The 72,089-nt window shown below is 42.4% G+C and overlaps 2 protein-coding genes across 3 annotated transcripts; one reads left to right on the top strand and one right to left on the bottom strand.

The window, feature by feature from the left end:
• Positions 1–23,785: 23,785 nt before the first annotated feature.
• On the bottom strand, positions 23,786–67,011 carry Cct6b (chaperonin containing TCP1 subunit 6B). 2 transcript variants are annotated; one of them, XM_052759791.1, is made up of 14 exons: positions 66,754–67,011; positions 63,036–63,099; positions 61,006–61,140; positions 56,817–56,990; positions 55,961–56,064; positions 46,365–46,475; positions 45,605–45,764; positions 43,732–43,814; positions 42,602–42,698; positions 41,741–41,888; positions 28,880–29,013; positions 27,455–27,557; positions 25,558–25,630; positions 23,786–25,055 (listed from the first exon to the last, which is right to left on the bottom strand). In XM_052759791.1, exons 1-14 carry the CDS (start codon positions 66,888–66,890, stop codon positions 24,983–24,985), a joined length of 1,596 nt encoding a protein of 531 aa, XP_052615751.1. In that variant the 5' UTR covers positions 66,891–67,011; the 3' UTR covers positions 23,786–24,982. The 2 variants fall into 2 exon arrangements, with proteins under 2 accessions (XP_052615751.1, XP_052615750.1); XM_052759790.1 differs by lacking the exons at positions 43,732–43,814; positions 45,605–45,764 and having other exon boundaries at positions 66,754–67,009.
• On the top strand, positions 67,010–70,016 carry Znf830 (zinc finger protein 830). The gene has a single exon (XM_052759793.1). The coding sequence runs from the start codon at positions 67,044–67,046 to the stop codon at positions 68,151–68,153; it is 1,110 nt and encodes a 369-aa protein (XP_052615753.1). The 5' UTR covers positions 67,010–67,043; the 3' UTR covers positions 68,154–70,016.
• Positions 70,017–72,089: the final 2,073 nt, after the last annotated feature.

The raw sequence follows: 72,089 nt of genomic DNA, 5'->3' as shown, positions 1-72,089 counted from the left end.
ACAGAACCAGAATGCCAGTCAAGCCATTGACCCCACAGAACCAGAATGCCAGGCAAGGCCATCTCCTCTCCTTCCTTCTGCACAGGGCCAGTGCATGTAGGCTCCAGCTCTACCAGCTAATTGTCTTCCAAACAGATGAGGGCTCAGCACCCGGCTTCCTTCCGGGAATCCTTGCAGTCCCCTTTAGCTTAAGATAAATTGTTGCTTCTGATTCAATTTCTTGCCCCCTCCCCCCGTCCCCGAGTGGTTTCCTAAAACAATAAGCAAACACATTTCTCATTCCTGCATTCAATGCTTCAGGCAAGGAGCAGAAGCTCTGCTTAGGGTTCCCAGCACAAACAGGGAGTGAGCCCAAGGCCCAGCCAGGGGATTGTGGGGGGTGGGGGGGTGGGGACAGCAGTGGGCTCCAAGGAGGACTCAGTTCTCCATGTAAGGTTTGGATACCCAGGGCCCAGCTTGCTTTCCTCTGTCTGTAGTAAGATCATTGTGTTATGTGTTGGGGAGAAAGACATAGGCCTAGGTCATCATGTGGGATTTTATTGACCTACACACCACCACCTAGATTTCATCATTATACAGCTCTGATAGAGGCTGTGCTGGGTTCCAGGGTAGCAAGGAGATGAGAAGGCTTTGAAGAGTGTGGGGGTGCATTTGTAGTGCCCCACTCCCCCCAACTTAGTTGCCAGCCAGATGATGGGGGCAGAAACATTTCATGTTAATTATGGCATTTATATGTCAATGATCTTTAGAATTGGAGTGTGTGCAGGGCTCTGCGGTCAGCACAGTATTGGCACACACCATCTCATGATTGCCGCTGTCCTGAAAAGGAGGAAGCAAAGGTCCTGGGAAAAGAGGCTGGCCTGGGTCTTCGTGGCCTGTGAATGGCAGAGCTGGAGTTCAAATTCATGTCTGTCTGACAACTAAAACCTGTCTTCTTCCTCCACTTCTAGAGATGTCTGTGTGTCCCTTAGGAGAAGGATGCTTCAAGGAAAGCATTGAGAGTGAAATGGACCCAAAGTGGGGTTGAGGAGGACAGGGGACAGATGGCTGTGACTCCTTATGGGCCTTTCCTGTCTACACACATGGCTAGGTCTGTCTACACACATGGCTAGGTCTGAACTGAGAGAATCCCTGCTCTCAGGGTGATCACCTCTCTTAACTAGCCAGCCACTGTGGACAATGGATCTTGGTAAGTGTTAGGTCTCAAACCTGGGACAAATGGGTAACTGAGGTGCTCATTAACATATCAAAGCAGATGCTGGCTGCCCGGTTCTCCTAGCATCCCCTCAATCTCTACCTGTTACAGGGCCCTCCTGGCTGGCATACTCCACCCCCTACCCTGAACTCTCCAGCCCAGGTATTGGGCTGTGCTTCCCTCCCCACCGGCTCCTCTGGCACCTATATAACTCAGTTATTTTGGCTATGCCAGTCTCTTGGCCCAGGCCACCCCTCTTGGTCAGCAGCTCCTCTCCCTGCCTCCTTCTCCTCACATGGACCAGCTCAGGGTCATATTCACTCTGGACTCTTCCAGACGTCTCTGACTATGCTCTCCCTCATATCTACAATAAGCCTTCTCCTCTACCATACCTAGAAGCAGTTATGTCCTTCCTTTTTTATTTTTATTTTTTTCATTCAGTAAGATTTTGAAGAAGTGAGGTGTCTAGTTGGTATACATCCTTAGTCCCAGCACTCAGGAGCCAGAGACAAGGATATCTCGATGAGTTCAAGGCCAGCCTGGTCTACATTGCAAGTTCTAGGCCAGCCAGTGAAATTGTCTCAAAATAAAAAGATTTTGAAGAAAAGACACCTGTTCTGTTAACTTGGATGTGCATTTGGCCTGTAGTTATGGAGTCGTGTCTGTGTGTTGCGGGAGGGTCTGTAATCAACTGCTATTTTGAAATGTGATTGAAGAAACAGGAACAAAGCTTGTACTGGCTACTGAGCTGTGACATCCATCTCATCAGCTCTTCCTGATACCCTGTCCAGGGAAACATTTAAACGGCCACAATCTCCAATTGCACAAATCAGGAAACAGACTCCCGGAGAGGGGACAGCACTTGACAGGTCTCAGATCTGAGCCTGCGCTCAGGTGTTCCGTTGTTTACAACATCAATGTCAAGAAAGAGTGACCAGAGCTCTGCAGGGCCCCAGAGCCCAACAGCCACCACGTGGTATCCTCCTAGACGTCTCAAGGGCTTCTGACAGTCCCCTCACCATTCTAAGAACATCCGGTTAGGAACAACAGTGATAAACGCTAAGGTTTATTGATGAAAACAAGCTTGGGACCAGTTGACTAGAAAGTTAAAACAAACCACAAGAGTGTATCGGAATCCAAGGGATGCTGTTTTTATGCCTTGTCAAGTGTGACTGAGAAACAGCAGGAATGAGCAGACTGGAGACTCCCCTCGGCCTCATCTCTCCAGAAGGCAGTGGCAAGCCCATTGTGCGGTAGAGGCCTAAGAGAAGCTTAAGAACTGAGTAAACTGAGGAGCTGAGTAATGGAAAGCCTCCATTCTAGGCTCCTCCCTCCTTGAATTTTTGCAGACCCCAACAAAATAGCAAGAAAGCCAAGCTCAGGGGGTCCTATCAGTGCCACAGATAAGAACCCAGCCTGAGCTCTGACGGTTCTGACAGAACAGCAGCTTCACCGCCTGAGGAGGTGACCCCCAAACTACTTGGAAGTTACAATTGTCTTCCTAGTGGGTAAGGATTTTTTTCAGCCTTCAATATAGAAATGGCTGAAATACACAAACATACAGAATGAATACTTTTAGATATTAAAGAGTCTAGTTGTATTTGATACTCTAAGTATTTGGGATGTTTAAGAATTTGACTTATTTGAAGGACAGGTCTGCCTTTAAATCTCCCTCCAGCCCCATAAATCCAATCTAAAATATAACTTAGTAATTAACTTAGTTTTTTTATTTTCTATTGAAAAACAGTCATTTACCTTTGTACACACTTAAGGTTCTCTTAGATTTGTAAGATTTACTTAATCATATAAGAAAGTTATCACTCAAGTAGTGAATATAGAGCCTAAACATGTTGGATTTGTGAAGTGCTGTTTTAAATATTTGAAAATGTTTGGTTAATTTTGTGCATGGAATGAACAGCAACCCAGCTCCTTAAAAGTGATAGCTAACATCTGGTAGAATTACAAGTAAAATAATAAAAAGTTATGATGCTAAAACAAACAAAAAATAAGATTTTTATAAAGTACATGATTTTGATAAATACTCTTTAGAAATGCTCTTGGAATTGGGATGGGTAGGTGTGTGTTTGTGTTTTCGGACTGAAAACAACTGCCCCTAGCATAGATTTCATCCCACATGCTCAGAACAAATGCTTTAATTTTGTTTAGTCTTTATAACAATTCTATAAAGTGTATACTGTTCTTATCTTCAATGTCTGGAGCCAGGTGCCTAGATCTGGAACTCTGACCTAAACAGTCAGAATTTCAGATTGTGTCTGTCTTGATCCTTGTGAGAAGGCATCCGTCACAGGGCCCAATTTAAAGTACTGTTACCAACAGCCTATTGGGACTCCCCTGCTCTTTCCCTCAAATGAAGCTAAACGCAATCAAACTGTTCATCAGCATCCAGGCCACGGCTCCTGACCTTGTCTCTGACTTCCTCCTGTGACTTAACTCCTCAGTCTGGTCCAACACCTTCAAGCATGGGCATCACCTGGGAAGGAATCCATTAGTAATTCAGAGTCTCAGCCACTCAGCCTTTCTGTATCAGAATCTGCAGTGATGGGTGCCCAAATGGCATACTGCCCCTTAGAGTTCAAGAAGCCCTGCTCGGTGCCATTCGTTTGGGCCAGACTGGCCATAGCTAGTCAAACAACCCTGTGTGTTCTGCCCCAGAAGATAGTCTCTTGTGAGAGGAGAGCATTAGTAAAAGAGGTGGTGTGGCAGGCACCCAGCACGGAGCTTAGTGAGCGAGGCTTTTCTGTGATTCAAGGTTCTTCTGAAACCAGCTGCTGAGAAAGGTAAATTTTGCTGAACTGCCCAAGGCCACGCTCATCTTTAATTATCCCGTTAATATCTGTCTCCCCCGGGTAGTCGTTACACCTGTAGTTATTACAGTGCCCAGGCTTGAAACAGCTTGCAGATTTCCTGACAGTATTAATGGAAGTTTTGCAAATTGATTTGGAGAGATTTGGTGGTGTGAGGCTGGCGTGACTTGACGTGGAGCCCATTCTAAGTGGCTCAGAGCCTCCTGACCTTGATCTCTGCAGGGGCAAGAGCAAAGATCACGAATCAGAAGATGAGGGCTCCGTCTCCTGCTGTGGCCTGTGACCTTGGACCTGTCACCTTCTTGCTAGGCATCTTTGTCAAAAGACGAGTCTTGGATGAGCGTCAATAAATTAGTCTCTCCTGGCTTCCATAGCTCTGCCCTCTGAGGCTTAGAGGCTGGCAGAAGGGCTCTCCCCTCTCAGAACTGACTGGCCTCCCACCTCTTTCCTCCCCCTCATCCATCTGTCCCCCCAGCACAGGACTGAGATCAAATCTCTATGAGCTTCTACCGTAGGTGCTGGCAATAGATAGGAGTCAGCTACTTCTGGCTGATAAAGTCAAAGGCCATCAGTGCCCCTGTGGCCTGGGCCAACTTGGCATCGTAGGTGTGTCACCAGCTCTAGAGGAGTGGGAGGATCAGACACATGCTGCAGTGTGGAGGAAAGAGATTGGCCTTGATGCCAGAGGCCCCGGTGTTCCAACCAGCACCGGATCCAACTGCTGCCTGACTTTGAACATGTTATTTTCTATTTCTAGCCATCAGCTGCCTTCTCCACAAAAATGGAGGAACCACCAATGAGAATCTTGTTCCATCTTGCTGCAGGATAGCTCGCAAGATCGTGATTATCAAGCTGGGGACCATTGTCTACAAATGGGGGAGAGTGACTACCTTCCCCTGCCTGCTTCCAAGAAACCAGACGTGACAGGACAATGGGAAATGACCCCGAGTGAGGAAGCAATTCAGGTCTGCACTGCTCCCAAAGAGAGTCCTCAGTGGAGAGCCCAGACCCTGAATCCCTGTCACCGGGCCACCCATTGCAGACAGGCAAGGACCAATGCTGACTCTAGTATCCCAGGGTCATAGACAGGTATCACCGGTCCCACAAAATGGAGGGCAGGATTAGGACTAGGCCTCCTGGGCTCTCCAACATCTAAACGGAGCCACCCATGTGACTGCCCTTGTCATCTAGCTACCTTAGACGACTTCTTAATCCCCTTGTCCCCCATTCGCCACAGCCTGAACAGGCTGGCTAAATCAAGCCTCCTAAATCCCGTCAATGTCACCGTCCTTGACTCCACAGCCTCTGTCAATCACAGCCCACCAGATTCACACACACACACACACACACACACACACACACACACGCGCGCGCGCTCTGCTGTCACCATCATTGCCGACAGCCACGAGAAGGGCTTAGGTGCCCAGATTTTATTCCTAAAAGAAAGTTTTCAATTAAAGTTAGGAAGTATGGGAGAATGCAGCCTCGAGCAGGCAGACCCCTCTCAGAGGCTTCCTCAAACAGATGGTTTGTAGCGTTCTTAATTAATGAGAGACGGTGCAGACTGGGGGGCCCTTAATAGCCTGCAGCAAAATATGGAGGATGGGGAGGGGTTGGTGGAGCAGCCCTAAATGGGTTCTGGACTAGGAGCTGATGCCTGAGCGAGAAGCAGGGGGAACTGTGCCCTCTCTCTAGCCTTGTCCCCTTCATGGTGGACGTAGTACATAGCTCCCGGGTCATCCATGGCCAGTTCTGTGCACGAGAAAGTCACATACCTGAGATACTTGGCTCTGTGCCAGCAGAGAGGAGGAGGAGGAGGAGGTGGAAGGGCATGCTGCTCTGTACAAATTAGATGAGCCTCTCCTTCCCCAGATCTCTATATTGAGCAAGTCATTTCATGTCGCTAAGCCTTAGTGTCCTCATGAGGAGGATAACGATAGAAGAATCATAAACTATAGGCTTGAATGGATCATAAAGTCCATGGAGTTGAACCAGCAGGGCCTGCATATCTACCGAATCCTCCCACAAAGAGCTGGTCTGATCTCCAAGTCAGGGACCTCACGACCACCCAGAGTCACACCAAAACTGCGTTTATCTGTAGTCGACACTGTTAGAAAACTGTCATTAGAATAAAGCCTGCCTCCCTGAGTAAATTATGATCACTGTGCCAGGTGTGCTGGTGCATGCCCATAATCCCGGGAGCCAGAGGCTGGAGGATCCGGATTTCAAGGCCATCCTTAGCTACAAACTTGAAATGGATGTCAGAAAAGACGGTGTAAAGTTGCTTTGAAAACTGGGCATAGTACTTAGAATTTCTGGAGCCTGAAATATGGAGCCAAGAGAAGGTAGGCGACATGCCAGTTACATCTCCACCCTTGCTGTTGAAGCTCACCAGTGGTGGACAAGAGACCATGAGTTCCCACAGGGAAGGAACTTAAAGTGTGGACAAGTCAGGCAGAGACGAGGAAGACATCAAATGAAAAGCGCAGCTGACACTGTGCCAGGGGCTGTTCTGAAGCCTTCTGTGCTCTCCTCGTCCTCCCAACAGCCCCACGGAATGGGTGCTCACGGCGCAGATGAGAACATCCAGGCCGAGCAGTGGAGTAACTTCCGAGTAACCAGTAAAATGGCAGAGCTGGGATTCAAACCAGGCAGGCGGGCTCGAGTCTATGCTTAGAGCGGCCGGGTAGCGTGTCCAGGACCAGAACCTGGTCAGAGGCAACTCAAAGCAGACTGGGCAGAGGGGGAGGGCAAAATTTGGGCAAAAAATTTGGGTCATGCTATTTTCTCCCCATAGTCCGTGCCGGTGCCATTCATTCCATGCTCGGGAAGTTTACACAGTGCCTTCCGAGCTGACCCCTGTGGAGCGGCTGTTACCCCAGTCCACATACGAAGATGCTACCACTGAAGAGATCAAAAGTCATATGCCCAGCAAGGCAGTGGTGGTGCACGCCTTTAATCCCAGCATTCGGGAGGCAGAGGCAGAGGCAGGCAGGTCTCTGTGAGTTCAAGGCCATCCTGGTCTACAGAGCTAGTTCTAGGACAGCCAAAACTACACAAAGGAACCCTGTCTCAAAAAAACAAACGAAAATGCCCAGCTAGGTGAGCCTAATGGTGTACACCTGAAGTACCAACATTTTGGAGCTTCCTTGGGGGTGGGATGAGGGGTTCAAATATGAGGTCTGCCTAACTTCAAACTTGTGCTAATTTAGACATTCAAATGCTGCTTACGGGTCCCTATTTAGTGTCGGGCAGAGAGCTAAGTATTTAAACAAGAAGCACTGACCTTGAAAGGATCCCTTGGTTAGTGCCTCTGTCAGCTACATCCTTTGTACAGCCCCATAACTCCTGGCTAAAGCACTCCAGCAGGGGAGGGAGGTGTGGGAGCAGCCACGGGCTCCTGCTCCGTGCTTGCTGGTTTTTTCATGTACTATATCACCGAAGGCTTCCATCAGCTCAGCAGGGAACGTGTGGCTGAGACCTCTCCAGTGAACCTGTTCTACATCTGAGAACTCTGTTTATTGCCTGCGCACCTAACTAAAGACTACATTTTTAAAGTCTCTGCCGTAATTAAGTGTACCCACAGGGCTAAATTTCTGCCTAAAGAAATGTTAGAGGAAATCACTCAACCGGACTTCTGGGACAGTTCCCTAAAAGGAAGCAGCGAGGCTGCTGAAGTGAGTCCTTCCTCTGTGTCTCCTGCCTCCTGCCTGGAACTCAGTGGTGGTGGCTGAAGCTTCAGAGGGCATCATGGATCAAAAGGCAACCTTGAGGATGAAATCCATATGCTCAACCGGATGTGGTGGAGCCCACCTGGAATCCCAGCCCCAGGGAAGCTGACACAGAAAACTTGAGAGTTCTAGGAGAGCTTGAGCTACACAGTGAAGCCCTGCCTCAAAACAACCCCCAGCAAAAAAAGTATATGGTCAGAATAGTTAGGAGCCCGGACTCTGGGTGATCTGAGAATGCCCCAGTCCTGATCGCTGGGCTTCTGGACTTGAAAGAGAAGCAAATTCCTGCATCGCTTCAGAGTTGGTACTCTCCCCATCTCAGTGGCTGGCCTAAGTCAGGTTGCTGGCATCAGTCAATAGGTCACCGGCTGCAGCAGTCTTGAGGAGGGAGAGAAAGACAGGAAACGGAAAGCAGCCACTCACCCTAGAGTCTAACTGGGGATCAGAAACGCCACAACAGAGAATGTCAAAATTGCTTATCTTCCTAAAGATGCTTCAAACAAGGATGCAGAAAACAATAAACTGTACCTCCTTAGGGCCAGAGTGGTTATGATTGTTTGTTTAACTGCGTGAAAATGCTCCTCGCTCCTCACAAACCCTAAGCAACGCACTCTGTGAAACTACTTTACATTTCGTTTACAAAAAGAAATCCACTCACATGTATTTACTTAACGTTTTTTGTGGGGTATGCCATGGAACGTGCACAGAGGTTGAGGAATGACTTCTCTCCTCCTACCGTGTGGGTCCCAGGGATCGAACTCAGATCCTCAGGCTTGGTGGCAAACACCTTTACTCACCGAGCCATCTCGGCAGCCCTGTTTTTTGCTTAGTTTTTAAACTTAAAGTGCTATATAGTCACTAAGACTTGTTGAAAATTATATCCTTTGAGGAACGTAACTTAGAAATCCACAAAAATCATACATAACCATTGCAAAGGCTCCTAAATGCTACTCTGTCTGGAGAAGCCCACGCCGTGTCTTAGACATGTTTTGTCCTCTCCTTGTATGTCTCTCTAAAAATAACTTTTGGTTTCACTCTGACTTGTCCTGAAGCTCTGTCCTGTGATGGAATCAGGGATCCAGCTTGGTTTAGGCTCCTCGTGGTGTTTGCAGTAGTACCGCCCCCTGATCTTTTCTTAGATATGAACACCACAAAGCCAAGTGTGATGGTACACACCGGTAATCTGTGCTCGTGGGAAGACCATGACCTTGAGGTCAGCCTGGGCTCCATAGTAAGAGCCTATCTCCAAAAATGCATACAAACGAGAGGGAAACATCACAGCAGATCTCTGCTTCTGTCTATGTACCATAGTAGATAATTATCCCCAAGGCAGGCAGAAGACACACAGCCAAGCCCCGGGAAACAACACCACTTCTGGCTGTAAGCTCCAAGCTGCCACTTTTTCCCCAAGGGCACTGAGAGAAAAGCCCCGTAAACTCATTCTCTCTCAAACTCAGCAGGTTCCCTTTTCTTAGCAATGCTTGTACTTAACTAATCCTCAGAATGTTCTGGAGGCTGGGTCATGTTGTCTAGAAAAGACATTTTTCCTGTGCCATTCCAGGAAGTCCTGAGAGGGAGTTGTCCAACCCTCTTACCAAGGGGATAGGAGGATCATGGATTTTAGAACCAGAAAGGTTCAAGTTTGAATCCTGCTTCTTTTTCTTATTTCCCGGACAGCACTGACTGAGACTTTCTGGGCCCGTGTTGAAGAGTAAACTTGAGCATTTACTATGCTATGTTCCTGATCAGGGGGAGAACACTGGGGCTTCCACCCCTATGTACAGTCTTTCTTCTTATGGTTAGTTTTTGTAGATGCTGTTGCTCAGGAAAAGGAAATTTCCTTCTAAGTTTGAGTTCTTATGATTTTTGTGAAGGCTTGTATATGTGTGATTGTTTGAAAGAAAATGGACCCCATAGGTACGTTAGGAGGTGTGGCTTTGTTGGAGTAAGTGTGGGGTTGTTGGAGGAAGTGTGTCATTGTGGGGGTGAGGGATGAGGTCTTACATGCTCAAACTATGCCCAGTGTGGCATACAGTCTCCTTCTGTTGCCCGTAGATCCAGATGTCGAACTCTCTGCTCCTTCTCCAGCACCATGTCTGCCTGCATGCCACCATGCTTCTTGCCATGAAGATAATGAACTAAACCTCTGAAACTGTAAGTCAGTCTCAATTAAATGTTTTCCTTTCTAAGAATTGCTGTGGTCATGGTGTCTCTTCACAATAATAGAAACCCTGACTAAGACAACATGTATATTGGAACAGTTATGTGGGTTTGTCCTTTGTTCTATTAATATGGTATATTGCATTAGTTGACTCGGGTAAATCCCAATGGGTCATGCTGTATGTGATGTTAAATTTGGTTTCCCAATATTTTACTAAGGATCTTTACTCAGAATTTTTTTTGTAGTTGTGTGTGTTTTGTGTGTCCGTGTGTGATGGCAAAAATTCTTTGTTATGACAGAGATCCCCTTAGGTCACACCCAAGTTGAACAATTCACAAGGAAGACCTGTGGTCAGCACAGAGCACCTGTGTGGCTACATCTTGTTACAGAGAGATGATACAAAGAAAGGTCTCCAGAAAGAACTGTGTCATGTGAAATATTAATAAACAGGGTATCACCAGAGACTTGTTACCCAGGATCATGGCTAGTTACACAGGAACCCTAGGCCTAACATGTACTCAAACTCCAGACTCTCAAAACAGACTGAACCATATTGACAGTGTGGACACTGAGATGTTCTTATCAGGCTAGTAGGAATACTTCCCAAACCCAAGTTCCCAGATACCAACCAAGCACCAAACAGGCCCTTCACATGACAAGCTTTTCTCATACATCTGCATTTAAAACAAAACTCAGAAAGCAGATAATGTTTAATGCTTTGAAACTAAATGCCAATGTCAGAACTTGAACCTCAGGAGATCAGAAAGTTTGACATCTGTCTGGATATCCTTGGTACTCTGAAAATGTATTTCCTTAGCTTACCCATGTATGTATGTGCAAGCTTAGGCACATCCCTAGAAAGTTTAAAATAGACTGACAGAAGTACTTAGGTACTACCCTTGTGGAGAAGATGGTTTCACAGGCTTTGTGACCTTTCAGCCGTTTTTAGCCCCATCAATGCAAGGTCACCAACACCACTCCTAGGGCAGAGACTGAGATAACGCCACTAAAGAAGAAGCCAGGAAACACAATACTAGCCACACTCTTCAACCTGCCCCGGTAAGCACAGCCAAAGCCAAAGCAGTATTAACATCTCTCCCTCACTGGAGCCCAAATCTTCAGGGGAATTGTCACTTGATTTTATTCTGTTCAACATTAAAAATTGTGCATCTGACCCATCTCCTATGCACACAATAGATAATAAAAATAACTAGTTGTTAAGCTCAAAGAATTGCCTGAGCACTCTGAGAAGCAATTCCCATGTGCTATTTCTGACAACAGCTATCTCTCTTTTAGAGAAGAGGGATGCAGAGACTGAAGTTAAGTGACGGCCCTGGGGCTGACAGTGACTACAGGGGCAGGGATGAAGAGCGAGCCCACATCCCACTGTGGTTCCAGAGTGAGCATTCTCAGCGGCTGACATCACCGTTCCCCATAGAGACAACTCCATGACGGAGAGATTTCCAGCATTCTCCTCTTCACAGGCTAGCCTATCATATTCTCCCACTGTATCGGGGTATAGCATAGAAAAGAAGAGCTTTGGAGACTGAAGTTTAGTGAAAGCAAAGAACCAAGCTAAACAGTGATACACAAACAGCAGAGAGCAGTTTCCTTCAGTAGTAGCATCTTCCAAAAGATATCTGAAAATGTGGGGGAAGGAGGACATTTTTTTAATAAGGAATGCAGTGTGGTACTCGCCGTCAGTGCCTGCATTCCAGAGGCAAGAAGCATCCTAGAGAAGACAGATTAGTCAAATTCGATGAATAATGCTGCCCCTATCAATTTCACCTCGGCCCACAAACACTACCCTGTAGTCAAACTGCCCTGCACAGCCCCAGAGCCACTGCAGAAAGGGCATGGGAAAGATCCTTTTAGGCTCTCTGCTTTCAAAGCCTTCTGTTACACACCATGAGGGTTTTATGTAGCACCTGCCAGGTGAGCATATGGCTCAACCCTTTTTCTCAACCTCTGTAACTAAATCTGTCTCCAAGGCATGGACACGAGCCAGATTCAAGGGCACAGGCTATTTGTCCAACAAGATACTGGGCTCTATGCTGGTCCGGGCAGTGGGCAGATAGGAGGTGATACCATCTGATTCCTGAACCAAGCCCTTAGAACATGCTGACAAAGTTCCAGACAAGAGGAAACTGCCGTCATTTCCCATCGCGCGCGACTGTCATCATTTCAGTTCTGTACTGTCAAGGACTCTGCTGAGTGTGGAGATGGCCGGCCATGCCCATGGAGAAAAGACTCTTACCATCCAGGGGCTCTAGGGAAATGCCAGTACCCTAGCTCTTACTTTCTCTGTGTCCTTACATACAATATCCTCCTGCAAAGGTCTTAGTTTGGGTCTCCAAGGGCCTTCTAGACTACATTAGTTGAGGTAGCAAGACTCACCCTACATGTGGACAGCAGTGTTCCACAGGCCTGAATAAAAAGGAGGCAGTGCATTGTGACCAATCACTCCATGCTTCTGCCACCATGCCTTCCTGCCATGCTGGACAACACTCCTTGAGACGCAGAATAAAGCCTTCCTTCCTTTCTTCAGATGCTCCTGTCAGAGACCTTGTCACGGCAATAAGAACATTAATACAGGGGCTGGAGAGACGGCTCAGGGGTTAAGAGCACTGGCTGCTCTTCCAGAGGTCCTGAGTTCAATTCCCAGCACCCACATGGTGGCTCACGACGATCTAATAATGAGATCTGGTGCCCTCTTCTGGTATGCAGACATACATGCAGAGCACTCATATATAAAATATAGATAAACAAAAATTTAAAAAAAGAACATTAATACAAAAGTCCAGATTTATAGATAGATAAATAGCAGAGTGATCAGGAAGCTGCAGTTCACCCCATGTAGGGATCACTTAGCAGGGTATGCCTTTCACTAAAGCCACCTAAACCCCAATCTCCAGTTGTGCTCTTTTCCTATACTGAGACTCCTCAACACACTGTGGCTATATTCTGATAAACCCATCATAAGTCAAAATGCATTCGGAGGGCTGGAGAGATGGCTCAACAGTTAAAAGCACTGGATGCTCTTCAGAGGACCCAAGTTTGACTCACAGCACCCACCTGGCAGCTCACAACCACCTGTAATTCCTTTGCCTCTTCTGGCCTCTGAAGCCACCAAGCACACAGTGGTACACAGACATATGTGCAGGCAAAACACCCACATGCATAAAAGTAAAATAAAATAAAACATTTTCATTAAAAATTAAGTTGTTGGATTTTTTTTAAGCATTTAATATCCCTAACCTACCAACCAGTACACTGTCCATCTTTTATCCTCATGACTGGATGGCTAACTAGAAATTGGACTCAATACTCATGACTGGATGGCTAACTAGAGATTGGGCTCGGCATCACTAGGGTATGTTGTAATGCATATCATCAGCCTTGAAAAAAGATCAAGATTCAGACATTGAAGTGCCGTTTCTACTAAATGTGTATCAATTTCCACCACCTTAAAGTTGAAGTATCATAAACCGAACCATAAATCAGGGACCATCTGTACAGTCTAAACATCTGGCCAGGAAAAAAAATATGATTGGAGATTAAATCTAATTCATGGGGCACTTGATTTCCTCACTGGTAATCTCAAAGACCCCAATCCAGAACAGACTAAGAAAAGGAAGGCTATTTGCAGAGTCGCCACGGATGCCCTTAATGACTGTATCCCTGCTCCCCTGGATCTCTTTGACAATTATATAGGCAGCTGTAAAGGCAGAGTGAATGGATTGTTACAAGGCCTTAATACCTAGAGATATTAAGCTGAATTACGTTCACGAGTCAAACCCCCGAGATGGCAGTGATAGTGTGGGAGGCTGGGAGAGTAGTTATGTATGACTCTGAGACAGGATCAAAACATAAAGCCATAGTGATGGCACCAATAAAGTGATTGCAGAGAAATAGTTATTGTCACAGAAAGGATTGTAAAAGAAAAAAAAGAAGAGGTGAGAAAGAACAAGGAGAGTGGCAGATAGGGGGATAACGATTCTTGGCTCCATGATACTTTAACAGAAACCAGGAGACTTATAAAACAATCTTAGGATAAAGGCTTTTTTTTTATTTTTAAGAGAACTGTCATGAATTTTTTATGTACTTAGAAGTTGGATGCTCTCCAAAAGATAGAAAAACGAGTTAGACAAATTGCATTAAAAATCCAGAGGTCTAGCAGTTCCAGTGCGCAGCGACTCTTGCGGACGTGAACTACCCGCCACCTCACCCCAATTTAGAGACATAAAAATGCGGCAGAAGACAGACAGCTCACAATGAGACGCCATTTCCCGTCTATTAAGATGGCTCTGGCCAGGAGTAACTGTTGGTAGAGGGACCCGGGCTCCTTGCCCATCACTGCTGGGCCTGCAAAACGTATGGCAATGCAGAAAAAAAAAAAAAAAACCGAAACTACCATATGATCCACCTTTCTGCTCTGGTTTCTATGCAAAAGGACTGAAAGCGAGAATGTGCTCTGCTCAGCCCGTGCCAAGAAACCGAAGGGCCCCGCGCGAGAGCGACGCCATGCTTGAGTGCATCACAACAGGTTCCTGCAGAAGGGAACTTGGAAAGGTGTATCAATAGAACAAAGAATGTGGTCTCGGAAAACAGTGGGACCAAGTCTTCAAAACGCCGAGGAAACAGCGAAGTGAGAGTTCCCTAGTCGGGTAAATTACCATCAGACAGTAAAGGGCGATGGAGACAGTCTGAGGGACGCACGGGGCACTCCCACCACAGGCGCACCGCAGGGCTGAGGAAGGAAGCCGTAGCCTCCGAGTGACCTCAAGAGGAAAAACCAGCAGTAGAGCAGCAGTAAGGCCAAGAGCAGTGAATGAGGAGTGAACAGATGTCGAAGTCTAAACACTGAATAAGGACACATTTCAAGGGGCTGGAGAGAGGGCAGTTAAGAGCCACTTGTTCTTGCAAAGGACCCCGGTTCAATTCCCAGCATCCACAGGGTGGTTCACAATCATCCATAACTCCAGTTTCAAGGGATCTGGCACCGTCTTCTGACCTCCATGGGCACCAAGCATTTAAGTGGTGCACGTGTACGCGTGCAGACAAAATCCTCACACCTAATTAAAAATTTTTAAAGAACACATTTAAAAGAAGGGCTAAGGGTTTGTTTCACTAGGGAGTTTGGTCAGAGTTAGAACATATACCCAGCATGCACACAGGTCCTGGGTCAGAGTTCCAGCAAAACATACACACTGCCTCTAACAAGCATTGATGTACCACAAGAAAAAAAAAAAAAACTTCCTTAAATTTTTAAAAAGCTTTTTGGAATAACAAAAAATTACAGATCCAACTGTCAAACATGCAAGTTTTTAATTATTGCAGTTGTGAATATTCACTGTACACACGACACTTTTATATAAATGTGTGTGCACATGTATATATGTATCTAGTGCACTGAATGTGTTCCCTGCCACACACACCTCCTATCCTGTTTTTTCTACTGATTTGGGAATTGGATTTTTCTTGTTTTTCAGGACCCTAAGGTGCATTGTTGTTTGAAATCTCCTTGAGCCTTTAAAATAAGCACTTGTAGCTGTAAACTTCCCCTTAGGGCTGCTTTCACTGTAACATGGGTTTGGGTAGATTGTGTTTCATTCAATTCTAGGAATTTTTATTTCCCTCTTGATTCCTCCAGTGACATGTTATTCAATGGGGTATTGCTCAATACCCATGAATTTGTGTGTGTTCCATAATTTCTCTTGCAGTGGATCTTTAGTTTTATTCCATTGTGGTCAGATAGAATACACGGAAATATTACAATTTTCCTATATTTATTAAGATTTAGTTTGTATCTTACTATGTGGTCTATTTTAGAGAAACTTCAGTGGGCTGCTGAGAATCTGTTTTGTATTTTTAGGGTAGAATACTACGTAACTGTTTATGAGGTCCACTTGATCTGTCATTTACTCAAGTGTTTCACTGTTCACTGTCAAGATGGCCTGCCTATTGGTGAAAATGGGTGACGTCATCTAATTTTGATTGGAGTCTATCTTATCAAATATTAGAACATTGACACCTGTTGATTCCTGGTTCAATTTGCTTGGGATGCTTTTCTCCAGCCTCTCACTCTCAGGCTTCATCTATCTGATTTTGATAGTGAAGTACATAACTTGGAGGCAGCAAATGGATGAATCCTGGTTTGTTTGTTTCACATTTTAAAACTTTTAATTTTTATGCATCTGGGTATTTTGCCCAGGTGGTGGTTTGAATGAAAAGGGCTCCCATAGGCTCCCATATTTGAATGATTGGTGGAAATTTGGGGAAGGACTAGGAAGTGTGGCTTTGTTGGAGATGTGTCAGTAGGGGTGGGCTCTGGGATTTCAAAAGCCCATGCCAGGCCCAATGTCTCTCTCGACCTTGGAATGTAAGCTCTCAGCTAGTGCTCCAATGCTATGCCTGCCTACCTGCCTGTGACTGTGCTTCCTGTCATCATGATCTCAGACTCGCCGTCTGAAACTGTAAGCAAGCTCTCAACTAAGTGCTTTCTTTTATAAGCTGCCTTGGTTGGAGTGTCTCATCACAGCAATGGAAAAGTAACCAGGATGGCCAGCATGTCTGTCTTTACACCACATGCCCAGAGGCCAAAAGAGGGCATTAGACCCCCTGAAGCTGGAGTTACAGTTGTGAGCCACCATGTGGGTGCTGGGGATTGAACTCCAGGTCTCTGGAAAAGCAGCCAGTGCTCTTAACTACTGAGCCATCTCTTCAGCCTTCTTCACATTTAAGGTTTTTTTTTGTATTTTGTGTGTGCCATGTTAAGCATATAGAGGGAATTGGTTCTCTCCCTCCTTCACCACATGTGTCCTAGGCAATCAACTTGAGTAATCAAGCTTGTTAGCAAGCACCTTTAATCACTGAGCCATTTTGACTGCCCTGAATCCTCTTTTTTTAATCCAATCTTTTAGTATGTCTTTTTTTTTTTTTTTTTTTTTTTTTTTTTTTTTTTTTTTTTTGGTTTTCGAGACAAGGTTTCTCTGTGTAGCTTTGGTGCCTTTCCTGGAACTCAATCTGTAGCCCAGGCTGGCCTCAAACTCACAGAGTTCCACCTGCCTCTGCCTCCTGAGTGCTGGGATTAAAGGCATGAGCCACCACCGCCCGGCCAGTATGTCTTTTGATTGGTGAATTAAGACCATTTATAGTCAGGGATCAAAAGCTGTGTATTAATTCTTAATGTTTTGCTGCATTTGGTTGTTTTAAAGACTTTTTAAATTGTGTGTGTGTGTGTGTGTGTGTGTGTGTGTGTGTGTATACATGTATGCCTATGGATTTATGCACATGACTACAATGCTGGTAGGGACCAGAAGATGACTTTAGATCCCTGAGGTTAAGAGTTATAGACTATTCATGAGTCACCCAATATTGCAGCTGGGAACTGAACTAAAGTCCTCTGCAAGAGCAACAAATTCTATTGGTGCCAATGGAGATCAGAAGAAGACACCAGATTCCCTGAAACTTGAGGTACAGATGATTGCGAGTCACCATGTGGGTGCTGGGAATTAAAACTGGGTCCTCTGCAGAAACTTACCTGCTGAACCACCTCCCCAGCCCAGTATCTTGTTTTTCACAATTCATCTGTGTAACTACCAGTATAGGTGTTTTATTCTCTCTCCTGTTGCCTCATCTACATTATTCTTTCAAGTATCTTCTGTAGCATTGGCCTAGTGATCATCAATTCTTGTAGTCTGTTTTTGTTTAAAGTTTTTCTTTTTCAATTATGATAGTTTTGCTAGGTATAGTAGTGTGGGTAGCAGTTGTCTTTCAGATCTTGAAAGTCATCATTCCAAACCCGCCTTTTAGGGATTTTGTTGAGAATTCTGTTATTCTGATGGGCCTGCCTTTATGCATAATTTGTTTCTCTTTTGTGGCTTTCAATATGGTTTCTTTGATCTTTAAATTTAGTGTTTTTAACTATGACATGGGGGCTCTTTTCTAGTCTTGTATGTTGGGTGTTCCAATGTCTCCTATACGTGGATGGGCATCTCTACCCCTAAGTTTGATCAATTTTTTGCTATGATCTTATTGAAAAAATTTCTACTTCTTTAGTGTAAAATTACACACCTATGCTCATGACTGATAGATTTCATTTTCATAGTGCCCCATAGTGCTCATGTGTTGCTTGTGCTCTGTGTGGATGGGAGTGGGGGAAGAGGCGAAACCTCTCCCTAAAGGGAGAATTACAAATAAAAGGAGGCAAATAAATCAACTAGGTAACCCAAACAATCAGCCTCTTTAGAAGCTGAGGCACAGAGACCTCCCTCAAAAACAGTCTCATTGATATTCCCTGGGAAGGTCTATCAGAAGGAAAATGAAAGAACAGAGAATGAAAGAAAAGGAAAGCAGAGATGAGAACAAAGGACAGAGCTAGTCCGCTTCACTGGCACTGGATATTTAATAAAGTGATAAAAATGACAGGACCTTGGGGTCTGGATGTATCATTTTCAAACCAGCCGAGGAGAGAGAGGGGCACCGGACAGAACTGGACACCACAGCAGACAGTGGAAGGACTGGGGTGGGGCAGAAAGATGGCTCAGCTGGTTAAGGGAACTTGTCATGCAGAAGTGGCAGCAGAGAACCAACCCCACAAAGTTATCCTCTGACTCCATATGCTCACTGTGTGTCCCCCAATGCAATTATAATTTAAAAAATTAAGACAGTGAAAGGGGGAAAGTTTATAAATGTAAGTGAAAAACATCAACAATATGTGTTAGAAATAAATTCAACATGTTGGTAATGATGGGAAAATTAACCAAATAATTAATTTTATAATAAAATTTCACCACTACCTAAAGATATTATCCTCTGTGAGTTTGAGGCCAGCCTGGTCTACAGAGCAAGTTCCAGGACAGCCAGGGTTACACAGAGAAACCCTCTCTCAAAAAACAAAAGAAAGAAAGAAAGAAAGAAAGAAAGAAAGAAAGAAAGAAAGAAAGAAAGGAAGGAAGGAAGGAAGGAAGGAAGGAAGGAAGAAAGAAAGTAAGTAAGAAAGGAAAATATTACCTGGAGCTAGGGATGTAGCTCAGTGGCAGAGTATTTGCCAAAGGTTCTGGATTGGATTCAATCTTTGGCATATAACAAATAAAAATAAAAAGGTTCCTTTCTCAATCCCCTCATCAAAAGAGGTGGCACATCTAACATAAAACAAAATAAACTTTAAAGAAAAAATCACTTTATAATGGATTTCTATAAAAATATAAATTACCAAAAGTCTCAAAATGACAGAAAATCTGAGACCTCCAGCAATAAAGAAAATTGAGTCAAAACCCTATCTGCCATTTAAGAAACTACTAGACCAGTCCAAGCTTTCAAGAAATAGATAGCCCTTCATTGTTATGTCTCAAACTGTGCCACAAGAAAGACAGCAGCTCCCTGCACAGCTCACGCCAGAAGCCTAACAGGACATTGACACCAAACGGAGCAGAAGGATAAGCCAAGTGTAAGCCAGTGCTGCATCGAGCACATTTGAAACCTAGATGTGTCTGCTTGTGACTACAGAAAGTTCGCTCACTCACTGCTTATCCACTGCTGTTTGAGTTATCAACTCAATAAAAATGCACCCCCCAAAAAAAACTTTCTAAATATGCATTAGCATTGAGCCCAGAAATGCATAAAGTGTAATATTTCATCAAATCTAAAACACCACTGCCTGTGAGATGTACCATCTCTTTATATACTAAGAGAAAAATATATTGTCACTTCAACCATGACAATGTTTTCTTGACACTCATACATTTTATTTATACTTACCAGAGGAACTTTTTAGATTTGTTTATACAGATTCTTTGCCATAGATCATGGTCAATGAATTCATAATAAATAAAATATAGGCAAGATAAACAAGGTACTCTTCAAACTTCATATTCAGAGTCCAACTCTTCTAAGTCATTGTTCAACACAGTTGGTATCATTCCTGGAATCAAGAGGTGGTAACTCAAGATTTCTTGGGAGTCCTACTGTATCTCTGGTGTGTTCCCCATTAAACCCATGCATTCTTTAAGGTTTTTTGTTTGTTTGTTTGTTTTTTGTTTGGTTTGGTTTTTCAAGACAAGGTTTCTCTGTGTAACAGCCCTGGCTGTCCTGGATCTTGCTCTGTAGACCAGGTTGGCCTCAGACTCACAGAGATCTGCCTGCCTCTGCCTCCCAAGTGCTGGGATTAAAGGCATGCTCCAATTCTCTAAATTTTGATGCTGAAGATTTCTTTGACTTGCCAGAAAGTGAGAACAGTAAGGTTTTGGTCAACCAACATTTATTTTCCTTCCTCCAGTGGTCTGTCAGGGATTACAAGTGACCAAGTTTGAGAGGAATTAGTAGATGCCATTGTCAGCAGTGTATATCCTAACTACAGAAATGTTGAAGTATGAAAAATATGCATGTCACAACTGATAAATATGGTATATCCTAACATATACGGTTTATCTCAGGAATGAAAAATTAGTTTACTAATGCATTAAAATATGTCAGATGTAGTGACATATATATGTCCTTAATCTCAGTATTTGGGAGGCAGAGGCAGGCAGATCTCTCTGAGTTCAAGGCCAGCCTGGTCTACATAGCCAGTTTCAAACCAGCCATGGATATATAGTAAGACCTGTCTCCAAAAACTCTATTAAAATAGGTGATCACATTACCACATTAAAGCAAAACATCTCACTGTATGGAGAAAATCACTTAAACTCAAAAAACAACAACAAAAAGTTCAACTCGTAGCAAAACAGAAAGGAACAGATTTCGCCTTATGTAGCTACCTGCCAATATCTCACAGCAAAAATAGACAGGGAAGGAAGGTGCCTTAGTTAGGATTACTACTGCTGTGATGAGATGTCGTGACCAAAAGCAAGTTTGGGAGGAAAAGGCTTATTAGGCTTACACTTCCACATTATAGTTATCATCGAAGGAAGTCAGGAAAGGAACTCATACAGAGAAGGAATCTGGAGGCAGGAGCTGATGCAAAGGCCATGGAGAGAAGCTGCTTACTTGGCTTGCTTCTCATAGTTTGCTCTGTGGGCTTTCTTATAGAACATGGGACCACCAGCCCAGGGGTGGCACCACCTATAACAGGTTGGGCTCTCCCCATCAATCACCCATTAAGAAAATTCCCTACAGGCTGGCCTGAAGCCTGCTCTCATGGAGGTGTTTTCTCAATTGAGGTTCCTCCTCCCTGATGACTTAGCCTGTGTCAAGTTGACATAAACTAGCCAGCACAGGAGAGAAGGAACCAGAAGCAGTCTCTGAAGGCAAGAACAAGATAGAGATGATAGCTGTCATTACTTCTACACAATAATATACAAAAAGGGTTAACCAGATCAGCAAGACACAGAAACAGTTGATACTAATATAAGGATTGGAATGGTGGGGGGACTAAACTGCTGTTATTCATAGTAACTCGATCTCAACCCAGATATGTTAAGATAATCTACATATCTATAACCACATGATGGCACTAATGGGAGAACCCAGTAAAGTTGTCAAATACAGAATCCACTATTAAAAAACAAATCCCAACCTCTCTAGCCCTTCACACCCCCTCAAAAAAATCCTAGAGGACTTACAGGGCAGCAACAAACAATTTAAAAATGTAACCTTCATAAATGGTCTTATTCATAAAATCTTCTAAGACACAATACACAGGAACAAATCTAGCCAAAATGTAATGCATTTTATAAGAAACATTTAAAAGTTAAAAGCAAAACGTTGACTAATTAATAAAAACTTGGAACATGAGGAAGATATAAATAAAATTATAAGCAATTTACAACTGTCCATTCTACCTGAAATAATCTATAGCATCGCTGTAGTCCTAATAAGTGTAAGTCCCTCGGTGAGCACATGGTAAAACTAAGTAAGAAAAAGACCAGGTCCAGGAAGAGCCCAAACAATTGTAAAGAAAACAAAGAAAAAGTGGAAGTAGGAGGCTGTGGTCACACTACTAGGTTTTGAGACTTTCTGGGAAGTTTTAAGAATTAAAACAATGTGGTGATGATATGACAACAACATAACAGAAAAACTGAACATGAGATTTAAATCAAAACCAACTCAAAATATGAAAACTTAGCTTCCCCTGTAGTCTAATGCTTAGGACTAGTGTTCTCTCCAATCATGAAAATCTGATTAAGGTCAATGACTTATCTCAGTGGGTGCGGACGCCTGCTGCCAGGCCTGATGCCTGAGTTTGACCCTCAGAACCCACACAGTGGTAGGAGAGAAGTGACCCCCACAAGTTGTCCTCTGACCTCCACATGCATGATATAGCATGCACTCACACTCTCCCTCCCTCCCTCTCTCTCAATAAATACAGAATTTTAAGAAGAAAATGTCACCGGCCCAATGGAATACAATAAACGTTGGTATACAACAGGGTGTTGTCACACGTAAGTGGGCAGGAGAGCACTTGGTGGCATCATATCAAGTATTTAGAGCCACATCATGTCATGTACAAAAGCAAATGGGAAAAAACAAACTAATCATAAAATACAGACAACTTCTTTATTATTTAAGTAGAGAGAAATTTCTTGAGGCAGAATATCAAATTATACACACACACACACACACACACACACACACACACACACACACACATCTTCCCATATCACACCATTTATGATGATTTAAAAAACCAAATGGCAGGCCGGGCGGTGGTGGCGCACGCCTTTAATCCCAGCACTCGGGAGGCAGAGCCAGGCGGATCTCTGTGAGGTCGAGGCCAGCCTGGGCTACAGAGTGAGTTCTAGGACAGGCACAAAGCTACACAGAGAAACCCTGTCTTGAAAAACCAAAAAAAAAAAAAAAAAAAAAAAACCAAATGGCCAAGAGTTTATGAAAAAACATGTTCAGTCGAACTAGTGACCAAGGCAATTTCCAGATGTGAGATGTAACCATTACCCTTCACACTGGAAAACATTAAGGTTAGGACTCCGAGGTTGTAGCAACAGGAAATGTATGTATTATATTTTGCAGAGAGATTAAGAAACTTGTGAAGTTACTTGGTAAATATAAGACTGAACTGACACTTCACTTCCCAGAAGACATGTACAAAGGACTTCACCATGTGGTGACTAAAGTCATGTGGAATTAGAAATAACAAAAAAGATGAACATGAAATGCACTAGGGCACTCCGAAATTGCTAAAATAAATGGATAAATCTCAAAACCATTTAGTGGGAAATAAAAGCAGTAAAATATATATCTACAGAATACCTTATTTATAGATTAAAGCCTGAGGGAGAATGTGTTCTATCCTCACAGGTATGTGCACATATAGTAGAAGCTTTAAAGCACAGTGTATGGAAGACAAAGACCACATCTAGGGAGGCTGGGTGGGAGGGCCCATGACAGGGAGAAGACAGCTGGTGCATCAGCATCCCCTTAAGCATAGCGCGTTCATGTATGTGCACAAGGGCACGTGTGTTTGCACATACACGTGGAAGCCATAGGACAACCTCAACTGTCACCTTTAGGAATACTGCCCACCTCCCTTTGAGACAGGCTCTCTCATTGGCCTGGAAGCAGCAAGCCCCAGGGATCCTCCTCCTCCATCTCTGTCTCACTGGTGCTGGGATAACAAGCGCAGGCCACACCAGGCATTTCCCGTGGGGACTGAACTCAGACCTTCACACTTGTGAGGAAAGTGCTTTCCTGAGTGTGCTGTCTTCACAGCCCCTTAACATCTACTTCTTCTTCTTGTTGAAGAAAATTCAAAAGCCGGATGGTGGTGGCGCACGCCTTTAATCCCAGCACTCGGGAGGCAGAGGCAGGCGGATCTCTGTGAGTTCAAGGCCAGCCTGGTCTACAAAGCGAGTTCCAGGAAAGGCTCCAAAGCTACACAGAGAAACCTTGTCTTGAAAAAAAAAAAAAAAGAAAATTCAAAGCATGTTGGCTTGTGCCTGTAAACCCAACACTCGGGAGGATAAGCAGAAGGTGTGCTGAGAGTTCAAGTCCAACCTGGGCTACAGCCTGAGACTCTTTCCTGAAAATCTGCACAAAAAAGTCTTGATGCACATAGTATGTTGACAATGGAAACTTAAAATACAAACAGTAAACTAAACAGAAGTGTGTCTTGCAATGAACTGTCATGCAAGGATGTTTAGAAGCATTGGCTACTGACTTAAAGAGATGTCAACAAACATACTAAGTGAAATAAAACAGGGTATAAAATTGTAGATTTTTCAACCAACGCATGAAATGATCAAAGGAATCTTCTCCTAGTGCTATAAACAAGTTCCAAGAACACACCTGAGACATTTTAATATCTTATCAACTTGGATCCAGGCAAAGAACATGGACAAAGAGCCTGGAGAGAGATTAACTGGAGAGCTTTAAACAAATGGATATCAGGACTGTCTATCTACAGACTAGCTACACTAGAACCAAAGGCAGTGTTCTCATAGAGCTGATGCTAATAAGCCCTGCCTTTCCAGAGGGACTGCCTTGCTGTCCAGTCAGGGCTATCAGAGCCAGGGCAGAGTACAGGTTGCTGAAAAGAGCAGGGTTATAACACCAGCACTCAGACACTGAGGCAGGAGGATTCTAAATTCCAGCCCAAGCTACATAGCCATACCCTGCCCACACCTTTAAAGGCTAAGCAAACTATAACAAACTATATGCTAAATAGGTTGGGCTAGGGACTGTGCATGAGAAAATTATATTATATGTGATGCCACATTCCTAAGAAAGTGGCAGCAGGAAATTACTGAAGGGCTTTAGAAAGAAAAGAGAACATTTATCTTACTACATTTAAGATCTCTGATAAACTGGAAATTGACTTGGATACTCTAAAACCTGTGCCCAGAAGGTATAGGCATCATGACACATTTTATTTTATGAGAACGGAAATAACATATATTATAGGGTGGGGAGTTAAAACTCAGAAAATATTACTATTATTATTCTTTTACTGGGAAAATTTGTGTGTTCTTTATACTTTGATTAAGTGTTTCTGAAACAGCTGAGACCAAAAGATACACACCACATTTATTTTGTAACAGTTAAGGCCATAAGCCGGTGTTGGATATGACATGCATGCTATCTTGTCTTCCAGATGAATTGATCTTGAATTCAATCACTCTCTGAGAGAAGACATGCCCGCTCGCATAATTTCATCAACCAGGAGAATGTTGGTGGCAATCACTGTGCTAAGGATGAAAAGATGAGAGTGAGTCAAGCCTCCTAGCACATGCCTGCGTCTCCCCAGCAATCTTCCGGCAGCGCAGGGCACTTTTTCCTTCGGCTATGCTGGTGTGAGAGTTTATGAAACAAAGATATCACGAACGAAGCAGCCCTCCTCACACTGTAATTTTGACTGCTTTGTTGACTCGGTAGAAGTCTAATTTATACCCCAGCAAAGCTGCGCTAACTGTCACATGTCGCTGCTCCCCCCTGCCACACAGACAGTGCTGTTGCAGTACTTCCTGCCTCCCCCTCCCACTCCAACAGTGAGGGTGAGGTTAGCTTTCCCAGGGACTTACACTGCTGCAGATACAGTGCTTAAGGGACTGTAGGAGGACAAAAGCTAGCCTCAGCAGCTGGCAACTACAATGCCATACACTTCACAATGTCTTCAGAACAAAAATAACAGGAAATGTTCAAAGCTATCAGTTATATCCCTAAAGGTCTTTCTCTTCTTTGCCAATTTACCATGAGTGAAGAAGATGTTTTTTCACACAATAATTATCCCAAACTCCTGCTTCTGCTGCTACCATCGGCTCCCCTGCAAAGTAAAAACAAACCTCTTAATACAGCAATCTTGATATACCCTGTCAATGTTGACTGGTGGAGTCTAACAATATTTAATCTCTTACAGAACTACTTTCGTCAAGGTCACCAATGACCTCTGTGCTAAGTGCTGTGGGCTCTCGCCAGCCTTATCTACTGCTTGACAGCTCATCATATCCCTTTGACAATTCCTTCTTGGCTTTCAGACACCATGCTCCCCTTTCTTTTCACTGTACAACCCCCATCCAGCCCAAGACTCTTCTATTCTCTCACTATACATATGTCTTAGTCAGGATTACTATTGCTGTGATGAAACACTATGACCAAAGAAACTTGAGGACGAAAGGGTTTATTCGGCGTATGCTTCCACACTGTTCATCATCAAAAGAAGTCAGGACAGGAACTCAAATAGGGCAGGACCCTGGAGGAAGGAGCTGATGCAGAGGCCACAGAGGATGCTGCTTACTGGCTTGCTCAGCCTGCTTTCTTATGGAAGCCAGGACCACCAGCCCAGGGATGGCACACCCACAATGGGCTGGCTCTCCCCCATCAATCATTAAGAAAATACCCTATAGGGTTGTCAACAACCTGATCTTATGGAGAGGTTTTCTTAATTGAGGCTCCCTCCTCTCAGATGACTCTAGCTTGTGTCAGGTTGACATAAAACTACCTAGCATAACGTATTTCCCAGGCAGTCTCATCCAATTTTCTGGGTTTAAGCTATCTACATCCTGATAACTCTCTTACCTCTTTTTCTTGAGCTCAATATATCAAACAACTTCTCCCAAAAGACCGTAAGTACTTCAAACTAGACTTTGCCAAAACTGAACAGTCCCTCAGTCCACAACCAGCTTTATCTAGTTTTCTCCCATTGTTAGTGCAATTCTAACCTACTAGTTGTTTAGCTAACTGCCCTCCATAGGGTGGAGTGTGGTCGGAGTGATCCTTTCAAATAGACCATGTCACATCTCTGCTCAAAATCGCTCCCATTTCACTGCAAGGATTAAAACACAAAAGCCAAAGTTCTCGGACTAGCCCACATGCCACTGTATAATCTGACCTATCCCCTCTCCTACCTCCTTCCTTCCTTCCCTGCTGGCTGTGCCCTCTCCTGAGAAAGCACTTAATGCTGCCCCTCCATGGCTAACTCTTCAGTTCCTTCAGCTTCATCAGTAGACATTTTCCTAGTGTATACTGTACAAATGTTGTAATTTTCATCCCTTTCCTACCTTCTTTAATTAGCATTCATGATCATCCTTACTTTGCTCTTTTATTTTTTCAAGTTTATTGTTCTCTTAGATGCTAAATAATTTATTTGTTAGAGTTATTGTTTACTGCCTGTTTTCACTCACTACAAGAGAAGCTCTATTTTGCCCAGTGTGAATCCAAATAATAAGCATTCAATAAGTATATCTTTTTAACATTGGCGAGGGCAGAGAGGACCGGAGATGTAGATAGTTCAGTCGTTGACTGCTGTACAAACACAAGGACCGAGTCTGAGTTTGGTCCCTAGAACCCACATTTAAAAGTTCTTTTGTTTCAGTTAAGAGCACTTGTTACTCTTGCAGAGTACCCAGGTTCAGGGCCAGTTCCAGAGGATCTGATGCTCTCTTCTGAGCTCCACAGGTACTGCATGCACGTTGTGCACAGACATACACAAAAGCAAAAACACCTAAACACATTAAATATTTTTTGGAGTAAGCTAGATGCAATCAAGATTGATATAACAAAATGTCCCAACCTACCACTCTCTGTTATAAGATTTGGGTTCTTGAAGAACAATCTCTTGAGTAAAGCTAAGTTTCCTTCAATCTCTTACCTGTATTCAGGTCTATGCCCACAAGCTCTTTTGATTCTGCATGTTCAGTCTGAACTTTTATCAATGTTTCCTGCAGGTCATAACCAGAATTCTGAGCAAGAACCTTCAGGAAAAAACAACAAGTATGTGTGGAGTGCCTTCGCATATGTATTTGAAAATCAAGTACAAAAGTAAGGTACTACTTTTCAGTCTTGTGAAAACACAATCACAATACAGTGCTCATCTCCTTTAGAAGAATCCCATGCCCAACCTAAACCAAATGATTGCTTTATCTCCCTAGCACATTCTGTACTTGAACAGCTCCCCTTGTACAGAACTCTAAGTTCCAAGGACCAGACTTCCCAAATCCCACATATTTTTCAGGCAAGGCATCATGTGGTCCAGGTTGGCCTCCAACCTCTTCTCCCCTCATGGAGCAGGAACCGCCTTGAGCTCCCTGTCCTCCTGCTTCACCTCCCAAGTGCTGGCACTAGGCACATGCCACCACACCCAGCTGCTTTCTTTTCTTAGAAAAGATTTAAGATCCTTTTTGTTTCCCCTGGCCTTTGAGCCGCATGCCCTCCTGTTCTTCCCAGCACTTGCTAAGGAGCAGCAGAGCATCCGCAGCACTGTGTGGCCCTTGGCTTCAGAAGGAGAGCCATGAACTACAGCAGCTTGGATGGAGATGCCTTACTCTATACCAGCCTAATTTTCCTACTGACAGCTGATAGAGAAGAGGGCCACTGTGTGCCAGGGCCACCAATTCATGTCAACAACATCATTACTTAATGACTTTGCTGCTTGGAGGAAAGAAAAAAAAATTGACATCTGATTCACAAACAACGCACAAATTGTGAATAATTCTGATATAAATTATTTAAGTCTTTGCTAGGATGGTTAATAATGGTTTAATTCATGGGAACAGCATGCTGGAAACATCTTTCTATATTTCTATGTGGCTGACAACTAACGGAAGGCAGAGAGCAAGGAAGGACAGTTCTCTGTCCTCTTGCTGCCTCTCTCCTCGTCTCGAAATTACCACAGATTCAAGCTGGTCGGATTTGGGAACGCTAAACATTTTGAAGTTCTTCTCTTCTCACAACTTAAAGTAATAACATGTTGAATGCCACCAACAAAACAAGAATCTATGTTACAAATAAAAATCTAACAAAACTTAAGTTCAAAACTGTTCGCTAGGATTGGTTAGTAATGAACTTTCTACAGTGCTTTTGGACCCAAGGAAAACCTGACTGCTTCCTGGAGCTCCCAAAGTACCATAAGCTTCAGTCCCCATAGTCGCTCTGCTGGGTTTGTAAAATATTTAACACAACAGGAAATGCAAATAAGCACATTTCTAACTCTGCGAACTGCTGGGCAAGATGGGCAATTTGTAATCAAGGATCTTTCAGTAAAGACAGTTGTTATCTGGCCAGGAGACAGTTGTACCTTCGGGATAATAAGTAAGGAATCTGCAAAGGCTTGGATGCCAAGGCGAGTTCTTCCCTGCACACGGTGCTTGTGGTTAACAAGAGCTTCTGCTATTGCGACTTCAACTGCTCCAGCCCCTGGAACCACACAGCCTGCCAGAGGGAAATAATAGAAAGTTGTCAAGCAAGGAAAGAGAGTGAGAAAAGCAACTAGCTATAAAAGCAAGTGTGTTTAATTAGTTGACTACCTCTGAAATGTTCTGAATATATTTAGAGATCGAATAAATTCCACAATTCAGAAATAACTAGGTTTCCCTATAAAGCATTCTGAAATCAAACAATTAAGCACGGTACAAACACTGGTCACATACAGTTTGTTTCATGTTTATTCTCTGGAAAATAAAAATGGAATTTCTAGGGTAGAGAGATGGTTCCCAGCACCCACATCAGGCAGCTTACAACCAGCTATAACTCAAGTCCAAGGAATCTACACTGTCTTGCATTAACCTGCATTAACATAGTGTACATAAATTCACACAGGCACACACACACAAATAAAAAAATAAATCTCTTTTTAGGTAGACATCTCTTTTATCTACATCTTACAGTTCTATGAGTACACTGAGAAGTTGTTATTTATAATTTATAGAAGCAAGTAGCTGGATACAGTGTCTCATCTAAAAAAATGTAAGAGGCCTTAGAATGATATATTTCAACCTTTGAAAGACAATAACTGCTAACCCAGACTACTTTATCTATGAAACTATCTCTCATAATTGAAGGAGTGGACCAGGAATTCATGGTCACTAAGCCAGCTCTACCAAAGATGTTCAAAGGGATCCTGAGGTCTGAAAAGAAAGACACTCTCTGAGACCACAGGAAACAGCAGGTGATGCCAGAAGAGAAGTGAAGCCAATGAATGACAGGACTCATCAGTCACCATGAGATCAACAACGTAACAGGAGCCAATGCACACCTTCAGTGGTAACGCTGCACATCAACGGTCTCAACTCCCCACATAGAAGACACACTAAAAGGCTGGATTTACAACTAACCAGGGCTCATAGGAGCTCACAGAGACCAAACTGACAACCAGGGAGCCTGCATGGGAATGACCTAGTCACTCTTCATATATATGACAGTTGTGTAGCTTGGTCTTCTTGTAGGACTCCCAACAGTGGAAGCAGGGGCTGTCTCTGACTCTTTTCTGGTTTTGGGGATCCTATTCCTCACACTAGGTTGCCTGACCCAGACTTAATACAAGGCGAGTTGCTTAGTGTTACTCCAACTTGATACGCTATGTTTTGTTATGTCCATGGGAGACTTGCCCTTTTCTGAATAGAAACAGAGGAGGAGTGCACGTGGGGGGGCCATGGGGGGAGGACTGGGAGTAGAGGAGGGAGGGGAAACTAAAGTCAGGATGTAAAATAAATACATAAATAAAATAAAAATATGAAAATAGAAAAAAGTTTTTTACAGAGACTGGATTTATAAGAGAATTCTCATAATTGACAAAATAAACTCCAAACCAAAATTAGTCAAAAGAGATAAAGAGAGTGACTTTATACTGACTAAAAGAACACTCTGATAAGACACTACTGCTGTTATAAACATATATACACTGGCCACAAGTGCACCTGACACTACTAGAGGTCAAGACCCAGACAAACCCGATACAAGAATACTGAGTAATGTCAGTGCCCTGCTCTCATCCATAGGCAAGTCATCCCAATGAATCATGAACAGAGAAACATCTGGATTCAGTGATTCCTTAGATCAAATGGACCTAGCAGACATCTACAGAACATTCCACACAAATACTGCTGAATACACGTTCTTCTCTGGAGCCCATAGAACTTTCCCTAAGGTAGATCATATTAAAGGACAAAAAGCAAGTATCGGCAAATACAAGAAAATTGAAACAGTTTCTTGTATTCTATCTGACAACAATGAAATGAAGCTAAAAATCAGCAGCAAGAAAACCACTAACTCATGGAGATTATAACAACTGGCTTACTGAAGAAATCAGAAAGGAAATACATTTTAGAGTTAAATAAAAATGAAGACATAACATACCAAAACTATGAGATATAATGAAAGCAGCTCCAGTGTAAAAGGGGGTTTCTAACTACTGCCAATAGAATTCAGAAAGTCCTAAGGACAAACCTTGAAAATGTGTATTCCACTAAATTGGAACATCTAAAAGAAAAAGATGGGGCTGGAGAGATGACTCAGAGGTTAAGAACACTGGCTGCTCTTCCAGAGGTCCTGAGTTCAATTCCCAGCAATCACATGGTAGCTCACAACCATTTGTAATGAGATCTGGCGCCCTCTTCTGGAACGAAGACATACATGCAGGCAGAACACTGTATACATAATAAAAAGAAATAAATAAATCTAAAAGAAAGAAAGAAAAAGAAATGGATGCCTTTCTAGAAATATGTGACCTATGAAAATTTAACTGAAATAAGCTATTTGAATGGCTCTATAACAAGCAATGAGACCAATGTAGAACTAAAACAAACACTCAGTCAAAAAAGTCCAGGGTCAGCCAGACATGGTGGTGCATGCCTTTAATCCTAGTACTTGAGAGGCAGAGGCAGATGGATCTCTGTGAGTTCAAGGCCTGGTCCACAGAGTGAGTTCCAGGACAGCTAAGGCTACACAGAGAAACCCTGTGAAGAAGAATAAGAAAGAAGAAAGGAGGAGAAGGAGAAGAAGAAGAAATCCCAGCTCAGGTGGATTCACTGCATTCTACTAGATCTTTTTTTTTTTAAGATTTATTTATTTATTATGTATACAGAAGAGGGTGCCCAATCTCATTACAGATGGTTGTGAGCCACCATGTGGGTGCTGGGAATTGAACTCAGGACCTCTGGAAGAGCAATTGGTGCTCTTAACCTCTGAGCCATCTCTCCAGCCCTCTACTAGATCTTGAAAGAAGTAATACCAATGCTTCCAGACTATTCCATACAATGGAAAATGAAAGAATGCTCCAAACTTACATATGAAGCCAGTACTACCCTGATACCAAAACCAGATAAAGACACACACACACAAAAGAAAATTATAGGCCAATTTGTCTTACGAACATAGAAGCAAAAATTCTCAATAAAATACTTGCAAACTGAATTGAATACATCAAAAAAGCATCCATCATTATTAAGTTCACTCCATTCCAGAGATGCAGGGATGATTTAAGGTACATAAATCAATAGATGTAATACAGCATATAAATAGACTCAAGGACAGAAATCATGGATCGTTTCAACAGATGCAGAAAAGGCCTTTGGCAAAATCTCACATCTTTGCATGACAAAACATTGAAGAGACTAGGAATGGAAGGAACATATCTCAGCATAACAAAGGCCATATATAATAAACTTAGAGCCAGCACCAGGCAGAAAGGGAGGAAACTCACAACATTCCTATTAAGGTCAGGAACACGACAAGACTGTCCTCTCTCCACTCCTATGCAACACGGAGATGGAAGGTTTAGCCAGAGCTTGTAATAAGATAAGAGAGGAAATAAAAGGGATACAAATAGGAAAAGAAGTGAAAATATCCTTATTTGCAGGTGACATGATACTATAGAGAGAGACCCTAAAAACTCTATCATAGATTCTTACATCTGATAAACACTTCCAGCAAGACAAGATGATACAAAACACGATACAAAAATCAAGTACCCTTCCTATACACCAATGAAAGACACACTGAGAATCAAGGAAACAATACCATTCAAATTAGTTTCAAAAAACAAAACGAAATATCTTGGAATAAACGTAACCAAGGAAACGAAAGCTCTCCATAATGTAAGTTTTAAAACACCACTGAGGGAGAAACTAGAAGACAGAAAAAAACTCTCCCCATGATCATGGATTGGAAGAATTAACATTGTGAAAATGGCTGCCCTACAAAAAGTAATCTACAGATTCAAGGCAGTTCTCATCAAAATTCCAGTACTATTCCCCACAGAAATAAGACAAAATCTTAAAAGTCATGGGAACACATAAAATTCCCCCATACAGGCACTGGGGAGATGGCAAAGTGGTTGACAACACTGCCTCTCTTCAAGGGGGCCTGTTTTTGATCCCCTGCACCCACATGGCAGCTCATAGCCATCTGCAACTCTAGTCCCAGGGCATCTGGCGCCCTCTTCTGGCCTCTGTGAGCACTGTACATATGTGATACACAGACAAACAGGCAAAACACTCATACACATAAAGTATTTTTTAAAGACCTCAGACAGCCAAAGCAATGCTCTGCAATAAGAATAATGCTAAAAAAATCACAGAAATCACATGATAAACTCAATAGATGCAGAAAAGGCTTTTCACAAAAATCTTCATGATAGAAACATTGAAGAAACTAGGCATAAAAATAACATATCCCAGCATAATATTATAGGGCTATACAACAAACTTATAACGAGCATTATACTAAATGGAGGGAAACTCAAGGCATTTCCATTAGAATCAGGAACAAGACAAGGATGCCCACTTTCTCTGCTTTCATTCTTAGCTAGAGCAGTAAGACAAGAGAAGGAAATAAAGGGGAAATAAATAAAAAATAAGTCAAAGTATCCTTATTTGCAGATGATCCATATGGATCTAGTCACAGTTCCCAGCATTGCTGAGGAGTGTGGCCAGATTGAGAGAAGGTATAGAGTTGGTGAGAGGCTGGAGCAGGCAGATGGCATCCTGGTAATGCCTCCTTCTGGCTGGAACTTCCTAGATATCTTGGGAACTCCCCTAGAAGTGAGTAGCTAAGATGACTTCAGTCAATATCTCTTGCAGGCACTGAAAGAATCCAACTGATAATCCCAAATTCTGCTCTGCCTCCCCCCCACACACTCCTCAACTACCACTGTCATACCTGACCAGGAAGGGGTGGACAGCCTTCTGAAGGCCCTCAAAAGGGAACTGTCTGCAATGGGTGGGAACTAATCCGCAGTCCCACCAGGTATTCCTGACCTGGGCAAGGTATCCACATCACTTCCAGCACTGGCTGGATGTTCTTGACCACTATAAGTTGGCATCAGACTTGGCAGTGGTGGTTGGAGGCCAAGAGAGACACAAAGGCACCTGAGCCACCTCGCAGATAGAGGGGACACTGAGAAGATCCTCAATATCACCCAGAACCCTTGAGGTATCTGAGCACAATTCAGGTCCCATGAGATGTTCACACAGAAGAACTTGATCCAAAATGGCAGAACCAAGCCAGGATCCTGAGCATCCTATGGGACTTGCTGGGGACTCAGGACTTTTTGGGCACCCTGGGGATATGAGTGGAGGAATGTGGGTCTTTTATTTTTAGTAAAATATATGATTTTTTTCTGTGATCCTGGTTGGACTCCAGGACCTTACACATGCTAGGCAGGTACTGTCACCAAGCTGTGACCCTATCTACTCCCACCCCCTAGGCTCGTACTCTACTGCCGAGATAAATACCACCTTCATGGATTTGATTCTTCAATGCCAAGGACATGTGGAAAGTTGAGGTCATCCAGGAATGTCTGCATATGAGAATCTGATTTACTCTTGTGATTCCATAGGTCATGGTTTCACATGACCATTTCCATAACTTAAAAAAATAACCCTCCACTCATGTTCATGCAAGCAGCCACAATAGACTGAGTGGATCAAAAACAAAGGGCATTTGAGTAGAAGGGGGCTTATTGGGAAAAAGGACTTTAGCTGTAGAAAGAGGGGACAAGAGAAGGTAATGAGGGTAGAAATGCCCCAAACTCGGTATATACATGTTTGATATTGTCAAACTTAAAAGAAAAGAAATAATTTACTTTAAAACTACATGGAGGGGCTAGAGAGATGGCTCAGCAATTAAGATCACTGGTGATTTTTCCAGAGGACCTGGGTTCAAATCCCAGCATCTACAATGGTAGCTCATTACCACTTGTAACCCCAGTTCCAGGGAATCTGACACCCTCTTCTGGCCTCCACAGACATCAGGCACATACATGTGATGCACAGACATACATGCAGGCAAAACACTCGTACACATAAAATAATAATTAAAAAAAAACCACTTTAGATTCCATCTCAGGCCCAGAAGAATGGTAATCATTAACAATTATCCAAATAAATGCTAGTGAGGATATGGCCCAAAGGGAATTGTATACACTGCTGTGAACTGGTAATGGAGGTCCTTAAAAAACTAAAAGTAGATCTACTATGGGATCCAGCTACACCACTCTCAGTGATGCCTGAAGAGCTCCAAGTCAACATATCACAGATATGCTTAGGCATCAAGATTTGTTACAGAACTGTTTACAACAGCTAAGTCAGAGAACCAACCAAGATATCCAATAAGACAAGAATAGATAAAATGTGACATAGATACACAATGGAAAAGTTTTCAGTCATAAGGGAGAAAGGTACACCATCTGCCGGGAAATGGGTACAACTGTAGATATTCATATTTTCAGTCTCAGACAAATATTGCATGTTTTTTCTAATTAGTGGTTCCTAGATTTTATTAGGTACATAAAATCCCATGAGTATACACTGTCAGACACAGTGCAGCAGAAGACAAAAACCAAAACTGCACCCAGCAGTATGAAGAGTTCTCTTTCAGAGACCTCCACTCAGGTGATGATGAGCCCTTGACTTCCCCACAGGGGGGAAAAATCAGACTGAACCCATTTGAAGCAGAAATGGAATTCATTAAGGAGAAAGTTTAGGACCAGCAAGATGGCTTGGTGGGTAAGAGCATGTGGCAGCTAATCTTCATTGTCGCCTTGGCATGCCTGGGAAGAGGGAACCTCAAGTGAAGAATCACCGCCATCACACTGGCCTGTGGGTATGCCTGTGGAGGGACAGGATTTTTTTTTAATTGCTAATTGATGTGGGAGAGTCTAGTCCACTGTTGGTGATACCACAGCTAGGCAAGTAAGCCTGGGCTATAAAAAGAAAAGTAGCTGCCAGGTGGTGGTGGTGCACACCTTTAATCCCAGCACTCAGGAGACAAAGGCAGGTGAATCTCTGAGTTCGAGGCTAACCTGGTCTACAGAGTGAGTTCTAGGATAGCCAGGGTTACACACTGTCTTGAAAAATAAACAAACAAAGAGGAGAAGAAAAGAAAAAAGAGTAGCTGAGCATGAGTCTGGGAGCAAGCCAGTAAGGAGCATTCCTCCATGATTTCTCTGTCAAGTTTCTGCCTCGAGTTCTTGCATTGGTTTTCCTCAATGAACAGTAACTCATGATATGAAATAAACCCTTTCCTCCCCGAGTTGCTTTTGGTCATAGTGTTTATCACAGAAACAAAAAAGCAAACTAGAAATAAGGCACTTGCTGCTGTGCCTAATGACCTGAGTTCAGCTCTCAGAACCCACATGTGGTGGTATTGCGTTCCCTAAAATATTGTGCACCCTAATAAACTTACCTGGGGTCAGAGACAGAACAGCCACTAGATACAAAAGCTAGAAAATGGTGGCATACATGCCTTTAATCCTAGCATTCCAGAGGCAGAAATTGTGTTCAAGGAAACAGCCAGGCATGGTGACACACGCCTTTAATCCCAAGAAGTGAGGCTTTAATCCCAGGGAGTGATGGTAGAAAGCAGAAAGGTATATAAGGCGTGAGGACCAGGAACTAGAAGCATTTGGCTGGTTAAGCGTTCAGGATTTCGAGCAGCAGTTCAGCTGAGAGCCATTGGGATGAGGACACAGAAGCTTCCAGTCTGAGGAAACAAGACCAGCTGAGAAGTTGGCCAGGTGAGGTTAGATGTGGCTCGTTCTGTCTCTCTGACCTTCCAGCATTCACCCGAAATAACTGACCACAGGTTTGATTTTATTAATAAGAACTGTTAAGATTCCTGCTACAGTGGGAAGAGAGAACCAACTCTTGAAGTTGCCCTCTGATCACCATGCACTCTGTCATGGCACACATGTGCCCATGCATATAACACACATATAATAAATAAACAAACACAGATTTCAGCAAGAGGCTAATAGAAAGAGAGATGCTTAGGGGAAGAATAAGACACACCCAAGAGCCTAGGCACGAGCTCCTCAAAAGAGTACAGCATAAGTGTCTCAGCAGTCATTATATACTATTTTATTAACTCTAAAATTATAACTCTTAATGGTTACTGTAAAAACTTTTTCCTCCTTTTCCCTTTTTGCATTTACTTATTTATGTGTGTGTGAGGGTGGGCGGGTGCATGCATCCCACAGTGAACACTGGAGGTGGTCAGAGGACAATGTTAGGAAGTCGGTTCTCTCCTTCCACCATGAGGATCCCAAGATTGAACTCACGTTGTCAGCCTTGGCAGCTAGTGTCTTTACCTATTGAGTAGTCTTTCCAGTCCTATCCCACTCTTTATGATAAGCGAGATTATAGGGTAGCTCCAAGGGTGCCTTGGTTGGGATTCAAATCTAATAAAGAAAAAAACCACAAGCCACAAGGGTTGCACAAGGGGGTTAAAACATGTCTTTTATTGTAAGTGGAGAGTCTTATGAGAGTTCTAGAAGATTGCAGGTTTACAGATGAGAATGGGAAAAGGTCACCTACACTTAGGCCTCAGGCATAGCTCATTGCTATTTAAACACTCTTATTTGAATCACCACTACATAAAAGGAAGACTGTCTCCACGTAGGTAACCTTCACAGTGCATGTTGTTGGAACTCTCGACTCTCAGCTGGAGAGAAGCTTCAAGCAGAAAGCGGAAAGGGGAAGGGGCTCCTTTCCCTCCCCACCTCCCCGTAATTTCCCCTGACTTTCATCCTGCCCCACATATGACATAAAAGTCTAAATGACACTGGCTAGGGGAACAAAGAGGACTGACGGGAAGGGGGAGGCAGGAAGGGATATGGAGGGAAGCATGTTCAATATACATTATATAGTTGTATGAAGTGTCCTTATGTAACATAGAGCCATGTACAATGAAAATGCATAATAAATCTTTTAATTGAGAAAGAACTCTCCAGTGTTTGCTGGAGCTGATATAAGATGTAACAGTTCTGGACCACGGTTCCTGTTTCACCACAGCAGCTCAGTAGTGACATCCACAATGTGTCCACACTGCTATTTAACTGAAGCAATGCATAGAGCCATGCCACCTTGAATCTGCCTGATCCCATCCAATCTCAACGTGTGAATGTCATTGGTGGGAACAGTGACTTACTGCCTTTTTTTTTTTTTTTTTTTTTTTTTTTGAGCTGAGGACCGAACCCAGAGCCTTGTGCTTGCTAGGCAAGCACTCTACCACTGAGCTAAATCCCCAACCCCATAGTTTTTAAAAAAGAAAAGGAACTAAAGTCATGCAAAATTATGTTTGTTTTTATTTAAAATCAATTTGAAAGTGTGACTTTTAGACCCTTCCCCAGAGTTGAGTTAATGCAAAAATGTATTAAAATGAAGAGAGAATTAGGACAAGTAATGTGGCCAGAGATTTTGGTATGGAATTCTTGGGACCCCATGAAGTATTTGCTTTCTATATTGGAGCAGAATCTAAACTGCTGCCCAAGGAAAACATTAGGGGTCCTTTATTCTAAGCCAAGAGCTTTGTGTTAAAATGCACAACCTGGATAGGGCATTACCTCTGCTTGTACAGCTTGGGTAGTTGTGTTGTGGTGCTGGAGAGTAAACCTGGGCCTTGCTCATGGCAGGCACGGGCTCTACCATGCAACAAAAGATCCCAGTCCTGCTTGGATAGTGTCATAAGGCTTTGGACTTGTTGAAATTGTTAAATTGTTTTGCTTTGTAAGTACCCATGATTATAGCAAAACAATATAAAAATCAATTATTTCTCAGCTCAACATTTTTATTACCATCTCCCTTTTCTGATTCATTTCATAAATAAGTGCTGAAGGAGTTATTCATCTATAAGCTGGGTATATCCTTATGTCTCATCATGTTTTGAAAAGCTCCTTCCTAAGAAAGAATGTACTCAAAATAATATTTGTATTATTTTGTGAGAGGTATAAAGACTAAATATGCAAATAAACACATGTACCCATGTACGCCCCACCCCACCCATCTTAAGAAAGACATTACTGCACCTCTGAGAGCTTCCCCAGAGCCCATTCCTCATGAAAACATAACATAAAGTTGTGGGATGCTGTTGAAGAGAAATTTATAGAACTATCTACATTAGAAAAGAACAGAGTCCTTAAACCAGTGAGCTGAGCTTCCTCCTTAAGAAACTAGAGAGGGGAGCAAAGAGCATTCAGTGTAAGTGGGGGAATGGAAATAGAAGAGATCAGGGTAGACAACTGGGAGATAAGAAAACCGACAAATAGAACTCACACTTGTAATCCCACACTAAGGAAACTCAGATAGGGATGTTGGTATGACTTCAAGGCCAGCCTGGGCTACACTTTGAGTTCCAGGCCAGCTTGGATTAGAGTAGTGAACTCTTGTCTCAAAAAAAAAAAAAGAAGGAAGAAAGGAAGGAAGGCAGGGAGAAACAAAAAGGAGGAAGAGGGAAATGCCTCCTTACAGCTAGAGAAGAAGTAAGGAATGCTATAAACAACTTTATACCGATAAAGTTGACAAGTTAGATGAGTGCCAGTAAACCTTATGCAAAAGGCCAGGTAAGGGCCAGCAGGATGACTCAGTGGGTAAAAGCACCAACCATGCAAGACTGAATTTTGATCCCTAGAACCCAGGTGGAAGGAGAGAACCAACTTCTGAAAGTTGTCCTTTGACCTCTATACATGCACCAAGGCATGAGCACATCCTCACTCACACACACACTCACACATACACACTAATATGATTTTTATTTATCTAGGGGTGTAGTTAAGTGGTAGAAAGCTTGCCTAGAATGTTCATATTCCTGATTGCATCCCTAGTACTGAAAAAAACAGTTTAAGCCAGCTAACAGCCTAGGTTCTGTGGGTTCTACCATTCCCTTTACAACTATTTCATCCCACCATTACAGCACAAAACAGTTACAGTCACTACACACAAGGGGTATGACTGAGTTACAATAAAACCTATTTACTAAAAACATGAAGCAAATCATATTTCATTCACAAGCAATAGTTTGGTGCTCCCACCTTAGATAAGTGGAAATTTTTTTTGGACTAGTACAAAACCAGACACACAAGCTAATGGAATGGAACAGAGGATCCTGTACTAAACCCACACTGCTATAGCCACTGGCTTTTTTTTCCAAGACAGGGTTTCTCTGTGTAACAGCACTAGCTGTCCTGGAACTCTATCTGTAGATCAGGCTGGCCTCAAACTCAGGCCTGCCTCTGCCTCTGGAGTACTGGGATTAAAGGTGTGTGCTGCCACACCTGGCTGCCACCAGCTTTTTAACAAAGATGTCCAAATATATATATGGAGAAAAGACAACCTCTTTAACAAATTATTCTGGGAAAACTAGATGTCCATATGTAGAAAAACAAAACTAGATCTTACCTCTCATCATGTACAAAGATTAATTCAAATAGACCAAAGACATCAACATTAAGACCAGGAACTTTGAAACTACTAGGAAAAAAAAACACTCTTCAAGATGCAGGCATATGTCAGGCATGCTGATGCACATCTATAACGCTATAATCTCGGGAGTCAGAGGCAGGTAGATCTCTGTGAGTTCAAGGCCAACCTGGCTATGTAGAGAAACTCTGTCTCAAAAAAACCCAATAAATAAATAAACAAACAAATAAAAAGTACAGGTAAAGGCAAACCTTTCTGAATATATTCCCCAAAGCCCAACCAAATAGCAAAGACTGGTAAATGTCACTGCATGAAATTAAAAAGCTTCTGCAAATCATAGAAAATGGTAAAGAGGGGTTGGAGATTTAGCTCAGTGGTAGAGTGCTTGCCTAGCAAGCACAAGGCCCTGGGTTCGGTCCTCAGCTCCGACAAAAAGAAAAAAAGAAAATGGAAAGAATGCTAAGAATAGGAGAAAGATTTCCTAGTTATTCCTCTGCTGGGGGAAAAATATCCAGAACATGTAAAGGACTCCAAACCAAGAAACAATTAATCACTAAAGAGATAAATGTACCATTTCCAAATAAGTACAAATGGCCAAGAAATACATGAAAATGTTCACCATCCTTATCCATTACTGTAGTACAAATTCAAACTATACCAGCATTCTCCCTCCCCCAGTCAGAATGGCACCATCAAATGACAACTGCTACTGAAGTCGTGGGTGGGACGGACCTTAAACTCTGGTAATAGCATGAGCTAGCACAGCCACTACGGAAATCAGTGTGTGGAGATGCATCAGAAAACTAAAAGACAGAACTACCGTATGGTCCAGCCAGCAGCACCTGTTACCCAACAGTTCTCATCAAGGTTCCAGGTCTTTATGTCCTTGCCAAAGAAGGACACTTACTTGTTATGTAACTTTTGTATTACAGTCATCCTAGAGGATGTAAAATGACAGAAATCTCCTTGTACTTTTGATTTCCATTTCTTATTGACTGATTTTTGAACATCTTTCCATATGTCTATTACTCAATTTTAAATGGATGCTTTTATTGAATTACCTCCCTTAACTCCTTTTAAATACAAGCTAGTTCTAAATTATCAATAAATTTAAAATGTTAGCATCCCTTCCTAACCTTTCTTACAATTACACTACACCTGAGGTAAAGGAGTAAGTTCTGAGCGATGAAAGCTCTCTCGTGGTTTGAAAAATAAATTCCTAAATATAAAAAGTAACAGTATAGTATTAAGTTAAGTGGTTTTCATCTCTTAGAGAGGAGCTAATTAGTAAGGCAACATACCTTATCTTCATTCTTAACAGATATCCCAAAGGAAAATTTAAAAATTGTCTAAAGTGAAATGAAAGAATAATCATTCGTACCTTTAAAAACTATACATACCATGACTGATTTATTACTACTTAAAAAGCATGAGGCTGATACCCACCACAAAAAGAGCTTGCTTACCATCTTCGATGGCATTTTTGACAGCACGAAGTCCGTCTCTTAAAGCATCCTTAATCTGTGTGAGAGTATGCTTGTTTGGTCCTTTGACCAACAAGGTGACAGAGAGAGGATTCACACAGTCCTCAATAAAAGTGAACTTTTCTTCACCCTAATGGGGAACAAGAGGAGATACAGCTGTAAGGCTCGGGATACAGCCGAAGGGTGCAGGTAGCAGAGCACTTTGCCCAGCACACATGAGATCCTGACTTGGATCCCCAGTAAAACACCACACACACACACACACACACACACACACACACACACACACACACACACACACACATATACAGGACAAGCATAACATTTGACACATTGTATTATTACATTCGTATAAAATTACAATGGCATCATGAAATTCAAATCTATATTCTATTAGGATCCAGTCTTCACGTAACTTTTTCTTGTCAAGCATAACGGTGTATTTTAAAGTGGTTAAGTTATGCCACCATTTGGGGAGGTTGGATTAGGAAGATGGTTCAAGACCAACTGGGGCTACATAACAAAACTCTTAACACTTAGGTAAAAAAATTGTAAACTCTGTCCTGTCAGACCTCAAAATGTAAAATATGAATTAAAAGATATAAAATACCAAAACTAGTTTAGGAATCATGTTATAACTGCTATTCATAGACATACCCACTAATAAGCCAGGCAGTGGTAGTGCACGCCTTTAATCCCACAGCACTTGGGAAGCAGAGGCAGAGGCAGGCCGATCTCTGAGTTTGAGGCCAGCCTGCTCTACAGAGTGAGTTCCAGGGCAGCCGGACAACACAGAGAAACGCTGTCTCAAAAAATAAAAATAAAAAATAAAGAAATACTCACTAATGAATACTCAAATACAAGGCCAGCATGCCCCAAACAATCTTCATTAAGGTCTTCAAAGGAGTTCACAGCTATTCCTCCACAAGCAAGAGCAAGCCTGGAATCACATCATGTCACCTTCACTTTGGTTATGGAAAATACAAAGGCTAATTTCTCTTTCCCTTTTTTTTTTTTTTTTTTGCATGATCTCACTTTAATCCAAGCACTAAGAAAGCAGAGGCAGGTGGCTCCCTGTGAGTTCAAGGCAAGCCTGGTCTATACCTGAAACCCTGTCTCAAAAACAAACAAACAAACATATAGTTATTAACTATAGTCACCATGATGCACAACAAATCCTTAAATATATCTTTCCTCTCTAATGAAAATTTTGTATCCTTGGACCAACATCTCCCAAACTCTTAATCTGCCCTAGCAATCCAGCCTCCTGTAACTATCATTCACTTATCTACTTCTGAAAGTTTAGTATTTTTAAATTCCACATATAAGTGAGATCAGACAGTATTATAGTGTTTCTAAAATCTGTTTTGTGTGGGGGAGGGAGTGTATGTGTGCCCATGTACGTGAGGGTGCACTCACCCATGCAAGTAGGGTGGGCAGAGGTTGACACCAGGTTGTCTTTCGTCAGTCACTTCTCTGTCGTACTTTTTTGAGGCAGGGTCTCTCACTGAACATGAAGCTTGAAGTTTTAGCTAGACTGGCTGACCAGCAAGTCCCTAGAGCTGGGGTTACAGGCACGCAATGCTGCTGTTCCTGCCTTTCATGTGGGTTCTGGAGACCAGACCCCAGGTCTCAGGTTTTCAGGCTTGCTCAGCAAGCACTTCACACGCTGAGCCATTTCCCTGGCCCCAGATCTTAAGGGTTTGTTGCTGTTGTTTGGTTGAGGGTTTCTCTGTATAGCCCTGGCTGTCCTGGAACTCGATCTGTAGACCAGGCTGCCTCCAACTCAGAGATCCCCCTTCCTCTACCTTCCCATTGCTGGGATTAAAGGCATGCACCACCACACCCAGTAACTGTTTAAAAAGAAAGGAAAAAAACTCAGAAAGCTTTGGGTTCAGTTCCCAGCACTACAAACAAAGGACAGCAGCACCAAGAGCAACAGAAAACACTTGGCATACATAATTTGCACTTACCTTTCGAGATTTCTTCTTTTTGCCCTGCGAAGAGCTACGATATTATGTTTTGCCAGCATTTCTAAGGAGAACGGATCAATGCCCTGTAGTCAAGTTAACACAAAAGTTAAGTGGCTTTTGTTCCACACTAGGCAAGTGCTCTACCACTGAGCTCTACTCTTAACCTTAAAAAATTTTAAGCCAGTATTTCTCAAGCTTTTTTTTTTTTTTCTCAGCAGCACTTTACAGTCTTAAAAATCAAGAAGAACCAAGGCTGGGCATGATGGCACACACCTGTAATCCCAGCACTCAGGAAGCTAAAGGAGAAAGACCTAAAGTTCCAGGCCAGTATAGACTACATAGCAAATTCCTTGTCAGCCTAAGCTATATAGTGAGTTGTATCTGTATGGTATCATAGAAACAGGGGCTGGAGAGATAGGTCAGTGGTTAAGAACACAGGCTGCTCTTTCAGAGGTCCTCAGTTCGGTTCCTAGCACCCATGGGATGGCTCACAACAACCTGCAACTCCAGTTTCAGACGTACACTCCCAAACATAACTTAAACAGGAACACATTTTGAAGGGTTCTGAAAATCATTAATCTTATATTTTAAGTGGGTTATTTTATTCATGCCTGACTTTGTAAAATCATGTGGGTTTTAGTCAGTTAGAAAGCATTGAGTTGAGCTCAAATGTTACTACTGGCAGCACTGGCAGCACACCCCGTGAGCCATCTTCCTTGGAGTACTAGGATTGTTGCATTTGTTTTTCAGGGAACAAAAATCCCCTGAACATCCAAATCTATATAACCACAGTTTATCTGTTGGACCTTCTTTCAACCAAAAATGGCTTTCCATGAAAAAGTAGCTAGTTTAACTCAAAATCTAATTATACATAGGCTTTCTTCAAGACAACCATCATGTTTTGCTATGAAGAAGTGCTTTATGTATATTTCATATTTTATCAAACAAAGTTATAAAAAGGTGAATCCTTGGGGCTGGAGAGATGGCTCAGTGGTTAAGAGCAGTAGCTGCTCTTCCAAAGGATCTGAGTTCAATTCCCAGCACCCATATGCCCGCTCACAACTGTCTGTAACTCTAGTTCCAGAGGATCTGGCACCCTCACACAGACATGCATGTGGGTAAAACATCAACACACATAAACTAAATAAATAATTTGTAAAAAGATGAATCCTTAAGGGTCAATTTTTTTTTTTCGAGACAGGGTTTCTCTGTGTAGCTTTGCGCCTTTCCTGGGACTCACTTGGTAGCCCAGGCTGGCCTCGAACTCACAGAGATCCGCCTGGCTCTGCCTCCCGAGTGCTGGGATTAAAGGCGTGCGCCACCACCGCCCGGCAAGGGTCAATTTTTAATAAAATCAATAGTTAGCATTTCCAGACATTCTTTTCTAAATTAAAAAAAAAATGTAGGTATGGTATGTCTGTATGTGGATATGTGCCCCAGTGCAGGTGTGTGGAGTTCGGAAGGCAAGAGTTCCCCTGGAGCTGCAGTCAGGTAGCGGTGAGCCATTCGACCACGTGGGTGTGAGAGCTGAGCTCAGATCCCAAAGAGCAGCACACACCCTTACCTGCTGAGCCACCTTTCCAGACCCACCACCCAGCTACCCCAGAATGAAGCAGCTTCTCCCCTGGTGCTGTGGTAGTGAAGAGGACAGGGGCGAGCACAGCTTGGTGCTGCTCTCCTGAGTACAGGAGGAAGTCAGCAGCTTTACCTTTCCTCACAAATGTCCACACAATACAAAAGGCGTTATTACTATGAAAAGTTCCTTCCCCAAACTCCCTGAAAATGTCATAAGGTCCCTTTGGGGTCAACAGCCACACTTTGAGAAATGCTGAAAAACAGTGACAAGCACTTAAGCTGCAAACTTCCTTCTCACCTTTTGATTAACGACAACAAATCCTTTATTGGTCTCAGCACAAACTTTCTGTTTTAGGTCTATTATTTTCTGCACTCTATCTTCAATAAATTTTCTTTCAGCTTTTACCAATTTCTCTTTCTCTTCTACAGTCTTATAAAAGAAACCAGAGCTCACTTCTCTAAAGAATTAATAAGAACAAGTTAGTAAACCAGGTACGGAGGCTAAAGCAAGAGGTTCACAAGTCTGAAGTCACCTGGAGCAATGGAAGTCCCTTTCTTAAGAAAACGGAAACGGACAAATGGGAAAAGTTGGCGAGGTGGGCGTAGAAGAGAAAAAGAAGTTACAGAACACCTTTAGAGAAAAGAGAGCTGGCCATGGTGGCTCATACTTGTTATCCCAATACTCAAGAGACAAGCAGGAGGAGTGTGCATGTTAGTTAGAGACCATACTGAACTAAACAGTGAAACTCTTGAGAGAGAGGGGCAGGGGGAACTGTGAAAGAAGGAGGGGGAGATGGAAAAAGTAATTTTTAAATTGGGGTTGGAGAGATGGCTCAGGCTAAGGGGACCTGAGTTCAGTTCCCAGTACCCATGTCAGGTGGCTCACAATTACCTGGACCATCAGATCCAGGGGATGGATGCCCTCTTCTGGCCTCCTGGGGCACCTTTACTCACATGGATATATACACATAATTAAAAATAAAAACAAATTTACAAAAAAAAAAGAAAAAGAAGTGTTAAAAGAGTTTCAAATGTTAGGAAGACAAACTGGCACGCACGTTTTTTCATACTCTAGTGACACATTGCAAATGAGGATAAATGCATCTTGCACTTGCTTCTTCATGCTTGGATGACGGGCACCATGGTCCAAAACCAATCCTCGAATCAACCTAGTAAAACACATAATGTTTCATGGAACACACATCCTAAAATTAGAATTTCAAAAGCTATTCAAAGCTAGGAACAGCCAGGACACACATTGTTTCCTTGTATAACTTCAAACCTAACATATAATTAGTAGAATTAGGGAAAGAATCTTTTAACAGTGTGACCATAAGTCAAAATGAAAAGACAGCCCAGAATTTCTCTCTAAGTTATGCAGCTCCAAACAGGAGTAGCTGATCAAATAACAAAAGGGAGGCACACAATGAATTTCTTAGGGATATTTGTTCAAAATAATTATATAGAATAACTAAAAATTGTTAACCTAAATGTCCAGCACAATAGGATATTGTTCAGCAAATAATGGCCCAGCAATTCAATGGTTGTGAAAACTATGTAGTAACATGAAAAATATTTACAGGGATAGCCAATAAGTACAGAATAACCCAGTGTATACTGTATGTAAAACATGATTGCAACTATTGTTGCTTTTTTTATGTTGACAATTAATAGGAAATGTAGCTTGATTGGTAGACTACATGTCTAGCATGCTTGAGAGTCTACATTCTTTGAATCTCAGAACCACAAAAATAAACATATGAGAGCTGGAGAGATGGCAGCACTTGGTGACTTTAGAGGACCTTTCGGTTTCCAGCATTCATGTGGCCCCTTATAACCAAGGGATCTGATGCCCTCTTCTGGCCTCTGAAGGCACTAGGCATGCATGTGATACACATACATACCTGCAGGTAAAACACAATACACTTAAAACAAATTTAAAAAGAAAAAAAAACCTAACTAGATAGGTAGGTAGGTAGGTAGATAGATAGGTAGGTAGATAGATAGATAGATACATACATACATACATACATACATACATACATACATACAATACATACATACATAGAGGACCCTGAGGGTATGAGTAGACTTGGATGGGAGGAATATAGACTATGGGACTCTTTTCAGTTTTCTAAATATATTTTTCTAGAATAAATATTTTTATAACTTTATAAAAGTCACTTGGGCTGGAGAGATGGCTCAGTGGTTAAAAGCACTGACTGCTCTTCCAGAGGACCTGAGTTCAATTCCCAGAACCCACGTGGTGGCTCACAACCATCTAAAATAGGACCTGGTGCCCTCTTCTGGCATACAGTTACACATGCAGAGCATTCATGTATAAAATATAAATATAAATAAAAATTTTAAAGTCACTTATACACACTAAGGTGGTAGCATTTCTATGCAATAACCTCTTTTGAAATTTTTTAAAAGAATTATTCACTGCATGTGTGAGTGTGGGCATGTACTTGCCACAGCACACATGTGGAGGTCAGACACAACTTTGTGGAGTCAGTTCTCACCTTCCACCTTGAGGAGCATGGTCTCTCCTGTTGCTTCTGCCACTGAACACAATACTCCTGGCTAACTAACCTATGCATTCAGCTTTTTACATAGGTTCCAGGAATCAAACACTGGTCATCAGATGTGTACACAGCTAACACTTTACCTGCCAAGCCCTCTCCTTGGCCTGTAAGAATCTTTTTTGAGTATGTATGGTGCTAGGGATTGAACCAAGGTCTTTTACATTGCAGGCTAGTGCTCTACCATTGAGCTATACTCCCAGCCCCTTAAGAATTGTTTATATCCAATATTTGCTATGTACTAAACAAATACATTTTAACAAGGCATAGTAGCACACACCCATAATCCCAGTATATGGGAGGCATAAACAAGAAGATTGTCACAAGTTTGAAGTGAGTCTAGTCTACACAGTGAGTTCCAGGACAGCCTGAGCTACAGAGTAAAATCCTGTTGGAAGGAAGGAAGGATGGAAGGGAGGGAGGGAAGACATTTTTTAAATGTTCAACACAGATATAAAGGAGTTTTCAAGTTTTTAATCTGACTAGAATGCTCTAACTCCCAAATGAAGATAAAGACCTTATTTAGGAAAAAAAAACAAAAAAAAAAACACCTATACATCCAATATTTTTACCTTTCATGCTTGCTCTCTTCTCAACCTCAGCAACTGAATTTGCTGCTTTGAGAAGATAGAAACTGCCCTATCACCACCTCCACAAGTCCCCACCAATCTCCAGTTCTTTAAAACAAAGAATTCTCACTCCATCCCCAAGTTCCCTTCTAGCACAGAGTGCTGTCCCTATTTCACTGCTCTTGTTTACAGCTACACTCTGAAGCGTCTCCTGCTGCAATTCCAATTTGTATTAGTAAGGTTTCTCTGGAGAAACAGAACCAATGGGATGAATATATTATTTAAAGAATTTATGAAGTCAGCTTTTGTTGGAGCCCATTCAGGTTTCCTAGTGGCTTTACCCAACAGGTCTGCGTAAAAGGATGATTGGACCATGGGCCTGAGTACCAGGTGTCTGAGATGGTCTGCACGTGGCTGTGCTGGGGCGGCGGTCTTATGCTCCACCCCTTGGCATCCCTTAGCCCTTTGGCAAAGACAGTCAGGGCCTGATGGATTAGGATCCAGGTCCTTCCAAGGCTATCCTGTATTTTCTATCTGTTTCTCTTCCCCTCTAAATTCCTATCTAATATTTCCTGCTGCTACTGCTCAAGAGTACCCTGGGTAAAAGTTAGGGTGGCATGGCCTCCAATGAGCTTTAAAATAGGAACAACAGCAAAATCACACCTGAGAGCTGAGAACCCAGCAGGTCTTGGTGGATGTCTGTGAATTCGAGGTCAGCCAGGGAGAGAGAGGAAGAGAGAGAGAGAGAGGAGAGGAAGAGAGAGGAGAGGAAGAGAGAGGAGAGGGGAAGAGAGAGAGGGGAGAGGGGAAGAGAGAGAGGGGAGAGGGGAAAAGGGAGAGGGGAGAGGGGAGAGGGGAAGAGAGAGAGGGGAGAGGGGAAGAGAGAGAGGGGAGAAGGGAAGAGGGAGAGGGGAGAGGGGAAGAGGGAGAGGGGAGAGGGGAAGAGGGAGAGGGGAGAGGGGAAGAGAGAGAGGGGAGAGGGGAGAGGGGAAGAGAGAGAGGGGAGAGGGGAGAGGGGAAGAGGGAGAGGGGAGAGGGGAAGAGAGAGAGGGGAGAGGGGAAGAGAGAGAGGGGAGAGGGGAGAGGGGAAGAGAGAGAGGGGAGAGGGGAGAGGGGAAGAGAGAGAGGGGAGAGGGGAGGAGAGAGAGGGGAGAGGGGAGAGGGGAAGAGAGAGAGGGGAGAGGGGAGGAGAGAGAGGGGAGAGGGGAGAGGGGAAGAGAGAGAGGGGAGAGGGGAAGAGAGAGAGGGGAGAGGGGAGAGGGGAAGAGAGAGGGGAGAGGAGAGGAAGAGAGAGGAGAGGAAGAGAGAGGAGAGGAAGTGAGAGGAGAGGAAGAGAGAGGAGGAAGAGAGAGGAAGAGAGAGGAAGAGTAGCCAGTGCTCTTAACCACTGAGCTGTCTCTACAGCTCCCTTTCTGATACCTATTTTTGTAGAATAGGCTTTCCTCAAACTCAGAGATTCACCCTCTTCTGCTTCTTAAGTGCTGGGATTAAAGGTGTGTGCCAATACCACCAGGCGGCTGCTTTCTGGTACCTTTACAAGCTATCACCGCAGGTGTCATACATCAATATTTCCCAAATATGTATTTCTCATCCTGACATCTATTCTGAACTCATACCAGGATCTCAGCTTATGTCACCCACATATAGAATGAGTCTTCTCTCCTCAGTTAAATCTCTTGAAATACTCTCACAGGTACATTTAGAGGTTCTAGGCCATTCTAAATCCCACCAAACTGACCAAATTAACCATCACATGATTACAGTCCAAAATACCCATCATAAGTTGAAACAATCATGTCAAAGGCATTTAATCCACCTAACCCTCCTACCACCATCATTTAGCAATGCTGTATATTGCAGAGTATTGGCTGTTTAGCTTTGTGATTGCACAGTTAGCTGTGAACTATGGCTCACCCCACTGCTCAGCATCACAAGAAAGTATCATACAATATACTGCTGGGGGAAAGTCAAAATGTAAAATTCAAAGTAGAGGTTCTCCTGAACGTGTATCACCTTCGCATTGCTGTAAAGCTGAAGAACTGTATGCCAGGACCATCTATAACTGTAAGCCTAGTTTTATGCACAATAAAAACACCAAAAAGTGAAAATGAAAGCAAATCAACATTTGACAGTATGCCTCCAGCAAACTACGAGTAGAGGAAATCTATAGAATGGACAGTAAGCAGAGGAAAAATACAACAGTGCCTCTTTGTCTGAAGGAGGTTCCTTAGTTTCATCTCTGTCTCAGTGACCCACTGTCAAATCAAAGTTATGTTAACTAAGGAAATTGATGAACGTGCAGAGTCATCCACAGAGCAAAAGGAAAGTGAAAAAGAAGAAACTGAGCTGAATGTGTTAGCGCCAGGTATGCTGGGAAGAGCCAGGAAAAAAGAGGGTTGAACACTAGCTGTACCATTAGATATCCACTGAGAATCCTGGAAAACATCTCCAGCAAATAAGTGGGAGAGAGCTGCAATCTCAAGAGGAAGCTGAGATGTACAAAGCCATAAACATCAAAGCAAGTTGGAATTATGAATATAAATCTTTGCAAACACCGTATGAAATAGCAGTAGTATCAAGTGGGATTTTAAAAAAACAGTAACAATATCATGCTTCAGGAAGAAGTAAATGGCGATACTATCCAGAAAAGATATGAAGATATTAAGGCTAGACTCCTATAAGTTACTATAAAATTACATAATTTCTACTAATCAAAAAATAGTAGAAGTGTGAAATTTGCAAATTAGTAGAGGGGAAAAATATAATGATGAAATCAATAAAATGAAAAGTCGATTAAAAGAAACAGGACAATGGGAAATAAATAGAAAGTAAAAAGATAGGAGATTTGAAATCAAATATACTCATAACAATGTTAAATGTAATAGATTAGTATTTCAATTAAAATATAAAGACTATCTGATTAATAATTTCTATTTGTCCCAATATGTCACTTACAAAAAACTATCTTCTAAAATATAAGGACAAGAATATTGAAAGTAAAACAAAGAAAATATGATAGACATATACGAATTAAGAGAAAGCTGTGGGAACTGGAGAGATGGTTCAGTGGTTAAGAGCATGTGCTGCTCTTGCAGAGGACCATGGTTCAGTTCCTAGCACCCATGTAGTGGATAACAACAACCTGTTAACTCCAGTTCCAGACGATTCGACACCCTCTTCTGACCTCAATAGGCCCCAGCTGTGCACATGCTGCACATACATGCATGCAGATAAAACACTCATAAAATATAATTTTTAAAAAATCTTAAATGAAAACATATTCATAGTTGAGCAATGGTGGCACATGCCTTTAACACCAGCACTTGAGAGGCAGAGACAGGTGGATCTCTGAGTTCAAGGTCAGCCTGGTCTACAGAGTTCCGGGGTAGGGTTACACAGAGAAACCCTGTCTTGAGCCCTCCACCCCACCCCAAAAAAGCCTTAAAAGAGAAAACTGGTATAGCAATTGTATCAATGTGGGATAAATTCTACTTTTAAGACATTTCTAAGCAGAGCTGGTGGTGCAGTTCTGTAATCCCAGATACCTGAGAGGCTGAGATGGGGCATCAGAAACCAAGACCTACTTTGGCTACAGAGTGATTCAAGGCCAGCTCTCATAAGTTAGTAAGACCCTATCGCATAATAAAAAGTAAGAAAAGAGGGATGGAGTATAACTCAGCAGTAGAGCATACACCCAGCATGTGCAAGATCCCGGTTCAATCCTCAGTACTGGAATAAAAAGGTATTATTAGAGAAAAGATGGTTACTTTCTATCAGTACAAAAAGTTCATTGTGTAAGGAACAAATGCTATGGTAAAAGCTGGTCACACCTAAAGCTGGCCAAAGTGACATAAACCTGAATTCTCAGTACTTAGGAGGCTCAGGCAGGAGGATCCTAAGTGAAAGGCTAGTCCAGGATACTCAGCAAGACCTTGTCAAAGAGCAGAAACAGCAACAAAATCCTGTATGCACCTAATAAGACAGTTTTGGTTTTCTGTTTGTTTTTCTTTGCTGAGGATAGAACTCAGGGCATTGAAGATATCAGTCAAGGGCTCTATGCTCAGATATATCTCCAGGCCAAGATAGTCTCAAAATACATAAAATAGCTAGGCATGGTGGCATAGGCCGTTAATCCTAGCATTCATGAAGCAGGTAGATCTCTGTGAGTTTGAGGCCAGCCTGGTCTACATAGTGAGTTCCAGGTCAGCCAAGGCTACATAGAGAGACCTTGTTTTAAAACAAACACATATATATGTTCTATATGTGTGTATGTATATATACATATCTTTGTTTAATATATGTTTAGCATATATTAAAGCTGTCAAAACTAAAAGAGAATATAAACAAATCTATGATGATATTACTATAATATTCAAAGATATCAACATGTCCAGTAATTGACTAAATAAGCAGTCAGAATATCAATAAGGATACTAAGGTCTGAACAACAGCATTAACAAAATTGATCTCTTGATAGAAAACTATACCTCACAACTACAGCATACCTTCTGTCAAGTACATAAAAATAAGTTCTCACTGGGTGGTGGTGGCGCATGCCTTTAATCCCAGCACTTGGGAGGCAGAACCAGGCAGATCTCTGTGAGTTCAAGGTCAGCCTGGTCTACATAGCAAGTTCCAGAACAGCCAGAGCTATTACACAGAGAAACCCTGTCTTGAAAAACAAACAAACAAACAAATCTCTTAAGTCAAACATGGTAGCTCACATCTGTAATCCTAGGACTCATGAGGCAAGAGGATTACTGTGAGCTCAATGCCAGCCTGTGCAATAAGTATAAGACCCTGCCTGCCGCCCCCTCCCCCCAAAAACATAAAATAAACTAATTAATTGACTCTATACCTAAGCCTTAAAACAAATCTCAACCAATTTCAAAGTAGTGAAATCTTATAGAATGTCTCCTACCATTATATAGTTAAACTAGAGTCAATAACTAAATTCTTCTATATATTTTGAAATTAAGACACATGTTGAAAATAGAAATTGGAAAATATTTTAAATGGATTATGTTTTCCAGCAAGCTTCAGTCAGTCTGTCTACCAGTGGGACCAACTCCACAGCCACAGGAATGCATGCCAAAAAACCTCATTTTTAAGCCAACTTCTCCTGACAACAAATAACTTCTGCAGACAGACAAAGAGAGATGCAGAAGGGAAAAAACAAGGAGACTGGACGAGGCTCTAAAGCAGAGTTCTCAACCTGTGGATGGCGACCCCTTTGGAAGTCACATAGCAGATATCCTGCATATTAGATATTTACATTACAGTTCAAAACAGTAGCAAAATTATAGTATGAAGCAGTAACAAAAATAGTTTTATGGTTGGGGTCACCACCACATGAGGAGCTGTATTAAAGGGTTGCAGCATCAGGAAGGTTGAGAAAGGCAGATAAGCAGAGGAGGAAAAGAGCAGGGGCAGATAATGGTCTGAAACCAGGTAGGAAACGGAAGGCGGCACTGTTCCAAAGGCTGGCTGCCCTGCTGGGCATGGTTCATGCCTTTAATCCCAGAACTTGGAAAGCTGAGGCAGGAGACCCAGCCTGGGCGACAGAGACTTGGCCTCCAAGAGAGGTTCACTGCAAAGCCACTTTCTATTCCACCTGTACTTTTAATACTACTCTTGCCATTAAAACAGTCTTGTTATACCCAAACCACTCTTCAGTAAAATCTTTGGAAGGCAAAGAAGAAAGAAAGTATTTTAAACATAATGCAAATGCATATGCTTGTAATTTCAGCACTCAGGAGGCCCAGACAAAGGGATTAGAGGCTCCAGGGTAGTGAGCTATGCAGTGAGAGCCAGTCCCAAAGGCAAAAATACATGAATAAAGTAAAAGTTAAGGGGTGTAATTAAGTAATACTTAGAGGAAAACTGAAAAGTCTCAAATACTGTTTCACAAAAGCAGAAAGCTAAAAATGAATGACCTGAGTGCTATTTTAAAAAGACAAAAGAAGCAGAAAGCTCCCCACTCCCATAACCCAAAAATCAAAAAATTAAAAGGCCTTATGAAACAAAACAAAAACAAACAATCAAACAAAAGCCTGGGCAAAATGAGAGGGAAGGTGGGAAGAGAGAATAGGAGTGGGGTAAATCCTTCAAACAGGATCTTTATGACCATTTTGTTCCAAAATTTGAAAATTCAAAAGAGATGGACAAATTCCTAGAAATACTCATGATTCAAAAAGAATGTAGAAAACCTAAGTGATCCTAAGAAAATGATGTAAGTTGCATATGGAATATGTAGATAGTGTTTGCATCCCAATCAAAATTAATTTCACTGGAAAAACATTAAAACTGAATATTAATTAAACATATATTAATGAGCTGTATTATTTTTAGAGGTATATTAGTTAATATTGATAACATTTATATTATATTTATTTCTAGATAAAGTATTTGAAAGTAAAATATTATTTCAAGATTTGCATCTAAATAATCTTGGTTAGTCCTAGCACTTGGGAGGCAGGAGAATCTCAAGTCCTACACAGTGAGGCCTCATCTCAAATGTGAGAAAAAATACCTGTAAGGAGGAAGATGAAGAGGAAGAAGGGGAAGACGGAGAAGGGAAAAGTATATAGTTGAAATTAGATTGAAAACTGATAAAGATAAAAGTGAGAGGTGCAGGAGAGATCTCTATACTTGGGGTTGAATATTTAAAGAACTAAATCTGTAGTTATCACGGCCACTCTTAGCTCTCGCCTCAGCCCTCACTCCTGCTTCCTCTCACCGGTGCTGCAGGCACACTGGAGCACTCCAAGCCCATTTCTACTTCCGGAGACTTCCAATGATCTTTTTTGACATGGCTAGCTCCCCTGTTTCATTAGGGGCCTCTAAGCTTTGTAGTTCAGTTTTTTGGGGTTTTTTTAGTTTTTCGAGACAGGGTTTCTCTGTGTAGCTTTGCGTTTTTCCTGGAACTCGCTTTGTAGAGCAGGCTGGCCTCAAACTCACAGAGATCCGCCTGCCTCTGCCTCCCAAGTGCTGGGATTAAAGGCGTGCGCCACCACCGCCCTGTAGTTCAGTTTCTTATCAGAATGCTTTTCTCTGAATGCTATAAAATCACACATGACTACGTTTCACCCTCCAGTTCGATTAGAAATGTAACCTTCCTGAGGAGTGTGTGTCCGGCTCACTCCTCACTGCAGCATCTGAAAGTGACGGGCTCACTGTAGCTAACTCATATGTGAAATGAATACTTTGCTGTTGAGTAAAACCAATAAAATCAATGAAAGAGCACTTGAAGAAAGCCAAATATTTCAGAACTTGTGTGTTGCCCAAGTGTGGCTGATGAGATGGTTCAGCAGGTAAGAAACCTGACAACCTGAGTTTGGGCCCTGGAATTCACAAAGTGATGAGAGAGACCTTCTTCAAGTTACCATTTAACCTCCACAAACCACAAGCATGCTGTGGCACACACACACACACACACACACACACACACACACACACACACACACACGGGAGGGGGTGTTGTAAATTTTTGCGACTTACTGTGTATCTGTTTCTGACTTGTGCCTCATCTCCACGATTTCTACCATGAAGAGATCAATAGGGAGACCTGGTCTTCTAACAGCCAGGACAGAATCCACCACAGCCTGAAAGAGAAGCATGGGGGTGGGGGAAGGGCATATTACCAGGACTGAAAGAAACTCCTGGTCCAAGCGACCTGTCACCAGACTAACCAGGGAAAGGGCTTCAGGCTTCAAAGCCAAAGGCATGGCCATCAAGTGCCACACTTGGCACATTTGTGTTTCTTAAGGCAAATTAACAGCAGAGCGTTCTGTTTCACAGGGCAGTGCCTCTTGAATTTGGTTATTGCGAATTTCTCATTCCTGATTTTGAGAAACAGCAAAGCTGAGGAACAACATAATCAAATGATAAGCACCAGATGCAAAGTCTTCCAGAACTGCCCAGGCAGTTTTGTCTTTACATTGCATATAGTTTACCTTTAGCAGTCAATCAAATAAACGTGAGACTCTTATATATCAGCTCAATCTTGCCGCATTAAAGCAACAACCCTAACTACAAGGCAACTGCCAAAACAGCCTGCTCATGTGTCGCCTGATACAGTCAAGTATGGACCTTTAGGGTTAGCTGAATATACTGTCCGAGAGCTTCCATAAGAGATGAGCCACAGGAAGTCAAGCCTCTCCCAACTTTCAAGTCATGTAAGCACTAATGAGACACCTTAGGAAAATTAGTGTTGTGATCAATTGAATTTTAAATGTTTGCCTTCTTCTTTTATATTTCTGAAAAGTCATGTGCAACATTTAGTTGTCTTATAGAAAAGAAGAAGAATATCACCACATGTCTGGCTATCCTTGCTAGACAACAGTGGATCATATACCTCTGTTAACACGTCAGCCAGTTCAGCATGAACTTTTGTTCGCAGGGATGTTCTAGCCACATCTAAGAGGATTTCTCTTTTCATCTCCTTTTCCACTTTAATTTCATCCAAAACTTCAAGTGCTTTCGTCTTTGCAGCATCAAATCCTTCAGCTATGATTCTAGGGTGCAGGCCCTGGTGTAACAACATAAATACACAAATCACACAGCAACCATGCAAAGTAAAAGGCAGCTATGCTCTCTTTAATAAGTATGTGACCCACAGTGATGGCACTAATGTAAGTATGCATCATTCATATATTATTTCTCAGGCTTCATATCTGAAACAATATCTTAAAATGTATATGAGTGTTTAAAATGTATATGGCTCACACAACTTAAAAGTAGCAATGTCAACCAGGTGTGGTGTCTCACGCCTTTAGTCCCAGAACTTGAGAGGCAAAGGCAGATGGACCTCTGTGAGTTCAAGTCCAGCCTGATCTACATAGTGAGTTCTGGGACAGCCACGGCTATGTAGAGAGACCCTGTCTCAAAAAAAAAAAAAAGTAGCAATGTCAGGAGTGGAAAGATGTCTCAGGAGTTAAGAGCACTTATTGCTCTTACAGACAACCTGGATTCAGTTCCCAGAGCCCACATGGTGGCCCACAATCATCCATAATTCCAGTTCCAAGGAATATAATGTTCTCTTCTGAATTTCAAGGGCACCAGGCACACATATGGTTGACATACATATATGCAGGCAAAACATGCATATACATGAAATAAAAATAAATAAGCCTAAAGTATTTTTAAGTAGCAATTCCAGGCCAGCAAGATGGCTCAGGAGGTAAAGGTGCTTGCCACCAAGACGGACAACCTGAGTTTGCTCCCAGGACCCACATAGCGAAAGGGAAGAACTGACTCTCACAGGTTGACCTCTAATCTCCACATACAACTAACCAGAGTGATTTTTTTTAAGTAGCAATGCCATGAACTATAAAAGGCACTTCAGGAACTATTTCAGCTTAAAGGAAACTAAAGGAACATGACAATTAAACACAATGCATTATCCTAGAGTTTCCTTTTTCTGTGAAAGACAAGCGGTGAAATTTGAAAGAAATCTGCAGACTAGATAATAGTATACTCTGTGAGCTGTTGATGTGAAGACTAATTTCCTCTTTTATATACATAAGTTGTGACTATATATAAGAATTCAGTGATGCTAAAAATTATACACTAAGTGCTGGGAGGACATGGCTGTAACGCTAGCACTTGGGAGGCTGGGGCAAGAAGGTGGTGAGTTAGAAGTCAATACTGGGGTTGAGAATTTAGCTCAGTGGTAGAGCACTTGCCTAGCAAGCACAAGGTCCTGGGTTCAGTCCTCAGCTGGGGGGGGGGGGGGGGGAGAAGTCAGTACCATCTACACAACAAGTTTGGGACCAGACTGAGCTACATGTGAAATCTGTCTCAAAACAGAAACAAACAAACAAACAAAACACAAAGAAAAAAGTTCCGCTGAAATTAGGACACGTTTGCAACTTACTCTCACCCACTCAGAAAACATTTAGATGCCTAACATTAATTACATGTCTCACAGAAAACATAGCAGAGTTACAATAATGCTTTTAGAAACCTGGATAAATGTTATATGCTGATTCTTCACAATATTCTTGCAACTTTTCTGTGAGTCTAAAATTCTGACCAAAATCAATTTTTCTGAGACAGTGTCTCATCATGAGCCCAAACTGCCCTCAAACTTGCAGTCTCCCTGCTTCCGCCTCTTGAGTCCTAGAATTACAGGCATGTACCACCACACCTGGCTCACAAAATTAAAAGGTTTTCAAATACTATTAAGACTGAGGATATAGCGTAGGGGTAGAGCAATTGCCTAGGATGAAAAAAGTCCTTGGTCTTTGAAATAGTCATCAAAAGAAATAGTAGTATTATTTATTCTCTTTTTTGGTATTTGTGTATATTTTCTATCTTTTATGTATGGTGTGTGGATGCTGGTGAATGTACATGCCACAGCATGAGTGTGAAGGTCAGAAGGTAACTTTGGAACCTTAGATGTTGGTCATTGCCTTCCACCTTGATTGAGGCAAGGTCTCTTTTATTGCCATACTTTCCAGGCTTGCTGGCCTATGAGCTTCAGGGCATTTTCCTGGCTTTGCCCCATCTCCGGTAGGAACACTGGAGTTACAGACACATGTTGCCATGCTCAGTTTGACAAGGGTCTGAGGATTCAAACTCAGGTCCTCACACTGGGACAGCAAGCACTTTACCCACTAAGCCATCTCTCCACTCCCCAGGATTGTTTATTTTGCAAAATAATAATAAACATTGTGAAAGCATGAACCACACGAAAGGCATAAACCACAGTTCCTTCACTTCATTTCTTTGCGTTATTCCTATAATACTTAAAAGGTGACACTGAGCATTTGTGCTGGACATAATTCTAAGGGCTCTATGTGAATTATCTCATTTGATCCTCTCAACAACAGTATAAAGTGGGTCCTATTATTGCTCTACACAGATAATGTAATTTGTCTTACATCAGCAAGCAGTTCAGAAATGGAGCCAAGATTTAAATCTGTAAGACCCAACACTCTAATCCAACCTGTTCTATTATCATTTGTAAAAATTTCCTCAATCTAGGTCTTCATAATCATTTCATAATGGACTACTAGAAGAACCTTGATTGTGGATTCCTTAGAATTGTCCCCAAATATTTAAAATGCCAATCTGTCCACAGCAGTCATTAATATGCTACTCTTTGGTCTGCTCACTACAACAGTAAATCATACACTTCTTGACCAGCTAGTGCTCCTCACCCTCTGAGATTGTTTTCCACTTTCTTCCACAACCTCTTCATACTCACACACATCCCCTCAAACTCCAGTAACACCAAATGCTTATAGTTCTGTACCAATTTGAGGGTGGAGCTTTGGCCTGGAACACTATGTGCCTCACATTCCATCCTGAAGACTTTGTGTTCAAGATCCTCACCTGGATGTTTCCTGGCTACTGCAGGCTAATTTAGCATCTCCATGTGTCCCTGGTGTTTCTATCATATCCTGTGCCTCACTTTATTAATGTTCAGATATACACTATGGATCTGGCAACACCTTACCACTGACACTCTCCTTTCTTCTTCACCTAACCCTGATTTTCAGAAGATGTCCATCTTTAACCTGTGCTTCAAGGGAATCTTAACCCTAGCTCAAGCAGTGGGGTCTAGATCAGCCTAATCAACTCTCCTGACAATGGTTATCAGTTTAAGATGAGCATAAGACTAAGGTTGGACCAAGGAAGAATTCATATGCTATAGCTGGAGGAATGTCTTTATCTTGACCTCTCCTGCTGAGTCTTACCAAGGGAAATAAGTAGCCCTGACTTCCTCTGATGGTCTGACCTTCAAGATCCAGCTTAGAATGAAGCCGTATTATATGCAGAAGAGTTTAGAGACCAAAAGGACCTGGGCACTTGATGGCCGATTGAACTTTTAAATTTACCAGTCACAGACCCTACCTTATCCCTCACTGTTCTCTTGTAGGAGATGATGATTTCTGCATAGTTTTAGTCAAGAGAGTTTTAGTCAAGTTTCCACTGTTTAAGCCCAAATCATTCTAAATGAGATAAGTTACAGACACTGAATGGATAATTCCCAATACTAAATGGAACACAAAGAATCTCCATTTTGACCAAGTTATGCCTCGCCAAGATAGTCTCTGAATGAGAGGAAATACTCAAATAATTCTAAAAAAGACACGCAATGTTGAGAAAAGAATATGACTGAACAAAGGCACAGACACAGAAATTCGAATGATGATTCCACAGGAGTCCAGCGAGGTGGTTTATAAAGGAAAGAGGAATTAGAAAATTAAACACATGCACAAGGTGAAAAGCCTTCAGTAATTTTTCCCCAGTTAATTTTAAAGGAACATAATTTTGTTTCAACTTTTATTAGTTACATTTTTTGTAAGTATGATTCATGGGTATACGTGGGTTTTTTTTAACCTTTCTATACATCTTTAAATATTTTATATTTTTAAAAGTATATAACTGCAATAAAAGCCATTGCTTTGGCAGAAAATAAAAATCAGTTTCCACTCACAACTGCCTAAGATTATCTTAATTGTAATTAGTTCTTATTCTTTAAAATTGAACTTAAAAAAAAAAACTTCCTTTGAAATAGTGTGAAATTTTAATACCTCAGAAATGTAAAGATCGGCTTGTTTGAGCAACTCCCCAATGATCAGGACATTCGAGGTGGTGCCGTCTCCTGTGACATGGTCCTGGGCTGCTGCCACTTTTGCTATGATGGAAGCTGTTGGATGTTGAATTTGCTGGAAAAGGTAAACACCAGATTGAAAAAGACTGTGATAAAGAAGGCCACTACACTGAAGATAACCCAAGGGTCAATAGTAAAATTAAGAAACAAACTTTATTCTGCACATTTACAGGTTTTACACTATCAATATTTAGTAAATGTCAAATTCAAAATTTTAAAGTTGAGAATTAATGAGGTTTGAACATTTTATAAAAGTCTTTGCTTCAAAATGCAATGACATTTCCAAGAAAAGATTAAGCCCTTCAATCTCAAAGATGAATACATTTATGAAAATGGCAAAGGACTTTTCTTTTTCCATGATTACAAAGACTACAATGAAGTGCTCCAAAAATATTAATTTTTAAGTATTCCTAAGCTATTAGACTCTATAAACATTTGAAAATAGCCAAAATTCAGTTTGATGTTTAAACCAACAACCATATCTCAAGACTGTAGCTTTTAGCTGATAGCCTTATCTGTTTGTTTGTTTTTTTGTTTTGTTTTGTTTTGGTTTGGTTTTGGTTTTTTGAGAGAGGGTTTCTCTGTGTAGCTTTGGCGCCTTTCCTGGAACTCACTTTGTAGCCCAGGCTAGCCTCAAACTCATAGAGATCTGCCTGCCTCTGCCTCTCGAGTGCTGGGATTAAAGACATGTGCCAGCACCACCCAGCGTTGATAGCCTTATCTTAAAAATACAAATTGTGATGCCAGACAGCAGTGGTGGCACACGCCTTTAATCCCAGCCCTTGGGAGGCAGAGGCAGGTGAATCTCTGTGAGTTTGAGGCCAGGCTGGTCTACAGAGTGAGTTCCAGGACAGCCAGAGCTACACAGAGGAATCCTATCTCAACCTCCCCCCCCCCAAAATGGCTAGAGAGATAGTCAGCCATTAAGAGTATGTTCTATTCTTCCAGAAAAGTGGAGTTTGGTTCCCACCACCCATTAACAGGTGACTTACAATTGCCTTAAGTCCAGCTCCAGGGGATCTGACACCCTTCTCTGGCCTCTGCAGGCACCAGCATGCATGTGACACACACTCATACAGATAGACACTCGGGGCTGGAGAGATGGCTCAGTAGTTAAGAGCACTGGCTGCTCTTCTAGAGGTCCAGAGTTCAATTCCCAGCAACCACATGGTGGCTCACAGATAGACACTCATACACATAAAATTTAAAAACCAATAAATCTTTAAAAATACAAATTATAAGATTGAAGCTATCCCTTAGTGGTAAAGAGCACTTGCCTAGCATATGCTCAATCCCTAGCGTTGCAAAAGTTATTTCTTAAAATTTTTTTTCAAGACAAGGTTCTCTGTGTAGTCCTAGCTGTCCTGGAATTCACTCTATTGACCAGGCTGACCTCAAACTCAGAGATCCACCTGCCTCTGCCTCCTGAGTGCTGGGATTAAAGGTGTGCACCACTAAGCCTGGCTAAAATATTTTTTCTTTCATTTTATGTGCATTGGTGTTTTCCCTACATGTATGTCTGTATGAGGGTATCAGATCCCCTAGAACTGGAGGTACACAATTGTGAGCTGCCATGTGGGTTCTGAGAGTTGAAGCTGGGTCCTCTGGAACAGCCAGTGCTCTTAACCAATGAGCCATCTCTCCAGCCCACAAAAATATCTTTAAATAAATAAACTTGCATATGATATACAAAGCATACCCTTTCCCCACAGTGTTGAATCTAGAATCTTGCATGTGCTAGGGAAGTGCTCTACCACTGAGGTGCATACTCAGCCTGTGTGCTATTTGTTAAATTAAGGCTTATTAAAGCCAGCAGCAGCTGGGCATTGTATTGAATGCCTAAATCCAACAGCCAGGAGGCTGAGGCAGGATGATGAGTTTGTGGCCAGCCATATTCTGTCTGAGAATATTCTGTCTCAGAAAAGAAAATGAATAAGAGCATTAGCTCACCATCTCATGAAGCAGTACATTGCCGTCTTTTGTGAGTTTGATGTCACCTGCCCCAGAAACAAGCCTGTTCAAAGAACAATGGTACTTATTAACTCCACAAGTCAAGAATCAAAAAGCACTCACTCCCACTTCTTGCCATCCACTGTTCTAAACACAGATGATTAGGCTTGGAAATTCTCCATCGAATGAGGTGATACTGTGGTAATGACTGCCACTTGCATCTCATAGAATTATTTCTCCCAGGTGACCTTCTAGTGATTTCATTCCAAATGGAGCATTTATGGGCTTACAGAGTAGCTGATGGGTTATAAACATTGGCTAATGAAAAGTATAAAACAAAGAACAAATCTGCAAATTTCCTGTAGGTTCTTTATTTTGGTAAATGTCATAAGTCAGTCACTGAATTTAGTTGCCTCATTCCTGCATTTATTAAATGCACCAAGCTCTGTCAATTCTACAATTTAAATACCTTTAAATCTTCACCTCTTCTCTCCAATTTTATTATCATTTCTAGACTACTTAGACAGTCATCTTGTCTCCAAATTTGAATCAACTCTCTGCACTCTATTTTTCTAAAGGGCAATGTGACTCAGTTTCCTGACCAAGAATCCTGCAGTGAATTTATGTTCTCTACCATCTTCAAGGTAAAAGTCAAAGTAATTTAACAGTAACATGCTTGGCTTTTTCCCAAACTCTCCTGTTCCATTGATTATCATTCCCACAGTAGGTCTTTCAGTCCCCTTAATGCATTATAATGTTAATTTCTGATGGATTTACACCACTGGGAGGCCTTTAGTCCCTTCACCAACTGCTCAATTCATTCTTCTACAACTCTGATCAAACATCACTGCTGTGGGATGTTCTGTATGTCAAATGTGTTGCTGATTAGTCAATAATTAAAACACTGATTGGCCATTGGCTAGGCAGGAAGTGTAGGCGGGACAAGGAGGAGAATAAAGCTGGGAAGTGGAAGGCTGAGTCAGAGAGACACTACCAGCCACCACGATGAAAAAACAGCATGTGAAGATGCCTGGTAAGCCACGAGCCATGTGGCAAGGTATAGATTTATAAAAATGGATTAATTTAAGCTGAAAGAACAGTTAGCAAGAAGCCTGCCATGGCCATACAGTTTGAAACCAATACAAGTCTCTGTGTTTACTTGGTCGGGTCTGACGGCTGTGGGACTGGCAGGTGAGAGAGATTTGCCCTGACTGTGGGCCAGGCAGGAAAACTCTACCAACAAATGGCGTCCAACGTGGTGGCAAGAGTTTCCACCTAAAACCTGAGAAAAGATTCTAAAACGGAGCTAAAAACAGTTCCTAATTGTCTCTCTCAAATGAGCGGCAGCTGCTGGTTTGAGCTACTGGTGGGTTCCTAGCGTGCGTGCTCGACCTGCCTATGGCGGGAATGAGGCCTTTGCAAGTGGCACATTAAGCAGCATGGTGGATTTAGCCTTTGCAGGTACAAAACAAAAAAAAGAGGTTTCTGGACTACATGCTGCTTGGCTAAAAGCATAGACCCCCGATAGCTCCCAGAGCTGGCGGTAAACCATGGCCATGTTGGGAAGCTGAGGTGGGTGGAGCCATCAGCCACAGCTGCTGCAGTTTAAGGCAATAGATTCACAATAAGACAGATTCAGATGTAATAGTTTACAATGTGTGTAAAAGATACGTAGGCTTGAAAGAGACAAAAAAGATGATATATAGAGTTATAGAAATAAATACATAGTTTTAAAAAATAAAGTCTTTAAAGAGACAGTAAAGGTAGTATAAAAAATAAGCCACGTAAAAATGGATATTACACAGAGAATCTGCATTGTGTTGTCTTTGGGACTTTTAACTGCAGAAAAATATTTGATTGTAAAAGCTGTTGAGTTATGCCAAAATGTATATTTTAAAGGTACCTTGACTTCAAAATTTGGATATAAGGATATGTTACTTTGGAAAGGAGACTCTGCTTTTGTTCCCACAGAAAGCCAAAGGCTATGGATTTGTTCCAGATTAAGATACATCAGGTTTGACCAGCCAAGACCCCCTGAAAGGTCTCTGATGACACCATGGCCCAGATGATCCAACATCCAGAATGGTTTGAAGGCAACTGGCTCAGACGATACACCCTCATGGACTTTTCCATGATCCTAAAATTTTCTTTGTATCCCCATAAGATACAGCGCCCCCCTCCAGCAGGAAGTAGTAAGAGAAGCTACGCCCAAATTCCCAAATTATATGTAATTTTACTTTGTTAAGGTTAAAACCTTCCTTTTTTTTTTTTAAAAAAAAAGGGGGGAAGTGCTGTGGGATGTTCTGTATGTCAAATGTGTTGCTGATTAGTCAATAATTAAAACACTGATTGGCCATTGGCTAGGCAGGAAGTGTAGGCGGGACAAGGAGGAGAATAAAGCTGGGAAGTGGAAGGCTGAGTCAGAGAGACACTACCAGCCACCACGATGAAAAAACAGCATGTGAAGATGCCTGGTAAGCCACGAGCCATGTGGCAAGGTATAGATTTATAAAAATGGATTAATTTAAGCTGAAAGAACAGTTAGCAAGAAGCCTGCCATGGCCATACAGTTTGAAACCAATACAAGTCTCTGTGTTTACTTGGGTCTGACGGCTGTGGGACTGGCAGGTGAGAGAGATTTGCCCTGACTGTGGGCCAGGCAGGAAAACTCTACCAACACATCACCTGTTATCTGAGAGGCTTTTCCTTTAGCCATCGGTAATTGGACGCTTACCTCTGTAAAATCGTTTACATCTATATATAATTGACACACCTGTCACTACTATGTCACCTTAAGAACAGATGCTATCTCAAGGGCTGGAGAGATGGCTCAGTAGTTAAAAGCATTTACTGTTCTTACAGAGGATCTGATCTTGGTTTCCAGCACCCATATCAGATGGCTCACAACTGCCTATAACTCAAGTTCAGGGGATCTGACATCCTCTGACCTCTGGGGGCATCTGCACACACCTGATGCACATAAACTCAGACAGGTGCACACACATAAGTTAAAATAAATCAACCTTGTTTAAAGAAAAGAACAGAAATTATCTCATCTGTTTTCCCAGCATCTAGTGTTAAGTGGCCTCATTTACTATTAATATTAGTTTGCTCATTCCTCTGGGGGTGTCACTTTCCTAAGAGACCTTTTGTTCTCCCCACTCTCTTCTTCCTATGTAAAACAATGGTGCCAAACAAACGTATGTCCAAATGGATGAATAACTATAAAGAACTCTAGGTACAGAGTTGCAAGAACTTGATTAAGTACTAACAGATGGGAAGATGATGGACCCTGAATTTGAACCTATGCCTGCCTAGCTCCAAAGCCAGTACAACACACTGCCAAGTCAAAACAATCCTGTCTACGGTGGGGCTGCAGTCCAACGTCTGCTGAGCGCGTGCACAGGCTTATTAAGTTCATCCCCAACAGGAGAGGGGTGGAGTGAGCTCCAGAAGCGTTCAAGACTTAACGTTTCCAGTGAGCCACGGTATGAATGGGCTGTTTATGAACCATAGCGAAAAGGGGAGGGTGTCACAGCTTCTACTGGCAGGGCCTTTTCTCCTCGGCAAACAGGCTAGAGATCTCAGAGAGCGGAATGTGAGAGGGAGGAAAACCCGGCGTCTAAGCACATCAGCTCTGCTCGCAGGTCTTCACTGAATTATCAGCAGCAGCCTCAAAGGGCGCCGCGACACCCCACACACCCTAGCGGCATCTCACATTTTTAGTGCGCCCTTAGGACCCAAGCTGGGCCGCAGCACATCCTGCAGCCCTCGGGCGGCGCATATGTTCACAGCCAAGGCCGCCTGGCTGCGCGTCACCTCAGCCCTGGGGTTGGCGACTTTGATCGCAGCCATGGGTTCAACGGTTCAGCCCTCAACTTGCCGAGTCGGAACCCTGGCGCCACGCCCACACGCCTGAGCTTCGGCCAATCGACCCCATAACAGGAAGTGACGCTATCACGCCTCGCCGGGACGGAAGCCAGAAGCGCCTGAATCGCCGGCCCAAAGATGGCGTCCTCCGCTTCTGCTGGGACCCCGGCGGGGAAGCGGGTGGTGAATCAGGAAGAACTGAGGCGGTTGATGAAGGAGAAGCAGCGCCTGAGCACCAACCGGAAGAGGATAGAATCTCCGTTCGCCAAGTACAACCGTCTGGGGCAGTTGAGCTGCGCACTTTGTAACACTCCGGTCAAGAGCGAGCTCCTGTGGCAGACCCATGTTCTGGGAAAGCAGCACCGGGAGAGAGTAGCCGAGCTGAAAGGCGCCAAGGGAGCAACCCAGGGCCCGTCCGCCAGCGCGGCGCCTCAGCCCATCAAGAGGAGAGCGACGGATGCGGAGAGCCATGACGCCAAGAGAACCAAGGCCTCCGTGGGACCTCAGGTACAGCCCTCCACCTCGGCCTCGCCCGCCAACTTTGAGAAATCGGGAAAAGAGGCCGCTAGGGCAACCTCCAGTAAACCTTCTGGACTCGGTTTACTCCCTGATTATGAAGATGAGGAAGAGGAGGAGGAAGAAGAGGGAGGTGGAGAAGGAAGAAGGGACAGCAGCAAGCATCTTCCAGATGCACAGGGCAAAACCAAAGAACATTCGCTTGCCTCTCCGACAAGTAATGTGCTGCCAAATGATCCCTTTAATACAAATCCTCCCAAGGCCCCCTTAGTTCCTCATTCAGGGTCAATTGAGAAAGCAGAAATACATGAAAAAGTGGTGGAAAGGAGAGAGAACACCGCCGAAGCATTACCAGAAGGGTTCTTCGACGACCCTGAGGTAGATGCAAAGGTCCGGAAGGTTGATGCCCCCAAAGATCAAATGGACAAAGAGTGGGACGAGTTTCAAAAGGCCATGAGGCAAGTCAACACTATTTCCGAAGCTATAGTTGCTGAAGAGGATGAGGAGGGACGGTTGGATCGGCAGATTGGAGAGATTGATGAGCAGATAGAGTGTTACCGTCGGGTGGAAAAGCTGCGGAATCGCCAGGATGAAATAAAAAACAAACTTAAAGAGGTTCTGACCATAAAAGAATTACAGAAGAAGGAAGAAGAGAATGTGGACAGTGATGACGAGGGAGAATTACAGGATTTGCTGTCTCAGGATTGGCGGGTGAAAGGGGCTTTGCTGTAAGGTTTTGAAGATCCAAGCTTTCCATCATTCTCCGCTACCCCGTAAAAAGTGCTGTGTTCTAGTACTTGTGTTACTCTAGCCTTGGGTACCCTGAGTTGTTGAGATAAAATAAGCTAGTGAGCAGTAATACTTCGGGGAAGGTACAGCGGTGCTATTTATTATAAAATGTTTAAGGTAAATCTGTTTTTGAAATTATAACTGCAAATTGCCAACTTTTTCGTGTTTACAGACTTAATGTTGATTTTCAGTTGTAAATACTGTACATAGCTAAATATATATTTACATAAGTCACTGTTTTGAAACTTATAAATAGAAGTCAGACCAAAAAGACACAAGTTTCTATGACCTCGATGTGCATATATATTTTCAAGCCTTAAACTCCAGGGTTTGGGGCTTTGGGGAGCTTGTTTTTAAAAGGCTACTCATAAACACGTATATTTTTTCATAAAGCAGTGAATGAATATTCTTTTTTCAAAAGCATATTTCATGAGATCACTGAGAAAAACATGCCACAAATGCCCAACCTCCTTAAGCCAACATTTCTTTGGACAAGACCAATGATTGTCAAAAATGTAGGTCAGTATCGCCTGTGAAACTTTTGATTGTGCATTGAATGTCAAATCACCTATGCAACATTAGTGCCTGAACCCTAGCCTTAGATTCCATAAATCTAAAGGGGTCCAGATGACAGTATTCTTGAATGTTCCCAGGTTATTCTAATATATGCCCACATTAGAGAGCAGCTGCCCTAAGTCCAGACCTATTTCTATATTATTTCAGGGTTGGTTTTCCTCTAACATGTTCTGTAAATTTGCTATACTCCCTGCCCCGCAGTGGTGCTAGGCATGTACCACCACTGAGCTGGTTTCGAGTGAAGGAAATGTTACCTTTTATTTCTACCCCCATTGAGGCTGAAATTTGATTTTTGTGGTAAATTAGGCTTGTGTTTACAGGTTCTTTCAATTGCAGGAAGATGTTCATGTTGCTAAGAAAGCAATGACAATTGCCTTATAGTAACTGTTGATAGTTTAAAGTACTCTACTCCTCCAAAGTACTTGGAGGATGAGGTGTTCAAAAAGGAAAATAAATAGCAGTGTTTTATATACAGCATGTTCAAATTTAATAATAATAATAGCTAAGACGTACTATTTGTTCTAAGCATAAGCCAGACAGGGTTCTAAATACTTTACATATATTAACCCATTTTAGTTCAGACTTCATAGGGGGAAGCCCAAGAAAAACGGTCTGAAAACCTTAAAAACTATGAACTGGAGAGATGGCTCAGCAGTTAAGAGTTCTGGCTGCTCTTCCAGAGGACTCTGGTTCAATTCCCAGCAACCACATGGCAGCTCACAACTGTCTATAGCTCCAATTCCATGGTATCTGGCACCTTCACAGGTATACATGTAGGCAGAAACACCAATACACATAAAATAAAAATAAATCTTAAAAAATGTTTTATAAAAAACAAACAAAACTGATGTGGTGATTCACACCTGACACTCAGCTTTTGGGAAACCTAGGGAGATGGCTGAAGTTTGGGAAACACCTGAACTACATAGTGATATCATGTCCAAAATGGAAAAAAAAAAAAAAGCCTTAAGTTCTAAAGAATTGTTCCACCAGGCAATGAGAAACTAAATAGAGGGGTTTTTGTCTTTAAACAGAAGATTCTGTGATGATTGGGTGTTACTCTAGTTGTCGTATATGGTATAGACGGAGCACAGGACAAGGAACTGGGAAATTACATAAAAACTACTTCAAAAGTAAAGTGACTAAAACTGACTAGTATGGACAAAGTGAGGGGAAAGTAACAAAATTCCTCAGGAAAAGCTAACATATTAAAGATGTGTATTTTATGTATATGAGCACTTTGTTTTCATCCATACCAGAAGAGGGCATCAGATCCCCTTACAGATGGTTGTGAGCCACCCCATGGTTGCTGGGAATTTGAACTCACGACCTCTGTAAGAACAGCCAGTGCTCTTAACCTCTGAGCCACTTCTTCAGCCCCCAAGAGCTAACATGACTTAATGACTAGAAGTAGAAAAAAAATGTAGAACGGATAAGGATAGGCTGTCAAAGGATCTTCTTTTAGGTGTGGGTACCAAGAAGACACTGTCTGATTTGGTATGTGCCACACATTATTAATAATCGTGCTGCCTGTGACACAGCGTCTGAATTCTCTGCCTGCCTACTGCCTAGGGATAGCCATTTCAGTTTGATAATCACAAAGGGTGAACCTGCCTCAGGTATATTCTCCCCACACTGAGAATTTTCAGTTTCAGCATGCAAGAAAGTACCTAGGAGGGTTCAAAGGTGAATGATAATCTGCAAGAGCACCTTCATTAGAAATACAAAACGGGCTGGGCGGAGGTGGGCGCACACACTTTTAATCGCAGCACTCGGAAGGCAGAGCCAGGCAGATCTCTGTGAGTTCGAGGCCAGCCTGGTGTACAGAGTGAGTTCCAGGACAGTCAGGGCTACACAGAGAAACCCTGTCTCGGGGAACAAAAAAAAAAAGGAAATACAAAGCTGGGCATGGTGGGCCATATCTGTAATCCTAGCAGGAGGATTCCTGTCATTTTGAGGCCATACATATAACAGAAGACGCTATCTCAAAAAACTAGCGCAAAAAAAATAAAATATAAGCTATTAAATCTAGTAGCCATGTTAAAAAGAAACAGGTGACCTAAAAAAAAAAAAAAATAGACGGGCGGTGGTGGCGCACGCCTTTAATCCCAGCACTTGGGAGGCAGAGGCAGGCAGATCTTTGTGAGTTCGAGGCCAGCCTGGTCTAGAGAGCGAGATCCAGGAAAGGCGCAAAGCTACACAGAGAAACCCTGTCTCGAAAAATCTAAAAAAAAAAAAAAAAAAGAAACAGGTGAAGTTAGTTTCAATGTTTTTACTTACCCTGCTATTTCCAAAATATTAAATTTCAGTAAGTGATATTTAAAGACTACTGAGTACTCTTGCATACATTTTTGAAATCTTGAGTGTATCTAACAACACACACACATAAGTGCCCATTGGTGACCTATGGCTTCTTTAAAGGACAGCACAGATCTAATAGTTACATAGGTGAAAAAAGGAAACATGCTGAGGAAGTAGGCATAAAGGGTTAATTCCTGGCATCAGTGGAGCTTAGGTGTGATAAGGTAGTTTATCACTGAATGTCAAGATGTAAAGAGTAAGATTGGTTTTTAGTCTCTCTCTGTGTGTGTGTGTGTGTGTGTGTGTGTGTGTTGATGCACATGAACTACTAACTTTTAAGAGGGCCAAGAACATCAAAATCGGATCTCAGTAGTCCTTATTAAGAACAGAAGGGAAGGACTCCTATCATTACCAGTGCTCAGTGAGTCCTTGTTGAATTTGAGACCAATGGAACAGCTATGGGAGTGAGCAGCTCCACAAACTGCAAAGATCCTTACATCCCCTGAGCTCAGTCGGAGGTCTGATGTTCAGCTGTGCTGTTCCTTGATAGAATTAGTTCCAAAATTCCTTCTAGCCACATCTCTTTAGAGAGATCTCTAACTCAGCCGTCATCACAGTACACAATTATTGTAAAGGCAAAAGATTTCTTCTCCATTTCATCGAAAACACTCCATTCCCCCTAACTTGGAAGAAAAAGAATGCTAATCTAACTGGACTTCAAATAAACATCTGTCCAGTGCTTTACAGTTAGGAAATGGTTTCACCTGTATTTCTTTTCTTTTTTTCTTTTTTTCTTTTCTTTTTTTTTTTTTTTTTTTTGGTTTTTTGAGACAGGGTTTCTCTGTGTAGCTCTGTGCCTTTCCTGGAACTCGCTTTGGAGACCAGGCTGGCCCTGAACTCAGAGATTCGCCTCTCTCTGCCTCCTGAGTGCTGGGATTAAAGGTGTGCACCACCACCGCCTGGCTCACCTGTATTTCACTTATGATGGAAGTAATGGCTGCT

The sequence above is a fragment of the Peromyscus californicus genome, unplaced genomic scaffold (assembly GCF_007827085.1).
Source record: "Peromyscus californicus insignis strain IS unplaced genomic scaffold, ASM782708v3 Scaffold_3__1_contigs__length_106647218, whole genome shotgun sequence".
In the NCBI taxonomy this organism is placed as follows: domain Eukaryota; kingdom Metazoa; phylum Chordata; class Mammalia; order Rodentia; family Cricetidae; genus Peromyscus; species Peromyscus californicus.
Note: the sequence above shows the minus strand (reverse complement) of the source record. Positions and strands in the feature narration are given on the sequence as shown.

What these genes read in the sequence shown, in the direction of transcription:
- Cct6b (XM_052759791.1), bottom strand. Translation starts at nt 66,890, where the DNA reads ATGGCTGCGATCAAAGTCGCCAACCCCAGGGCTGAGGTGACGCGCAGC. An exon ending in TCACTAGAGTATGAAAAAAC is followed by an intron (nt 45,765 to 46,364) that starts GTGCGTGCCAGT and finishes TTAATTCTTTAG; the next exon opens with AGAAGTGAGCTCTGGTTTCT. An exon ending in AAACATCTTCTTCACTCATG is followed by an intron (nt 25,056 to 25,557) that starts GTAAATTGGCAA and finishes TTTCATCCTTAG; the next exon opens with CACAGTGATTGCCACCAACA.
- Znf830 (XM_052759793.1), top strand. Translation starts at nt 67,044, where the DNA reads ATGGCGTCCTCCGCTTCTGCTGGGACCCCGGCGGGGAAGCGGGTGGTG.